This window comes from Anopheles marshallii, chromosome 3 (assembly GCF_943734725.1).
Source record: "Anopheles marshallii chromosome 3, idAnoMarsDA_429_01, whole genome shotgun sequence".
NCBI lineage: Eukaryota > Metazoa > Arthropoda > Insecta > Diptera > Culicidae > Anopheles > Anopheles marshallii.
In genome coordinates, this window is record NC_071327.1 from 53,091,160 (window position 1) to 53,163,248 (window position 72,089).

At 43.7% G+C, this 72,089-nt stretch overlaps 5 protein-coding genes across 5 annotated transcripts; 1 reads left to right on the forward strand and 4 right to left on the reverse strand.

Moving 5' to 3' along the window:
* The first annotated feature begins 10,414 nt into the window (after positions 1-10,414).
* On the forward strand, positions 10,415-15,130 carry LOC128712801 (uncharacterized). Its single transcript, XM_053807674.1, has 4 exons — positions 10,415-10,471; positions 11,108-11,519; positions 11,598-14,724; positions 14,791-15,130. Exons 1-4 carry the CDS (start codon positions 10,415-10,417, stop codon positions 15,128-15,130), a joined length of 3,936 nt encoding a protein of 1,311 aa, XP_053663649.1.
* A 3,469-nt stretch (positions 15,131-18,599) lies between these two features.
* Positions 18,600-19,496, reverse strand: LOC128712802 (salivary glue protein Sgs-3-like). Its single transcript, XM_053807675.1, has one exon. It carries the CDS (start codon positions 19,494-19,496, stop codon positions 18,600-18,602), a length of 897 nt encoding a protein of 298 aa, XP_053663650.1.
* Positions 19,497-21,875: 2,379 nt separating this feature from the next.
* LOC128712803 (uncharacterized) lies at positions 21,876-27,190 on the reverse strand. Its single transcript, XM_053807676.1, has 2 exons — positions 27,155-27,190; positions 21,876-22,748 (listed from the first exon to the last, which is right to left on the reverse strand). Exons 1-2 carry the CDS (start codon positions 27,188-27,190, stop codon positions 21,876-21,878), a joined length of 909 nt encoding a protein of 302 aa, XP_053663651.1.
* Positions 27,191-37,530: 10,340 nt separating this feature from the next.
* On the reverse strand, positions 37,531-41,325 carry LOC128714990 (uncharacterized). Its single transcript, XM_053809871.1, has 2 exons — positions 41,234-41,325; positions 37,531-39,235 (listed from the first exon to the last, which is right to left on the reverse strand). The coding sequence occupies exons 1-2, from the start codon at positions 41,323-41,325 to the stop codon at positions 37,531-37,533; spliced, it is 1,797 nt and encodes a 598-aa protein (XP_053665846.1).
* A 2,487-nt stretch (positions 41,326-43,812) lies between these two features.
* Positions 43,813-57,343, reverse strand: LOC128712804 (mucin-2-like). Its single transcript, XM_053807677.1, is given in 23 exon segments — positions 43,813-44,073; positions 44,147-44,242; positions 45,191-45,373; positions 45,443-45,532; positions 45,608-45,730; positions 45,797-46,012; positions 46,079-46,192; positions 46,271-46,459; positions 46,538-46,687; positions 46,755-46,940; positions 47,013-47,159; positions 47,218-47,424; positions 47,506-47,778; positions 47,844-47,945; positions 48,018-48,203; positions 48,281-48,325; positions 48,959-49,141; positions 49,216-49,488; positions 49,579-49,665; positions 49,746-49,829; positions 49,861-50,172; positions 56,652-56,695; positions 57,325-57,343. Coding segments are annotated over 23 exon segments (3,570 nt in total).
* Between the last annotated feature and the right edge of the window lie 14,746 nt (positions 57,344-72,089).

Genomic DNA, 72,089 nt, shown 5'->3' on the forward strand with positions numbered 1-72,089 from the left:
TGCAATGTTGGTTATCTGTCGGTCTTTTCCGTACCGGAACCGTCAAGGATCGTTGCACCAGCTGTCACCTAGCAAGTGCAATTGCAGTAACCGTTCCATCTTATCACTTTCCATCTTGATTGTGCCCTTCCCGAATCGGGGCCTGGCGAATATCAACTACGGAGAAAAAGGCAAACACATCCCGTAATCAACCGCACGATCATCACCCGGTGACGGAAGGCGCATTGTTTGTCGATTGCTTTCATCCATCAGATCAGGTGACGGCCACGATGACAGCTACGACGCACAAGGAGGGGTGTTTTTGAGGGGGCGCGTTGATGGGGTGACATTTGGAGGTCGTGACATTCGGGAGGTTCCTTTCGGTCGCTTCCGACCATGATCGTGATGTGTGAGCGCTGCAAACTCTCCCACCACCATCCTCGCCACAAGACTCACCAGCCATATATCGCATTCAAGCTAAAGGGAAGGTCGATGCTCTCGTTTTGTATCTGCTGGATGGTAACAGTTGTTGCATGGAGGCGGGGGATGTAAGAGGAGATATTTCTCTGCCGGAGCAGATTACTTCATCTGCAATACGAGCAACGAAATTAGTGTATTTAAATATCTTCTACAATTTGGCATTCGATTTGGCAAATGTTCCACTCTGCATTTCTACACTTGTTTTCATGATTACATGGAATGTTTTGTTTGAGTTGCTTACAAGGTTGCTGATGTGAAGAAATGGAAACAATTTGAAATGAAGCAAGGAAGTTTATCATTGCCACTTGAGATTATGAAATTTTTAATTCATTTATGGTATATTGATTAATTTTTTATATGAATGCACATTTAATATCTTATTTTTGTGATGTAAAGTATAATATATTTCTTATAGTATTAATAGGAAAGGTGCTTTATGATAAATAGGTCTTAATAAATATTCCATAAAATACTTAACATGTTTGATCTTCCATTCATTAAAAGCTCTTGAGATAAGTTTATAGAATGGATAAAAAACATGAAAAGATACGAGTATGGTACTTCCACTGTTCCCTTCAATGGGAAAGCTTCCGTTTCTTAAAAGAAATTTTCTGTCGACGCCACCGAAAGCGAAATCATCACAAACGTGAGCTATTTTATCAGCAAACATGAAAGCTAATGTTCAAGTACAGCGTGCAATAGTACTATCTCATATCAGATGAATCTCAGTTACCATTGTGGTGGTCAACATGTCTACACTTTGAACAGTATCTTCTAGCTCAAACAATTCATGACCCCATAAACCAGCATTAAAGGCATTAAACGATGCCAGTGCACGTAGGAGACAGCGAAGAAGAGAATGGATTCAAAACTAGATAACGTTGCGCCTCGAGGATGTGGCGTCTTCGACCGTTACCGTACCACGTTCGGGCATTAGACACACCGAGTAGATTGTCACCTGACCTCCGTCAAAGGGAGCCATCGGAACACTCACGGAAAACGATGGAAACGATAATGACTACAAAGTACGATATTAATAAATTAAACGGGCCAACTTGGGAATATACCATCTTCACGAGACAGGGAAGAAGATGTGCTTGAGATGTGTGTGTGTGTGCGAGGGGGTCTTAAAATTCAGTACTCTGCACGAGAAAAGAAAACGAAGGCAGATGGAACCCCCTGGTGGGTGTCTTTATTTGGGTAACGAATTAAAATACGGCACCACTAATGTACGGGGTTTTGTGATCTAGCAGCATACCACCCGTACGTCTGTTTTTACTTTCTTCCGAAACTAGTCTTGTGCTCTCGGACTGTACACAGACAGCACAAACCACTAAAAGCAACCCGAAGATGTGTGGTGAAAAATAAAACGATCGTTTATCTTGCTTAGACTCACCGTTCCTTACTTACCCAAGGGTTCGGTGAGTCAGTTCCTTCCATTGCCAATTTGGATGAGATCTACAGGAGGTCATCCATTTTATCTGTGCTCCTTAAGTATGGTCCAAACGGAGGGCCTCGATTACAATCTCGGGTATGTGTGGTAAAGATGGAGTCGCCGCAGGGAAAGCGAGAAGAACCCGGCGGAAAAATTTCCTTTCATTTGCATGCTAATAGGCCGCCGTTTGTGGTCAAACCTCCGAACGCATAAAAGGCGCGGACGTTCGAAACGTTTCTTTGGGACATATTTCACGTAGTCATCTCCACTGTATCGAGCCGTGCTTTCTCAAGGGCCGCGCACTATGTGATGGATGTGTTACGCAAGCGTGTAATGCAATTTCTTGCGCTGCAGCTGCAGCAACATTCCTATCGTTGCATCCTTCGAGCGAAGGAGAAAGGTTTCCTCGACCGCCCAGTACCGGTACTGTCTATTCGTGTGGATCAGGTTATTGAATGTAGTTTTTGTCGTTGCTGTCTTGCTCTTTTTTGTGTGTATCATATGGTCTCTCTCCTGTCCGCTAGAAGGAACCTCTTCCTTCTTTATTGGCTCATCGCCATCCCTGGAAGGGTTTTGCACGTTAACCTTCCTTTCTGTTGATGGTTGCGGCGCAGAAAGGACAACATTCCGGTGAAAAAGACGTTGGCGCGAGCGGTTACGAATGAAAGTGTAAGTGTCTTTCACCGCGCGTCATCGGAGACTTTCAGACTTTCAGATGCTCTCGAGACCGTTGCAGAGTATGGCGGACGCCAAACGGGTTCGACTGGTTGGCTGGTTTTATCAAGACCGGGAAAATGCGTCGCACCGTCGTCTATATTAGTGCCTTGACTATCACCTTCACGGCCTCCACGAATACGAATCGGAATGAATCTTCGATCCGGCCAAGTCTTATCTCGCGTTTTTGATCCGATTCCGATCTATCCCCGCCAGTATGTTCCTGGTTTTCTTCATTTGCACCTCTCCCACTTGTGACGCAGCGCTGGGTACGATTGCGCAGAGGCGTGTGTTGTTCGGAAGCACCAGCACTTTCTTCGGAAGGATGATAAAATGTGAAGATTGAGGCAGACAGAAAGCGAAGGGGGAGGGTGGATAGAAGGGTTGGTAAAGCAAGTTCCGGACCATGTTTCAGCATCCTTCGTTCCATGCTCATTCCATCCCCCGTCAACCTATCAAATGATTCGCCTAACCTTCATTCAATCCATCTGCCCGGATCGGAAAGAAGGAAGGTTCGTCGCTTGCAGTCTTTCGATTTCATCAAAACCGGACCCCAACGGCTCTGTATTCCGGTTCGAGTTCCTGGCGGGACTGTGATGTGTACCCAAGCGTACGGGAGTCATATGATACGCCAAAGGAAAGTACTGCCTCGGGCATGATAATGTACACATCGGTGTGTGTGTGTGTGTGTGTGTGCCTTTCTTCAGTTTTATTCACCCTTTGGTTTGCATTTTGTTTCATTTCGTCTCGTTTTTTTCGTGCCTTTGCTACTCGATGTCTGCCGCGTCAGCAGGCGTGTGTACCGGTTTGCTGATTGCGCGCTTGTTTGCTCTGCGGTTGTGCTGCAATCAAAGGTTAAAAGCATGCACGTCTGATGTTCGTCTATGCGAGCGAGCATAACAGCAGCAGTAGTGAGCGGTAAGCAGAAGCCGTCCAAAAAAAAAAATTCCCAATAACAAAGTGTGCGATACGCTGACACACAGCTGATGTGCATTTTAATTGAACACTTCCACTGTTTTTCGGCTGCGTTACCACATCCGACATCGAGTCCTTTCGATCGTTAATACGATTATTTATTCACACACTCACAAAAATTACTCTTCACAAAGCCTATTTTGCGTAACGCTTCGGCCGGCCGACAACGACGGGGTACGATTGGGGAGTATCGATCGTTTAAACGGTACGCGCGCGCGCATCAGTACAAGGCTCACGTGCACCCTTCATAGAGCTCGGCAGCCTTTCACTTCACGCGGTGTACTGTGATGCATATTTGCCCATCATAAAGACAGTGGCTGATAATAGAAATAACAACAACAAAAAACACACATACACGCCGTAACAAGTCTTCCCAGCGGGAACGTCCTCAAGATGCCGCAATGTAGAGCTACGTGTGCAGATTGAGGTGCAAAAAAAAAAGAAGGAACAGTCGGTGAATCATCAATTAGCTGGTTCGGGCTACGTAATGTTTCAGTGCTTCGGGATGATTTAATAGTGACGCATTCGAAGCCGTTTAGTGAAGGTGTATCCCTTCCATTTCCTAAACTACATCCCATACCCTTGCGTTGATTGAATGCTGAAAGTGTGGTTTTAATCAAAGGAATACATAAAAAAGACACCTTCATCGTGATGAAGTTGTCCTAAGCCAGTATCGAACGAACAGTTGGGAAAAACAAGAGTAATAAATTCCCACTTTCCTGCCTATTCCCGGTAAAACGAATAGGGAATGACTCCAGAAATGGTCATCAAGCGTCGAACCGATGCTAATTTTATTATGCACTTTTCAGCTTCCCAATTCCTTCTCCGGAATCGGGCAATGTGTTGTTTTTTTTCCTTCTTCGTGTTTTGCTCAGGAATGTCCCAAACGTATTGCCAACTGGGTGGCAAGTGGCGGCTTGATGAAATACTTAGATAAGGTATCCTATCCGATACTCTAAGCTCAGTTTAGCTCTCCCAGCTCAAAGCTGCTCGTTGCTCGTTCCGTGAAACTTTCCCTTTATTTTGCGGATAGCGCGATAATAGTTCCGATCGAAAGGCACGAATAACCACGCATAATATAGGTAGCACATACTACCACGTCTTCGAAAAAAAAAACCGCAAACAAAATCCGGAACGGCACTCGGGAATGCGACCTGCGCTGATTAGATTTTCCACCCTGCATAGGGCATAAGCACCCACTTCCCTACCATCTCTCCCTCCCTCACACACATACACGTACGTGTCCGTAAGGGGGATAGTAAAATTCAAATCAGATGAACTAACTTTATGAACCATACCTTCCCGCGTTACCGGTTCGGGTTACCATACGTCGAGGACACGGAAATACACGGGACGACATTTTTGTGTTTATCTCTGCTCTGCTTTTTTTTTTCGTGTGACCGTGATTCCGTGAGCCTTTTTGAGGGAAACCCCGGCAGCGGATAAATAAGTGAAAGTTTTTGGTACCGACTGTTTCTTTCTTCTGCTTTGTTTCTCTGTTGTTTTTTTCCTATTTCCGAGGAAGATCCGAAAAGGAACACCGGTGGGTGACACACGGTCAAATTGAAGTGTTGGAGTACGGTTCCGCGGACGGAGCGGATGGTATGGTGGTATTACTTTTTTTCCTCGTTTGCTTGCAGTACCTGATCGGTTGCTAACGATCGTTTTACGATTTGAATCGAATCGAACGATGATTGACTGGGTTCGTCGTCTGTACCGTCGTTCCTGTCGTTCGTTTAATCCATCCCAGTTCCCACGTGGTAGTTGTTTCTTTCCTTTCCAATTGACAGTTCAGACCATGTCGCTGGAAAATGAAAAACACGTGTCGATTGATTGGTGATAAAGTGACACATTACGACCGACGGACGGAAACAGAGGAGGGGGACAATGGGCACAAACGCAACCTGCTCCCTAATGTGACAGGCAACGAAGCAAAAGGGGCTAAAAACTGTGTTGGGCTGTGATTAGGTTGTGAAGAAAGGAAATCTAAAACAATAATCTTCCAACCGAAAACCATTCGCCGTTGCATGTTTCCTGGATGAACTAAACCTTCCCAATGGGGCGCTCTATCAAACCTTCCCCCGGTGTTAATTATGTTGTTACAGTGAGGCGCAAAGTGTAAGCATTTTTATCGCTGTAGAGATTTGCTGGTCAGAAAAAAACACACTAACCCCGAGGAGCTCAGTTTAGTTCGATAGCAATGGTGGTACGTAATGATTTGCGAATCGCTTAAATTGATGGATGGAAACTTCGCTTCGGCACCGTATACCCGGGCTAGTAGGGCTAGTGGGTCAGTAATGTACGGCTGTACGCTGGCACGATCGTACACTTTAGCCCCTGGAGCATTACTTAACCATCGCTTTCCATTTGGATCGGTACGCGGCGAGTACGCAGATAAATATTGATGGATGGATGAGCGGCAAACCGCAAAAACTTCAATTGCGATTAGCCGTAGCGCCGCACACCTGCTGCATTGTGTACGGTGCTTAAAAAAGAGATGCTTCCGTCAGCTTAAAAGGCACACACAATTTTTCTTTTTTTTTATAACGCTCCTAGGTGCGCCAAACGGCACTAGGTGATCCTCTACTGGCGATAATCTTGAAGATTCGGTCTTATCGGCCCGTTGTGCTTCGTTTAATTCCGAATGATGATTTGCTGTTTTGTTATCTTTTTTACAAGCGAATTCAACCGTGAGTGGCATCGCGTAATGATCATTACCTATCGTCCACATGAGGCGCTTTTAGCCGCGTTTTGCAGCTTGCGCTTTTGATTTGACAGATCGAACAACAACGCGAAAGAGCGCGTCGTGTTAACAAACGGTTACATTTGTTTGCCTAGGCCGTTTTGTGGACCAGGAGGTTCATTGACGTACAATGATTGGCGCTTGCAGTACGGTCGCGCTGTGTGACCATGATTCTGTTCGTTTTGTTAAAAAGATATCAAGAATCTAACAGGAATTATTTGAAATTGGAGTTTTAAGCAGTCCATAGATTAATTGAAGATAAAGTATAAAAAAGGATCTACCAACAATATGATCGTACATTCTTTAAATTTCTACAACTTGTATTTTAGAGGTTGAAAAGGTTCTTAAGAGTGTAAAAAATACTATATATATTTTATTGTAAATTTGGCCCAATGTTCATGAGACGCTCCGTTCCAAAGACACAGATCGAATTGTCACAGCAGTAATTACAAGAATTCAACAACTACGGACAAAATTGCTCGCAAAAGCAAACTCGTCCGATTTGAACTATACTTTTGATTTTGAGTTCTACATAATTATTTCTGTCATCGTTCGTAGACTTTTTATTTTAGAATGCTTTGTTTGAATAGACCTTGCGAGCTTATGTCTAGTTCTGGTTCCAAAACCTTGATATATTTTTCCTAAACGTTGTCCTATATTTCTTTTCGTTTTTTTTTTGTCATTATCACAAAATCATACGTACGATGTTTCGATATATCTCGAAGAATAAAGGAAAAAATCAAAATGTTTCCAAATTCAATCGAATAGCTTCTTTGATGTATACCGATCAACTTGTTACCGTCAAGGTGTCATATTGCACCTGATGTAGCGGCCGGAAGAGTTGTCCAACGTAGTCTAACATACATGTTTTATAGCTGGAAACCGACAGAATAAACATTTTTGTCATGTAAGTATAGTTCTATATGAAAAAATCCCGAAACCGTCGAGTCCTTCAATTTCATGCTGCCAAAGTGTACTTCCCTCCCATGTGAAATATCATTCGATTGCGTTAGCCGAATGGTTCTATAAAAATGTAACAAATCGAGTTACTAATATAGCATATTAATTGGCAACTCAGGGCTACGATGAGCTGGAGCCCAATTTACGACACTCTTTATTACACGTGGTGAACCTCATATACATGGTGGAACATTTTATTGACTGAACGGTTAGCGACTAATGCATGTTTTCTTGTACGATTACACGGATCGAATCGTTTCCGTCTTCGATTCTATTCCCTGGAACTGAGTGAGCTGATTAAACGGTGCCGCAGTGCATTTAACAACCTACCCACGGTGAGGGGCAAACAAATAAGACATAATGACCACACACTCTACCCACGGAACTCACATCGATCCCGCACCGTGTCTAAAAAAGTGGCATCACAATTGACACATTCTCAGCGAGTTGTGCGCATGTGAAAGTGAATGGAGTGGAAGGTTTAAGTGTGCGCAGGTACGGTGGCAGCAAGAAAATTCTCATTCATTTGATGAGGTTTAGCCGATGTTCTCGGTTCATTAAAATTCTATCAATTTTATGATTTCGTTCTCCCGTGGGATTTATAACACGCGCTCGAGGGAGAGATATTTAATGGTGAGCATAAAAAACAAACGGGATCTCCCTGCCGGGATACTCAACCTTCAAAAAGAACTGTATTGTCCTAGAGGATGGTTCTGGCTGTAAACGAGCTTACCGGTCCTGCAAGCAGTCATTAAATCAACATCACACGGTATCGATGCCGGTAATCTGCCGTTGGCGTGGATGAAAATTTTCATCTTACCGCAAGATTTTGTAACGGCGTAAATTTACAGATTACATTCCCTGTTTTGAAGAAAAGAAAAGAGCTGTCACAGACTTGCCCGGTACGGTGACGCTTCTTGTTCAATTCGATTGGACATCATCCTCAGTCACGTGGCCCTCGCTTGGGCAACCGGTGTGTCTCGGTGGCATCTGCAAGTTTCAGCCGGACAGGGAAGAGCACCAAAACAACGGGAAGAAATAATAAAGCAGCATCAACAAACACCTCAAATGAAGACGACGACTTTCTCTTTCGACACCCGGTTTCGTTCCGCTGGGTGTTTGAGATTCGAACGTTAGACGATCGAAACGCTTCTTCTGTCTGCGTTCCAATCTGCTGAACCTGCTGCTGATGGTGGAACGATTATCCGAAGTTATGGGCTACCAGAAGCCGGAGACTGCTCGACGGAGCACACCGAACCTAAGCATGCAAACCCCTTATGATTTATTGTACGTATGATGTAAACCGTTGTCCAGAATGTTGTTTAAAATTGTTTGCTTATAGCACGGTGGAGAAATAAATCGATTCCTTTGGGGAGTCGTAACGCGCTGGATTATGTGCCCATGTCCAATCGCTGACGATTGGTGGTCCATGAGCGTGTGAAGCAGTAAAGATTCTGTCCAGCATTTTACGATCACCAGCTGTGAAATCGTGCATTGCAGTAGAAGGTGATGGAAAGGCCATGTAGCGACACACACACCGATAGGGGGTTTTTGACTGACAACTCCCGTAAAAGGTATTTTTCGGTGAGCGTAGTGTCATTACTTTGTCTCATCAATGGGTGTTTGTCTTTAATCTTTCACTATTGGGGTGAAAACAGAGTCACGTGTGATTAACGATCATTCGTTCGTTGCTGATCGTTACACGATTGTGTGAGTTATGTACCCATGGAGATTGTTAAATCTGTTGATGTCTTTATTTCAACTTTGTTGTTTAACGTTCAATCCTTAATATCTTTTTATTTCGTCTAAAATCTTATCGATCTTCCTTATAATATATCTTTAACCTCACTGCAGAGGTCCATTAAAGTGCTACAAGCTTTCGTCTTCGTCGTAAAAAAACCCCATGCTAATAGTACACACTCGAGACAGCCCCGGATAGATGATTAATTAGTGTTCAACAGCACGTCACAATGTTCACTAAATAAAGCGTGACTAAAAACCAACACCACTACTCCCTACAACATGCATGCGCGGCGCTAGTGGGTGAAGCTCGTGTTAAAAATCATAACAAGTTGAAAGATCACCCATTTCGGTGGTGCAGTGATGAACCTTATTTCGTGACCGTTTTGTGTGCTTTGGTAGCAGTAACGCCACTTCCTTTTGCCGGAAAGGTGAAAGATCAGCACCATCTTCGGTTGATCGCGTGTGTATTTTGGTCACGGTTTTGCGATTCATGCTCATCTGTGGTCATGGGCATGAATGCTAAATTCCAATAGGTGCGTGTGGGAAAAATGTGCAAAGAAAATATTGGGATAAATGCACTACAGCACCGGAACGGGAAATGAAAGGGGTACAGCATGGCGTATGAGTGAACTGTAACTACACTTTTGAGTCGCAGTTAGCGCTGCTAGTAAATCTTCAAACCTCCGCACGCGTGTACGTCGGACAGATTGGTAAACATCTCGAACCGACACTCTCTTTCAAACAATTTGCCGTTGAGGGGTTATAAAAGCCCGCAAGGTTTGTGTATAATTATCCATTACGGACTGCTCTTATCCTTTAGCACAGTGTACCGCATCTCATAGTGAAGTGCGCAAGTGATCGCTTAAGTTGTTGCGCGAACCCGCTCACGTTTGGCCAACTAGATGAGCTTATCGAGATACCGAGTCCACATAACATGTTTCACTGCCAGACCCCAAAACCCAGTCAATTGTGATTTTGTTTCACGTGCGTTTTTTTTTTGTTACAAATATAAGACACCCAACAAGAGAAAGATTCCTATCGGACACAATGGTGGCAAGAGGTGCTTTTGTTAGCGCTTCCCCTCCCTATTGGTGTAAGGTGTCGCGTTGTAAAGCACCATCGACGGGTTGCTTTATATAGCGCCCATTCCAGAGCTGCTTCCAACTACGTCGGACTCATCATTGGATCGTTTAAAAAGTTTAACTCATTTTTAATTGGACATTATTGTCGTCATTTGTTGGTTGGCGCAAAAAGAAGGATAAGCGAGTGCGGCGATGCGAAAGAAAGAACGGCTGGGCTGTGTACTTTCGAGTGGCGCCCATGTTAGGGATGGGCAGGTTTTTTTTTCACCAACCGATGATTAATGGTTACGGAAGGGGCGTGAAATGGAAAGTGAACAGAACACACCTGGGCTGGGATCCGTCCATCTGGCGCATCCTCGCGTAAGTCTTGCAGGGGAGCGATCGTTCTGATATGGATAGACAGCATTATGCTTCATCTTCCAATGAAGGGTTATTGGATGCGAGATGTTGGAGTTCGCATAGGAAATATTACAAGATCCGCGTCATATTCTGTTCTGCGCTTTGCCCGCGTTGGACAAAAACCAACAGACGGAAAAGTGAAAGTCATCCGATAACAGGATCACTTCGTAAAGGTTGTTGTATTAACGTGTGAGAAAATAATTTACGCTTATCTCCTAATCACTGGCCGGTAGCATTACGAAGCGATATTGCTGACGTTTAACCGCGGCGTGTAATTCTTTAATGAAAGAGAATTTTCAATGCTAAAAAAATGGTGGAATGGTGTTACGACTTCAGCCATAGATTTTTGCCGAGTGTTTTGAGGTTCAGGCAACTTGGCCATAATGAACCTAAACGTCAATCGAATAAAAACCTTCATTGTTTTGTCTTTTCCTTTACTCTTTTAATGTTTTAATTGCTCTCTTTAATTGTGGTATACTTGTGCAAGTCCATTTCTAAATGTTTCATGCGATTGACATGAATGCGATAATCAAAATCAATTTAAACCTCAATTTTACGAAATCTTTTGCTAATCGTTTTCTTTTCGTTTCTTCGCAGGCGATCGCCGCTCTGGTGGTCCTCCATGGGTACGTGGAGTCAAAGAATGTAACAAGCCCCACCGATACATCGTCAAAAACGACTACGACAACAAAGGCGAAGGAAACGACAACGAAATCGGTTTCAACTCCGACCACGGTGTCCACGAAGAAGGCCTCACCGGCGGAGAAGAAGCAACCGGGCAGTGATCGGGAGGCGCGTGGTAAACGAACGCTCGAGTTTGGTAACTTTGGCAATTACAACTACTACCAGAGTGTACCGGCACACACCGCCCAACGCCGCGTGTCGCACGCGTACCAAGATCCGGGACAGTATAATCACTACCAGAGCAACTTCATTCAGCCGCAGTACTCCTACCAGCAGCATCATCATACTGGTCCAGCTGGTCCCGGCGCTGTAGGATCGTTCCAAGGTAAATAGACAGTTATGTGATGCTTTAGAATGGCTTGAGTCAGCTAATGCTCTTATATGAAAACTTAATTTCTCGTAGGTTTTGAAGGTGATAGCACCAACAGCATCGGTAGCTTCCAATCGCTTCCACCAGTGGTGCATCCGCACTATATCGAACCACCGGAGCCGATCATTGAGATTATCATCAAGGAAAGCAACGATTCGCTACCGCTCGATACGCAAACCATCCTTCCAAAGCAGAAGAAGAAGAAGGAAGAGGTACAAGTATTCTACGTAAAGTATCACAAGGATGAAACGAACGGACAGCTCGTACTGGATGATCCACTACCGGCAATTAAGCCTATTCCGGATGAGAGTGAAGAAGAGGAAGATTTGTCGCAGGAACCGATCGTAGTGACGCCTAGCCCACCGTTGAAGACGACCACGCTACGCGCCGTTATCAATCCTGACTCGGAAAAGTACCACAGTAACAGCGGTATTCGGATCTCATTCGGTGTGGAAGATAAGCACCAGTCTGGCCATCAGCTGTCGGAGACGGAGAGTGAATCGGTAGCACAGCCGATTGTCGCTCTACCGCAGCATGTTGTTGATCAGCGTTCCAAATCGGATGTGTTCTACCAACAGCATCAACAGTTCGTACAGCAACAACATGATCGCTCGGTGCGACAGCACTATCAGCATCAGCCTCAGCCGCAACCGCAACAGCCTCCACCACCACCGCAACAGTACCACCATCAGTTCAATGTTCCCGTGCAGCAACCTCAGTACCACCATCAACCACCGCCACAAGCTCAGCCACTGGTTCAGCAACATCAGGAACCGCAGAACTTTGGACAACGATTTGCTCCGGCCACTCCGCAACCCTACCGAGCACAACCTCCACCACCACCACCGCCACCACCACAGCCGCAACCACAGTTCCAGCAGCATCAACAACACTACCAGCAGCATTACCAACCGCAACCGCAACCCCAACCGCAACCTCAGCCACCGCCACGTGTAGTGTACCAGCAGGCACAACCGCAACCACAGCACGCCCAACAACAATACCAGTTCCGTGGACAGTACAATCCTCCGCAGCAACAACCACAGCCACAATATTTCACCCAACAGGCGCCTGTTCCTCAGCCTCGACCGCAGCAGGTTCGCTTCCCTGCACAGCAACCACCCCAGCAGCAGCAGAATTATTACCAGCCTCAACCACCTCAGCAGCAGCAGCTACCACAACAGCAACTTCAATTCCAACGGCAAGAGTACCAGCAACCGAAACCGATTCCGATTCCGATCCACAATATTAACCAACAACCACCACTAAGGCAGCAGTACTCTACTCAGCAGCTGCAACCACAGCAGCAGCCTCCTCAGCCACCGAAACCACAGCCACAGTTTAATCAACCCTTCAACAACTTCTACAAACAGCAGCCTCAGTCCGCACCGCAAGTACAGCAACAACAGTTCCGCAAACCAGCACCACCGCAACCATCGAATCTTCAGCAACCTCCCTTCCTGTCGGCTCGCCCTCAGGCACCGCCTCAACCTGCCCAGACATTCTTCGATGTGCCGCGTCCCGTGCAGGGTGGATTAGTGCAACAGGCGGCACCGAACCTAGGCCCCACCCGGGCACCGGAGCAGCACCAGCTGAAGGGACTTTCCCATTCGAGCCTTTCCGATAACGAGCACCTCTCTAACTTGAAGCACGTCCTACCGGCGGGTGGCGAATTGGTGCCATCGGTGTCGAAGTACGAAAAACACATCACGGAAACGGTTAATGGGCCAACGACGGGACAGCGCTTATCAGTAGGCGTGAACGAAGCAGTGAACCGTCCACCGTTCTATAACATTCAGCCATCACAAGAACTGATCAGCCATTCGATCGAACCAACAATTGAAACTGTGCAGAATAAAAACATTGGCCCGCTTGCTTCAAACATTGGGCCGCTTCCGACGCCTCAGAAGTACGTCAGCCAACAGGCCGCACAAGTCATTCCGAACTCGGAACCAATCAACTATCGCGTGGACCCTCGCTTTAATGCCAACTTCGAAGGTGGTGCATCAACAGTACAGGGCCCAAGCAGTACACCGTCCACTGTAGGTACTACTCGCACCACCTACTCTCCCACATTCTCCACAACGCCACGTACGACCGTAAATCGCTACACGGTTCCTCCATCCCCAACGACGACACCGTACCGCACTACTCGTCCGACAGCGCCGCCGACAACTACGCCGCAACCACGCTCGGCCGCTGAACAAGCTGAAGCCAATGAGAAGAAACAGAAGGCACTGTTCGAGCTGCCCGATGAGGTACCGGATGATCTAAGAGAACAGTTGCTGTCGTCAGGAATTCTGGAAAATGCTGATATTAGCGTGCTGGACTATGACAAGATCGGTGAGACGGCACTAGAGAACCTGCCGCCAGAGCATTTGGCGAACTTCTTCAATGCCGGAGGTGGCTCCCAGTTGGCCGGGTCAAACAATGTACTATCTGTAGTAAAACCGAACGGGGATAAGCTGGCGGAGAAGTTCATTACCAAGAACTACGACGTTAAGGATAAGCGTGATGAGCGCGATCGGTACGAGATTGCGAAACCGAGTGAAAGTGGCAGTGAAACGGTTCAGGCTGCGGAAGAAGATCAACCGACGATTGTGACGATGCCGGAGCGGCAAAATGTGGACTTGAAGGTTGTGCGTTTTGATTCGAACAATCAGCGCAACGTGACCGATCGTTACATTAAGCAAGACTCAACCATTCTGTCGTCGGTCGATGTAACTGGTGAGGATGAGTCCGGTGCGACGGATCAGGTGTTCAACCGTTACCTACCGCTAAAGATCAACGGTGCTCAGTTCCCGATTCCGGATGTGGTTGAATTGCGCGGCCGTAAGATTGCGAGTGTGGTTGTACTTGCTCCGGTAGATAACGGACCGACGACGACGCCGGGACGGAATGCAGACAGTGCCAGCGAGGAGAGTACATCGAGCGATTTTCTAATCAACGCCGAAGATGACGCGACAGACGAGCAGCAAGATCAGCAACAATCACGATTCGAGCGCGATGTACTGCTAGATTCCAAGAAGATCAAGTTCATTGCTGGTGAAGCGTTGAAACTGTTGATTAAGAAACCTTCGAGAGAAAACTTCCGCCGGTGGTTGGACCGCGAGGGCAAAACAGACGTTGATTTGCAGAGCGTGGTACTATTGGTAACGAGGTAGGAACGTTTTGAAATCGATCTGTTGTGATGCAATATTGACTATTTATGTTTTTTTGATTTCAGAAATGACGATGATGAGCAAGAAATATTTATGTACGACATTGCCACCAAAGGTGTGACACATCTGAGCGGTGAACTATCGGCAGCCTTCGTACAGGTGGCCGAAGAGAACGCCAAGACGCAAAACTTCGACGAGGTGCCCATCGTAGACAGTGGTATCGTGGAGCAGATGGAAACGAAGTCATCATCCGAAACCAACCCGGACTATGGTTCATACGCGTTGACATCGTCGGAAGAGCTGGACGATCAAGCGCAAGCCTCCGAGCGGAAAGCGATTTACGTCTACCCGGAAAACTACCGAGGGTTGGAGGTAAACTCCGGCTACAGTAACATTAAGAAGTAGATGGAAGAGTTTCCTGTTTAACTGGGAAAGAAGAAAGTTCAAACAATGTGCTAGAAAATAATGCCTTACCAGGATGTCCGAGATGGAAAAAACGGCTGCTGCCAGTACAAGAGTAAGAAGAGTCACGAAAGGACACGGACCCGGAACGCTAGGTGAGCGATGTTTGCAATGCGTGTTTCATGTCTGTTTGTCTCTCGTTCCTGTGCCAGTGTGTGTGCGTCCATTTATGTACGTTTTGTGTACGTGTTCCGTTCGACTCTAATCGATGGATTTCTTTGGCAGTAGCGTTTGACAGATGCAAATTAGTAGAGGAGAGGTATCGAGGGCGTCTAGTTCCCTCTAGAGAAGCCAACATGAGAAAACATGTGTAAAGGCGCTTTCGCTCACAAACCCTGTAAATAGTGTGCACCGTGGTGGATGGTCGGAACGTGTCTTGAGCTACCGTTTCGACAAAACCACGACCTTAGGTAGGACAATTGATGTACTTTAAAAACAAACCTAATAGAGACAAACCAGATTTTCCAAGTTGCCAGAATTCATTCGATCGCGATCGATACGATCGGATGGGGTTGTAGAAAGAAGATTCGTGTTCAAGCACCTTCTTTTCTTACGGAACATTCACCGATCGATCCGATTGCAATCGAAGAACTTTTGCGAGAATGTCGTACTAGCCTAGCTATATCTATATATATAAAGAGATAACATGAGAGGTGAGCTAATATTATGTATTTTGTTGTTGCTGTTTGTTTGACGCTCAGCAGGAGATCGACATTTTAACATTTTCCACAAAGCAATTCCATATTGGCGGTTAGAGTTTTCGAAGAAGGAATAGAAATGTTTAGCTAAACAGAAACAACAAATCCTGGACCGAACTGTCGATCGAACAAGCGAGCGTTGTGTAAATTATTAGATTTCCACTATTTGTTAGTAGTCTTTGCAGTACCACTGTATGCATCACGATACGTTTTACTAATTGCACAATGTTAAACTTTATCTGTATTTCTTAACATGTTGTCTACCCTTCTGCTCTTTCTAAAGAAAAATTATCTTTTTTCTGTTTTACTTATTGTAAATTATGGAACTAAATGCCTTTACCTGTAATACTCTCTCTCTCTTTAAACCACGACAATGGAATCTATTTTTTCAATAAATGTTGATAGTATCGAATGTTTGTGCATGTTTTGTGTTTTGTTCCGAAAATTATGTTTAGTTAATCGTGTTTGTTTGTAAATGGTTTTGTAGTTACTGTGTGTATCCGTAGTTCTTTTAGGAAATTGCTTATTAGAAAGTAATAATTCCTAGAAGATCTACGGCATAGAGAAAAAGACCAAAATTATATCAGTTAAAGTTCAAAACTTAATTCAATAATATTTGTGTGTCATTTTTAATTTGCCATCATATAACCTAACTTTTAACTTAATTGCAATGTAGAGGTTGTCTTTAACCTTTTTTTTCGCTTGCTTCTTGTTGATTAAATGCGCAGCTACGAAATAAAATCCGCTTGTTGCTATTTTCACTGAGAATGAATTACCACATGACATAGTATTGCCTACATTTAGGCGCGTTGCTTTATCAAAATTTTGAATGTGTTCCTGCTACACGTGCTTTAGAGCAGGGGTTGTCGCCCTACGTTTATTTAACTGAACTTAATCTGGAAGGCTCATTTTGAACAATTGGAATATGACAATAATAAAAGCTAAAATAAAATAACTCAAATAATTTACTCGTTCAATAAAGTTTACTCTTTTAAATCGCCACTAATAATTACTGAACTTGGATTGTTAGTACACGAGACTGAACGTAGTGATTTTCGTTTACTAAGCTAAAACTTTGTGGCATTATTAGAGTAAATGCATTCGTATTGAAATTGTTAGCATCCTCTTTTTAAATCCCTGTTTTTTGGTGAAAGTCACAAGAAATACATTTAGGTTCGGATATAAATGGCAAACCTTAAATCATCTCCTATCCTCCCTCATTCTCATTTTTGTGAAGTAGAAAATGCCTTCTTAAAGCATGTATAGGTCAAAAAGCTCCCTGGTATAAATTTAAATTACTTTAATCCACACTAAGGATACAATTTATTTCCATTATTATTTTGCGACACTTTTTACGTAGACTCCACAGCAATAAAGACCTTTCGTAAAAAAGTCGGCTCACATATATTGGACCAACATATTGGGTTGTAAAACTTTATGCACGCAGTAAACATAACAACAGTCAAGAAGAAAACTCTTTTCGCAATCTTTCATTTACTTTCGATCGATCATCGACATCATTATCAATCAATCCTAGCCGATATCATCAAATAGACCCAGGTCCAAAGATAGTTATGGCTAGGATTCAAATTCAAATCAGATCGATTTCCGAATTTTACAACCATGCGACCGTTCCGTTACTGGTCTGGTCTAAATTTAACCTTGATCTTGGCTGCAACTCGCGTGGCGCCGAATATCAGTGAACTCATTCACTCCGACTGTCTTTATTGGTGCTTTACGAATATAAAGTCCAAAAATTCAACCGATCCAGTTTATCACGAAAAGCCGCTACAAAATGATCACTAATTGGTTATGGGTGTATCGTTTTTTTTTTCGATACCCACCTCTTGTTACCGATGATCCATAAAACGGTGAAGGATTAGATCGTATGTGTAGAAAGGAGCCGATGAGATTGATTTTGCATAACAAGATACATGTTCCCAATCGGTGTGGTGTTGTTTCGTTCCACGCTTGAACTGTTTGTCACCTTGCTACCGTGTTTTTTTTTCTGGTGGAACGTATTAGAATGCCCAAACGTTGGAATGTCGTCTACATTGGCAATTGCGAAACGTTAAACAAAAGACCAAAAGACGCCATAAATGCTAATTCTACACGCTAGCCGATAAAATATGCTGTATGTACTTATAATACGGTTTCGTCTACTGTTATCAGCATCCTTCGATTAGTGCACACGCTAATCTGATGGTTGCGACGGCTCGGAACCAGCTGCAAAACACCATCATAAACACATGACGGTGGTTGTGGTGTATCGGATTTTTGAAGAAATCCTTATCGCATGCTGCATAACATTTCCACTGCTCCGTTTCCCAGATCACCCGGAGCCGCAGTGACCACTGCAAAATGACAGCTTCTTCTCATAACAAACCTTGGCAGAAGTTCATATTTCACCGGGTGTCCTTGTGGTGACGGTGGTTAAAGGTTAATGGTAAGGTTGCGTTTTTCTCTCCCCGTCTTGTGTGTGTGGACTAACCGATCAAGTTACCCATGCTCAACTTGCGATGCTTTTGCGTTTGACATCTCTACCAGCTGTCAAATGGTAGTGGTGGTGTCATCGAGCGTGCAATACTACAGTGGCTAGTAACTTAATACTTAAAAACAAAAACAAAACAAAAAAATCCAAACCATTCCATGGTCATTCTGTAAGTAGTCTTTATTGCTTTGTACGTACTGTATTTCCAAAAGGGGAGCATATTCTAGATAAGCTGGAAGAGATTCTTTCGCGACAGCAGATACGACACGTCCTTCTTCGGTGGTGGCAGATAGTCTATCGGTGGTTGCGCCGGTGGCGGTGGCAGATAATCCCTCGTCGGGGGACAGGTTGACTGTGCCGGTAGGTACGATCGGTCGGGTGTGCAGGGTTGCGTGATCGTCGTGACCACGGGCACGGTTTGCGTGCGTGTAACGGTGGTCAGCACCGGTGTAGCCGTCGTCTTGGTAACGGTGCGTGTTTGCGTCTCGGTAAAGTACTCGTAGACGGGCGTTGGTTCCACGATGGTCGAGGTAACGGTGTTGGTGCGGGTTACCGTGTTGGTACGGGTGGACGTAATCCTGTCGGTCACGGTATCTGTCAGCACGACCGGTGGCTCCGTCGTGGTCACGGTACGCACAACCGTCGTTGGAACGATCTTCGTCGAGGTGATCGATTTGGTTTGGGTTATCGTGTTGGTACGCGTTTCCGTTTCCCGCTCGGTTTCGGTAAAGAATGCCGTTTCCGTTGTGCGCGAGGTAACGGTGTTGGTACGGGTGCTGGTTCTGGTCGATGTGACCGGCGGTAACGTTTCCGTAACGACGTCCGTAACCACCTTCGTCGAGACGGCGGTAGTGCGACTAGTGACGGTAGTCGTCGTAGGGACGATCTGGGTCCGGAAGTCGGTGGACGTACGGACATCCGTCTTGGTGATGGTGGTTGGACGGACCACCGTACTCGTTTCGGGATTGCACGGTGGCGGCAAACCACAGGCCGGTGTCGTATAGTGGTACCCATCTGCGGCGGGCGTAGTGTACGTATATCCATCAAAACGTGGATTGGCTTCCGCTTCCACATGAAGCAACACCACCAAACTCACTGCCAACACTAGCAATCGCGTCATTGCACAAACTTGAAAACACTTCCAAAAGATTAAATAATGGTAAATATTCCACTAGATCTTCGATCCGTACTGTAACACGCAAGTTCTTTTCCTTCCAAAATGTTGCTCCAACACGCGCGCACACTCTACTGGGCGCAACGACTCATCGCACTTTGTCACTTCTCGCACCGTACTGTCGCCGGTTCGCATCAGAACGTTCAGCTTTATACGATGGGGCCCGCGGGTGGTTGCCGGATAACGCGAAGAACCTGTCCTACCATCTGCCCGGATGGGAGAACATCCTTTCCTTTTGCGGTTGCGTCCGCTGTTCGCTGCCGTCGGGCGTGTTTGTTATATAAAACCGAATCTCACCCGAATGTGGCGACGAATCGGATATTCGGATGCTGTTCGCGCGTGATCGTATCACCCTAGAGCGAGGTTTTGGGGTTTCACAGCTGAACTACTACAGTGCGAATGGCACGATCTGAGAAAAAAAGCCTTGAGGTTATGGATTATTAGCGCCAGCGTCCTAATGAGCGTCATTCTGTCTGTATCACGCGAAGCAAAGGTTTATCCCGGGATTAGTCCTCCCACTGTGCCAGGGTCTACATGGGGCAGGGTGGGTGTAGTGAAGCGTAACGGATCAACATGATCTTCTTCTGTCAATCAAACCTCACGTTCTTCGCTTCCTTCCACCCGTAAAGTGCATATACGATATGGATGAAAACTTGATCTCTCCGAAAGTGAATCGGACGGAATGGAGTGGAACGGCAAACATGGCAGGCCGTGAGTTAAGCGAAAACCATAGAAACAATGTTAGACGGTTACCTGATCGCTGCAGAGTAACTTCTGAGAAGATGATCGCACGATAGCGTGGGTTTTTGCCAAGCGGTGTCAACTTACATACTAATTCTGGTGCGGTGTGAATTCTAGGGGAGACAACTTTGTTTCTAGACCAAGAACGTTCTAAATTTCTTCCACAACCCTGTGGACAATATATCAAAACCCAACCTTTTAGTTTGGTGGAGATCAGATCAGGGAGCCAAGGGAAATTACTCCCTCGCAGGTTATCTAAATTTACATTCGATTGTTCCCTTTTTTTTCAATCATCACTCCTTCCAGCTTGTTGTTGCAGGATCCGGTTTTTGGAATTCCCTTTTTCGGACTGTGAAAGAACGAGAAAGAAACCTTCGACGAAAATGTCGCTTCTTTACCCACAAATCGACACCCAACACCCGTACTCACGGTGCTGTATCAGTGGACCATCTGAGATATACACCGAGGATAGTATCAGCACCTTTTCAAGCGGGATCTTGGCAAGATTTTTATTTGTTGGTGGTTACCCCCCCCCCCCCCGCGAGGCTTGCGTTGGAGTCGGATCATTTCAACCAGCTGAGGACGTGCTGGAAACCGGGAAGCGCGAAACAAATTCAAATTCTTCCGTTGGGCGTTGGTGTGCGCAAGATCGTTATCGTGCCGGCTGTCCGGTGGGAAGACGGTGCGCAATGTTCTGAATTCGGTCCGAAACCGTCGGTCATTGACGTTTCACCAAAACGGGGGGGGGGGGGGGATACGTTTTGCGTTTGATTCTTTCTTTTTTAAACAAATGGCTGTTTTGTGCAGCTTCCTGAGGGGTTCGGCTATATTTTTAGCTGCTCGAATCCAGACCAGTTTCATGACCAGATGGCATTTGGGGAGCTCGCTCCACGAAAGAAAATAAACGAGAAAACCACCAATCCACTCCTAATTGCCATCGGGACCCGGGATATTAAGAGGCTTCGCTTACGGATCATTAAGTATGGTATCGAATTATTGGACGGAATCGGGGCTTGAAAAGGATACCAGTTCCGGGAAAATGAGAACATTAAGAGGAAGCTCAAATGCAACATTAAATTGGATTGTGGATGGTAAGGCGCAAAAGAAACTCTAGTGCGAGATTCGTCATTTCGTGCGCAAAGTGTTGTTCTGCTGAAGCATCCAGAACACATCATAAGTTATTTAAGATTACACCTTGTCCTCTGTGTGCTCGTGTTCGGACACTAATCGGGGCTGTTTCCACGCTTTAATCTGAATTTAGACGAAACAAGGAACGTTTGTGGTGTTGTCCATAATTTTGGCTTACCTTTTTTGCTCTCTCCAATATTTTCGCATAACTTACACATTGAAAAGAACGCAATACATTTTGTATGATATAAATAGTTTAAGTATATTTAAGAAGGGGTATCGTTAGTTGAACCCATCCTCCACATATTGTTTTGCCGTTTTTCGCCGCAAGACAATGAAAAAAACATTACATTCTATGTAGTTTTACAACCTTACGCTCTTTCGTTTTCTTATTTTCCAGGTATCACAACAATCTTTACTTCGGTAACTTTCCCACTTTGGAGGACAAACATGCGGTCAGTTGTTTGAGCAGGATCCGCTCGAAAGATTAAACTTGCAGAGCAACCAGTTCATCAGTGCTGCCGGGGGTTTTCCCTCCGAAACGCCGTGGCGATCGATGTAGATGATGTTGATGGCCGGCTTGGATGTTTCCTCACCCGGGATCACTTCGTTCGATTCGACCCGCTCACTGGACAAAGGGTTCAGGCGCGACGGATTGTCTATGGTGGCACGCTTGATCGGACCTGACTGCTGCTGGACGAAGGTGGAAATGAACGCACCCTGATCGCCGACCGATGATTCCGACTGTCGCACTATGGTTGACGTGCCCGCAACGTTCGGCTGGGCTGTCGGGGGACGCTGTGGCAGATACTCCTTGGCAGGTGGGTCCACCGGCAGGTACGTGTTGGGTGGGGGAGTCGGCGGTGGTGGAAGGTAGGTGTTCGGTTGGCAGTATGTCGTAGTGAGCAGGGAGGTGACGGTCGTCGGCTGAATTTCGGTCGTCGTCGACACAATAATGTCCGTCGAGGTTAAGGTGATGTAAAGCGTGGAAGTGTCCGTCTGTGTCTGCACTACCGGGGGCAACGTGACGTAGGACGTCTCGAACCGAGTGCTTATAAGCGGTGGAAGTGTTTGAGTTTGCGTAACAAACGAACTGGACACGATGGTCTGATAATCGGTGACGGTACTGGTGCTGGGAAGCACCAGCGGACACTGGGGAGTTGTGTAGGTGTAGCCTTCATTAAACGGTTTCGAAGGTTTTGGATAGTCGTAGCCGGTGAACGGAGCTGGCGTAGTTGGTTTGGGATAGTTATAGCCATTGAAACCTCCCGATTGTCCTGCGGCCGAAACCGCTGTGCTAATAGCGACCAGGATGAGCAGAGTCGTTGTCTGAAAGGGGGAAAAACGATGCTTTCAATAGTGTCCTTGAAAAAGAAATCATTGGAATGTTGAACAGTTCCAGATAAACGTGTGACATTTAAACTATCTCATCATCCAGTAAAAGGTAGAACGATAACACGTTCCACCTACGGAAACAGTATCACCACGCTATGCTAATGCGGAAATAAAACGATCCCATAAAGAAAAGATGTCTTAAAGCTATCCCTACGCTCCATCCGTTTATCAACAATCTTCCCTTAGCGAGCGTTACTCCCGGACGATCTCAACCAGTTTTAGGGAGATGGAATAATTTGCAATTCAAAATTCCTGTAATAGCGGTAAGAACCGCTATCGAAGAATTTTACACACAAGTGCGAAGGAATAATTTGTGAGATTTTCCAATCGCTAAAGACGCCTGTCCATTACGAAGAATCTTTCCGAACAGCACTCGATTGATGAAAGCACTGGATGGTTTGATGAAATTTTATGGCTTTGCGGCATCTTTGAAACAATACCAACCGGAACGCAATGCGCCAATAATATACGCACCATCGCGGAAGAAGGGCTTTGCATTTCGACAAAACACTTGCCACATTTCTTTAGCACAACACACGTACGTCACTCATCAATCTTTCCACCGTTAAGGTTAGCAAACGCAGAACGATCATCATCCATCACGAGTGACCGTTAGTGTCGTCAGTTTCGGTGAAGAACGATTCGTCAATCTTTCTGCGATGGCTTCACCAGGTGTGCCAGGGATGTCGAACATGCACTAGCCCTTCGTGTGTAGAATGTTTAAACTTACTGGCTTGTATGACAAGAAAGTGAGCTTTTATATGTGTTTTTCCAGGTTGGAACGGGATAATAAAGTCAATTACACTTGACTTAATAACATGGCTATGGGGTGGGTTTCCTTTTGCTTTAGTGGCACTGGAACCTCAGGCCTAAGCCTGCCACGTTCACGTTCTCTCTTTCGTTCGTTCACGAAGTCTCTTTCATGTCCACAATGTTTTAAAGGTTTTAGAGATCAAGTTATTTTATTCTACCCTCTTATTTTAGCTCCAAAACTTTAGTTCGACTTTGCTATCCAGGTTTAGTTTATAGCTTATACGTATCAAAACTTAATTTATGAGCTCGCCGTCGCCGTTATAGATCCTCGTACCTCCTTCAATCAATGTGTGTTTATTTGTCCTTTGCACATCGTTGGTGGTAATAAGTCTAACAAAATCGGAATCAATCATAAAACCGTTTGTTACGATTGTTTCTAATTGTTTCATTTGCACATAAATGTGTTATACATAATTATAATTATGTGCATTAATGTTTTTTTCTCGATGAGATTAAACCATTCGCCAGCGATTATTAAACTATTTTGCCTCACGATAATTCTCTAAACTTGTTGTTTCTTAACAGCTCATTCAATAGGACATGTCAATCAGAGAACATTCCATAGGACAAAGTGCATAAAGTCCTTAGCAAAAGTGAAACCACCTTCGAGCGATCTGAGTTTGACATCTCTGATGTAGTACATATCACGGGAAGCAGCTTCGCTTCTATGCCCAAACATCAACCGAACATCGCTTTCCCCTTTTTGCGTTTAAAATGTTCTTCATTCACTTTCAATTTCCTATTTCTCACTGTGAACTTGAGAACTATGATGCTAATAACCAATGGTGGTAACACAAATTCTTAACATAACCCCACTAATTAAAACCACAGTCTCATTTACCATTTTACGGATTGTTTGAAGTTAAACTGCAACGTTAAATTTAGTAGTAACAAATTGTCCTCAACACTACACTGCGTGCCACTATCACAAAGCTTCGCAGACGAAATCTCGGTACGGACCAAACAATTACACTGACAATGTTCGCGATGCTTGCGCACTTTTCACGCCTTGCAAACGAATATTAAGAACCGAGAGCATCGACCGGGTTGTCCGGTTGTCTACCAACTGAGCTGGCCCGCTTGTGCCGCGGTTGGTTTTAATCATTGCGCGTTGACCACCGGCAACCACCAGCCACAGTCGGCCAGTTCGGTGGATTGATAGAGTGGTACCTTTTGGTGCAATGGTGCAAAATATGTGCGAATCAGTTCAGTCCGTCTTTCTCTGTTGTTGGTTTCGGACAAGCCCTGCCGCATTAGTGGTACGAGTCGGAGTTGCAGCTGGTGAAGGGGCGAGTTGGTCATTGGCAGTCGGGCGTAAAATCTTCTGGCCACTCTCGGTCACTCTAAGGGTGAATGGGGAGAAGGAAAGGCTTTACCCGGTTTCCCCCGGTGGGGTGGGTTCATCATCGTGTGGAGAGCAGCAAAAATTTCCACCGCCCGACACAAGACTTCTAATATTTCGATTTTATTGCCCATTGTTTTTTTTTTCATTCGTCTTCCAAGCCAAAGAGGAGTTGACTCTCCTACCATGTTTGTGTGTCTTTTGGTGGAAGGGGCTCCAACAATATGGACAAATAGATTATCAAGCTTGTTATCTTCAGCAATGGTTAAAGTTCCTTTTGGACAGAACAAAACAAAAAATCATCCATGTTTAGTTCATCCAACTTAAATCCAGAAAGTTGTTTTATCCACCCGCCGGGTGGAAGTACGTTTAGTTCAATTACCGTGTGATTTATTGGTCATAATTGCGATCGAAGTTGGCGTTGGTGTTGCCGTCTGACACTGCCAGCTCGATACGATGAATGTTGATTCACGCTTATTATTATTATTTCGATTAATAAACAAACTCTTGCAAATCACCAAACTTAGACGAGGAATTGTAGGAAAAGATCACGATAAGGTCAAAATAGCTCGTATTAGTAGATCCCGCCTTTTAAAAAACTGTTTCATCAAGATGTTGCTCCTCAAATTGTTGGGAAATGTTTCTCTTACTTTGTCAACACTTTGTTAGCATTAAAGCGCTTCACGCTCACGTTGATTTAAATTCACCGATAAGACTGCCTTTCTCACAGTCTCATCCATCATCACGATAGTGCGGTCAAGTACACTCGATCTGTCAAAAGCGCAGATCTGCACATCAGAAGGAAACAGTCACGCTTCATCATTCGGATTGGTGGGCTAATCAACGTGGGATATACTCCTGCCGTGGCCCACTGACCTTGGACGGTAATGGAATCAATTTGAACGCTCGGGTGAAGAGTAGATCCGTCCCCAACAGGTGAGCTCGGTCCGGACGCTCTTCCTTTTTATGATGATGTCGAACACTGTACGTCGTCGTACGAAAATAAACCAAACACCCAGAACGGATACGGTACATTAATCACCGGGGCGTTTTTATTTCAGTAAGAACAAAATGGATTGAATATTCCTGCCCGATTCCCAACCGCACAACGTACAAGGTGTCATCAGCGCAACGCGGGGTTGCGTTCTTCCAAGGAGGAGCACACATTTAACGTCGGCTGTGTGCTCTTTTCCGGATACTAAAGTGATTATTTTATTACACCGGGAAAGCTTACCCTTCCGTGGGTTTTGCTTGTGGGAGGAGATGCACCATTTTGGTTTTACGTTCATTAAAAATACTAATTTGACAAACCCTCTTTGCAAATCTCCGGGATGAGATGAGGGCGTTTGTTGCCAAAATGGGTTGCAATAGAGGCCTGGGGCTGTTAAAGTGGGAACTACAAACAAGGTTTATTAATATTCATGCGTCCATGCTGCAATAGTAAGCTGCGAAACGGCTTGGTCTTGTTTTTTTTGTTGTTGCTTGCCAGTGAATTGTTCACTTCCTGCTGAACAAAGCATCAATCAAATGCTTAAGATGACATGTATCGTTAATGTTAAAAGTACCCAAGTTTTGCCAGTTTGTACACGTCCAATTCACTGCAACGTTAAAATTGTGCTGTAAAAATGTTGCATTTTCCAGCGTCTATTGGAGGATCAGTATTTGCTGATATGGAAAGACTTAATGGCGACAATAAGCGACGAACCTTCTTTCTTTTTTTGAGGCTTTGACCAATTGTTGCTATATCTCATTCCTAATAAAGCTGAACCATTGCGTTATATTATTCTACATTTGAATAGTCCCTATGCTGTGCAGTGGAAATGGGTTCTTCCTCGTCTGAGCCCAACACGGTCGAGGGTCACCGGGTGCGCCAAGATGACCTGAAACGGTCTGCTCCATAAATCAACGCAAATGTTTGCCAAATGTATGCTGACGGTCTGTGTCTGTTGGGTTGAGAAGTTTCGTTAGAAGGTGAGAAAATGGCAGCTTTAGAAACCTGTGTTGACCTCCTCCCCTCTCTCCCCTACCCCACCTCCCCCAATCGGGGATTGGGCTTTAGCCCATTGGGGCTCTGCAAAAATACGGTTTGAATACTAAAGCCGCAAGTATTGTGTTTATTTAATTTTCAGGCATCTCATTGCTAGACCACCGACTAGTGTGCTTACTAATCCACACCGCATCTAACGCGCAAATCCGCCACCGGAATGATCAAACCGGCCATCGTTGCTCATAATAAAGGACAGGGAAGGCAGAAGCGGGCGCATAATGATTAGAAGCTGACGGTGGGTCACGATAACGATCGACGGAATAGCGAGAAGCAGGCGTAAGTATTATGCCGTCGATTGGGATGGTTTATAATATTATGCGAAGGTGTTATTAATTATTAATTAGATGGGAACTTTTATTAATTATCGGATTGCGGTGTCTGGTCTGAGGTGGCCAAAAGATGGATAATATGATAACACAACATGAATATTTATGTATTTGTTTAGACTCCTAGAAAGGATTTATTTTTAATCTAATTTACTGCCGTGTCCTTAGTGACGGATAACTGACGCTTCGATCGACTATAATCAAGTAAGTACTAAGTGTTTCTAATGGTTAAAATGCTACCAACTTCTTTTTGTTCTCCCACATCTAGTTCTGCTCAAAAGACTTCAACCAACTATTTGCTGGATGGATTTGAAGCGATGAACCCCTTCCTGTGTGGAGCCATCTTGACCAACCTGCCGACGTTAATCAAATATGTTAAATCAAACGGTGGTGCAATTCTTAGTAACGCCCTTGCACCTTTTCTACTGTTTGGTTTTCCCACCCAGACCCAGCTGGCCGAGTGTCCAATCCGGGTGGAAATTTAATTTGACCGTCAGCTAATTTAACTGCGGCGAGTCGGCAACAATTATCTACGTCGGGCTAAATAAAACCCCCGAAAACAGATCAACGGGGCCAAACCGTTGCCGTTCGGCTTGGGGATGAAACAATAGCGTGCGGGGTCCGAGTGGTCATAACTTAAGCGGTGAGGTTGGGAGTTTGATATCTTGCCACCCACCGTTCCCAAGTAGGCGGCATTCACAGTCGGAAAATTCGTAAGTCGATCGTAAACGATCAGTTGGAGGTTGATCTTTTTCCCGCCGGGGATTATCCACAGCAATTACCGAGAATGAAATGCTCGGTACTGTTCGGTGTGCACTATTAGAAACAAAAAAAAAAAACACCCACGATGGTGATCATAAAACAAGCGGAACTCAATCATCCATTTCGTTCACATCCTTCTCTCGTTTGTAAAGGCCTCGTAAAACCATACCAAGCGGCTATGCAAAAGCCGGACAGCACATTTAATTAACACATTATTTCGTTAAGGTGAGCCTTTGCATGCCTATTAATGCTGGAATCAGCTCTATCGGATGATCGGTGAGGTCGGTCCCTCGCTACCTTGTGTGAGACGCGCGTGTGTGTGTTTTCGGCACACAAACTTTAACCCATCCACCATGGGTTGGGATGGTTGCACCATCCATCCGTCCATCCATCCAGTGCGCAGTTACCGGGTATGTTGGTGGAAATTATATTCAAAGTCACCTTCACACTCTTTCGCACCTATCGAGTGTTGACGATTGCATTAGGCTTCCTATGGTTCGGTTTGGGGTGGCCGTGGAAGGACGAACGCTTGAAAAGCAGAACTCCACCCGACGATCGGCTGGGAAAACTCCCATCGGTAGCAGCATCTTCATTCGGCCCGCAAACCAAGCCCGGATTTGGAGTTCGTGTGACACTGCGGACACCGGCACACATCTTCATGGGTGGAGGGAGATCACCTTTCTAAAATATTCTTGCCAATTGCACCAACTTCACTTCGCTCCAGTCGCTCTGCATCTTCGTCCAACCAGACGGGTTCGAGTGGTTCATGGTCAGTGGCGTTGGTTTTGTTGCAGGTCGGGTGTGTTGGTCATCAGTGCCGTTGCTTCTTCTTTTGTAGGTGACTTTAAACTAGAGCGAAGGGAACGTTATTGCCCCAGGGTTTGCTTATCCATTTCCCGGGCTTTAAAAAAAAAGATCCCAACGTTTTATATTCGTGGCCCGAATATGTGAAACAGCGAGTTTTCAAATGTGTTAGAGTGTTTTGATACACCTTTCGTTAGCTTTGATGGAGGTTTCACTAAGTGAGTCATTAAAAATCAAACACCTTTTGATGAACTTTTTGTGTCTCGTATAATGCATGGTGTAGCAAGTGAATTTGTTGTTTAAAGCTAATTTCGACCAGTAATTGGGTCGTTTGGATGACATACTTTAACACGATGTCTTCCACGCTTGAAATTTGAATAGCTTCCCATCGATCCACGAAAGAGAGATTGATCTAGTTTTTTTACATGTGACTCAAAACTATTGACGAATTTTGTGTCAAAACAATGATAATAGAAATGTGGCGTACAGCGCTAATCGGGTTTTGTACACCTTGTAGTCTTCCCGACGAAATAGCACGATTCCCGACGGGATCAAAAACATAATACACGATATCCATTGAAAATTTACCACGATATTATTGTCATCTTTGGTCAATCAACTATAAAAGTGTAATCATTTTGAGACCTTCCATTTTTGAGGTCACCGCTTTCAGAAATAGTGAAATGTGGGATCGATTTTACAAAATTTTTCGGAACCTGTACCCCCCACCGGAATCGTGACACCTCCTGAACCTACGTAGACCCGACTGCGACCCGAACTCGCTGCCTGCACGGGTCGGAGAATTATTCAAAGATAGCTGCGGAAATCCCCATGGAAATATTCTGCAAAATTGAACGAAAATTGTTTGATAATTTTTTTTTATTCAACAAGAACGGCCAGACCGTATTGCTGTTTGTTAATTTTTGATAATGCGCTAAAAACTCCATGGAAAATTGACCACGGCACTGATGTTTATTTTAATTGGCGTATGAGAATGATCGGAACAACATGTTTGAGTCTGAACAATGTTGATTTTGGCTCGATGCCGTTCATTCATGAGCTACATGAAGTACATCTTAAAATATTATAAACTAGAGAACAGTAACCATTTGTATCAAGATATAAGTTTGTTAAACATATTGTTTAACTCTAAATGACCAATACACAGTTACTCAGAAGTTGTAGTATACCACCAGGAGTTGAAGAGTTCTTGAATCTTATGCTATTAATTTGAGGACATTGGTCAAGCGTGACACACATTTGAATATCGTAATGAGTTGGGTATTGTAATGAAGCAAGTTTGACAAGTTAAAGTCAATTTTCTTTCATTTGCGTTTTCCAAATCCATTTGTCCAGTTACTTACATGTAGCTGGATAGTCAGTCCCTGCTAAGGGCTATTGGTCCAGATGGGATTTTGGACTGTTCTTGTAGTGTGGAATCGGCGTTGCTACCAAATACCCCATCGGGCTTCGTTTGTAGCATAAACATCAACATGAACATGAATGGTTATCTTATAGTTAGTAATATCTAATTTCAAGATTTCGTTCTGCTAAACTCTCTAATCTAACTTACTTTGCAGACGAATGAAAGTCAACGAATTGAAGACATACTTATGAACCAGTGACGAATCAAGCCCCGTAGCCTACACATCGAGACCCTAGGAGATCCACCACTGGGTTGATTAGTTTCTGCGCAATTATCGTAACATTAGGCGATCTCACTTAATTTAGCAGTTCGATTTTAATTCCCATTCGGTCTTTTAATCCTTTTCTTTCAGGTTGCTTTGGATCAGCAATAATCCTCCCACAGCAGATAACAAGACTCCAGTTTTCCATTCCAACTCTCGCCTGCTTCAATCCCAAATGATACAACATGTCACTAAAGATGCAAATGAACGAGCATCGAGTTTAAATCTCCGGAAGGCAACACCACCGCCGATGGTCGCGGGATGACTCACGTATGCAAAACTTGGCATCCCGTTTTAACGGGTTCACTTCTCAACGGCAATTCTGTGTTGATATGATTCTTATTCTTGCGCCTTCTATTCGATTCATTCGATTCGCCCATAATCCGTGGCTCCATGTTTGGCCTTTAGTGCACCTCGTTGTGCACGAAGCTCGATTGGATTGTTCGGTACGATCACAACGCTCGGTGACGCACAATCTACTGACGATTAATTTTGTTTTGTTTGTTTCTTTTGGGGTTATTTTGTTGTGTCCCCTCGAAACCGGACGGTGCTGGGTGGATGACCATTTTTATGAATGCAGGAAATATCAATCGGCGTGGACGGTGCGGCACACGAAACCGAATCATGTCCCGAACGCCACCTTAGCTGGTTGACTGCTGCAGAAAAACGAAAATTGAGAAGTGAAGATGCAACGAGCTGAAGACATCGAATGGAGCGTGATTTAAACGCGTCGACCAGCTCACGGCCATCAGGTGGGGTCGATAAGACAATTTTAATGCGTTCTTGTGAAAGGCATTACAATTAATGACACAATACAATTACGGGGGGGTTGATGGAAGGGAAGAACACTGAAGCAGACACAGATAGCTTACATAAAGGGACGGCCCCAGGGATCATCAATCTTCATGCGGATTAGCTGTTTGTACGGCAGTAAGTACATTAGCAAAGGTTTGTATACAACCAATTCTAAATTACTTAAAAGTATTTCAATTAGATATTTACACGTGTTGAATATGTTACATATGTGAGAGAGAACGAGTACGTGTGATGATCTACACAATCTTCACGTCTGAGCACTGATCTTTGAATCGATGATTAATTTTGATAACTGCAGCGCAATGTGGCTCTATCGATTAAATGTAGACATTGAGCCATTTGTCTTTGTAGATTATACTTATTTTACCTGTACACCGGCAGTTTTTTTATTTATGAATGATAATTATTTAAGAAAAAGGTAATAATTTACGTTATTTAAAGAATTTTCCAGTTTTTGTTTTATTTTTATTATTGAAAATGACGACCCTTCGCCTTAATGCCAAAATATATTTGTTTCCAGACACATAAGTTTAAACGTACAGACGTAATAAGGTCTAACGATCTATCCAGTAAGCTATACTAATTACGATGAATAATTAATACTGCCAAAAGCTTGAATATAACTGAAACCATTTTGAGAAAAATAGGAAATACAGTGTGTAATTCTTCGTGAGACACATTCCCAACAGAATTGTCTGAAAGTTGTAGGCGAACTAAATATACCCACAGGCAGCTCTTTTAAAACCGAATGATTCAAACACGACCATCAGTTGCGCATCCCTGCAATAATCGGATCCGGATATTCGATAAAATCCTATGACGAATCGACACCGGCCGCGAGCAACAAAACGACACATTGGAACAATAAGCACAATCCACATTGCGGCGTCCCCAAATGGCGATCAGAAGCGATTATAATGTAATGTAGTATGATACTTTTTTATGTTGATTATGAATCCGGTCCCGCTCGTTGTCCGTGACGGAGAAGTACCACACGATGATCTGCGTGTTGAAAGTGATCATAAATCAATGTCCGATCGGGGTAAGATGCACCGAACTGAAAGGTAACGACATCGTCCTACGCCATCAAGGGTGAAGGTTCAGCTTTCTGGAATGCAACCGGGGTGGATCGTTTTTCCGAAGGTCGTGCACTTCAACGACCATAGCATGGGATGTGTTAAGTGTCATCGACAATTCCGACACGTTTCGATGATCCGGGCTGCAAAAGGTCAAAAGGGCTGGAAAATAGAAAGACTTCCTCACCTGTTGCTACTGTTTGAAAGGGTCATAAAATGCACAACTCTCCCTTAGAAAAATCATGGCCTACCAGAGCGGCTTGAATTGCAATAGAAATCACTTTAATCGTTCTAAGGAAGTGGGTTCGCATCTCCATCGACCTTGAACCACACTTCGTGCTACAGATGCGGATGAAGGAAATATTTCAACAAAGGGTGTGCCCACGATGCTCTTAACTGTTGCCTACAAACGGTTGACATTTTAGCGTTAAGATTGATATCTATCCGGCCAAATAAATGGTTACTTTTATTTCGTCTATTATGGCAGCCATCATTTAGTAAAGCACCTTAACGCCCAGCCATCACTAGCGTTGTGCCATTAAGCTATACAAAGTACGGAAATAAATTAATAAAATTGTAGAAAATAATAAATCGTTAGTCAGGTGACGGAATGCGATTAATGGTTTAACTCGCATTACTAATTTTAAGAGCATTTAAATCATTTGATAGGGATAGGGCAGCCGGAACGAGATAAATGGTGGGATAAGAGGAGCGGAATGCATTTATTGTTGTTCCTTAAATTATGCAAAAAGATGAATATTTTTTCGCTAAATCTATAAGACAGCGTGTTTAAAAAATTTAAATCAAACAGCTTGGAACTTCATATAATTGCTAGTTTAAAATCATATCATCATGCAAGTAAACTGTGCGTAGTAATTAATAACTCACTATCAATTAAATTATCGTGAAAACCCCTGCAATGGACTCTAGTATTCCGTAACAACGATGATCCTTCTCACATGTTTCCTTCTCACACTGCACAGCAAGCGTCGAAAATTTCAAAAAGACGCATATAGCTCTCTCTCACTCTCTCCTTAGAGCAAACACATTCACTCTTGCTTCACTATACACGTAATTTAATTTCATGTTTAATGTTATCGGCCTTTTTAGTGCAATTTGTCTAGTTATTGTGGATTACAATTTCCCTTCCCAAACTAAATAAAAGTTTTACAATAGTTTATTTACTTATCAGTTTATTTTAAATTAAAAAATGAAGTAAAACAACTTTGACTCTTTCTATCCTATTCTTTTCTACCGAACTTCTGTTCTCTTCATTACCGTTGAGTTAGCGATATACAAGGTGTATTAAATTAAATTTCTGTTAAAAAAAAAAACACTGACACTGAAAACAACAATCTTTATGACAGCGCATAAGCTATCTAGCAAGTTTGTTTATAACCAGTTTTTGTTTAATAATAAGGCATTAATTGAAAGAAATTGTAAAACAAGTGAATAAAGTGAAGCATTACCTTGATCTTGATCTTGATCTTGATTTTCCTTAAAAAAGGTGGAATAAAGAACAGCAAAGCAATTAAGTGCATTCTCTTCTGTGTTAGTACTGCATTCCGTTGTTCTTTTCAAATTTAAACAAACAATCTTAATTTAAAGTTCTTAAATATGATTGCTTCATTTAGAAAAGTCATTTAAATTAATTTTCATTATATTATTTTAAAAATTCACTTCATGTTGCCTCTTCTAGGCATGGTTAAGAACCCTGGCGAATATGTGAGCCTTTCGTACAATGATCCTACTTTAGCCAGCTATTAACCTACCTCACTGATGCAGAATTATATCGGTTTATTTTAAATGCTAAAGACACTAGCTAGAGTCGGGGTGGAATTGTAGCGCAATATTATATCAGAAATATTAATTGATAGAAAACACAATTTTAGCAATAAGAAAACTAAATACAGCAAGATCTATCGACGTTTCACCAGACAAAGTTCTTTACTACACATGCATTCTTAAAGAGAATGTTCTTATATTACTCTTACGTTGGGGAGAAAAAGGTATCCTCGACTAAAGGTATCATAACGCTGTAAATTTATATAACAAACCTCTCAAGAACTCTCTCGTATTCCAGAACATTACTCCTGACCACAGTGGCGGATCTAATGCTAGGCGGCCGCTTGGGGCCCCAAAGAACGTAAATGTGTAGGAAGGTTGGTATAGGATGGAAAAGTAGCCCACTTTCATAGCAGAAACTGAAGCATCAAATCCGTTAGAACGATCGCTAGTGCACGTGAGACAGATGAAATGGCAAGCCTCCTTCATCTCTCTCTCTCTCTCGCTCTCTCTCGAACTCCCCCGCTGACGGATACGAAATTCCCATGCAAACGAACCGTTTTTCGATTTCTGATACCAGGAGAGCATCCAAAACTAGAGGACACATTGATACTCCGGCAGCGTGCATATCGCTCATACGCTCTCGCATGTTATCATCGGACGGGATAGCAGATCTTCTCATACATTCACTACCAATATCGCATACTATCAAACTCGCGAGAACGATCGCTAGTGTAAGTGACACGGATGAAGTGGAAGGATCCTTCATCTCTCTCTCTCTCTCTCGAACTCCCCCGCTGACGGATTCGAAATTCCATACAAACGAACCGTTTTTCGATATCTGATACCAGGAGATCATCCAGAACAAGAGGACACATTGATACTCCGGCAGCGTGCATATCGCTCATCCGCTCTCGCATGTTATCATCGGACGGGATAGCAGATCTTCTCATACATTCACTACCAATATCGCATACTATCAAACTCGTGAGCACGATCGTTAGTGTAAGTGAGGCAGATGAAGAGGACGGATCCTTCATCTCTCTCTCTTTCTCTCTGGATCTCCCCCGCTGACGGATTCGAAATTCCATACAAACGAACCGTTTTTCGATATCTGATACCAGGAGATCATCCAGAACAAGAGGACACATTGATACTCCGGCAGCGTGCATATCGCTCATACGCTCTCGCATGTTATCATCGGACGGGATAGCAGATCTTCTCATACATTCACTACCAATATCGCATACTATCAAACTCGTGAGAACGATCGCTAGTTCAAGTGAGACAGATGAAATGGAAAGTATTCTTCATCTCTCTCTCTCTCAAACTCTCCCGCTGGAGGATTCGAAATTCCATACAAACGAACCGTTTTTCGATTTTTAATACCAAGAGATCATCCAGAACAAGAGGACACATTGATACTCCGGCAGCGTGCATATCGCTCATCCGCTCTCGCATGTTATCATCGGACGTGATAGCAGATCTTCTCATACATTCACTACCAATATCGCATACTATCAAACTCATGAGCACGATCGTAAGTGTAAGTGAGGCAGATGAAGAGGACGGATCCTTCATCTCTCTCTCTTTCTCTCTGGATCTCCCCCGCTGACGGATTCGAAATTCCATACAAACGAACCGTTTTTCGATATCTGATACCAGGAGATCATCCAGAACAAAAGGACACATTGATACTCCGGCAGCGTGCATATCGCTCATCCGCTCTCGCATGTTATCATCGGACGGGATAGCAGATCTTCTCATACATTCACTACCAATATCGCATACTATCAAACTCATGAGCACGATCGTAAGTGTAAGTGAGGCAGATGAAGAGGACGGATCCTTCATCTCTCTCTCTTTCTCTCTGGATATCCCCCGCTGACGGATTCGAAATTCCATACAAACGAACCGTTTTTCGATATCTGATACCAGGAGATCATCCAGAACAAGAGGACACATTGATACTCCGGCAGCGTGCATATCGCTCATCCGCTCTCGCATGTTATCATCGGACGGGATAGCAGAGCTTCTCATACATTCACTACCAATATCGCATACTATCAAACTCATGAGCACGATCGTAAGTGTAAGTGAGGCAGATGAAGAGGACGGATCCTTCATCTCTCTCTCTTTCTCTCTGGATATCCCCCGCTGACGGATTCGAAATTCCATACAAACGAACCGTTTTTCGATATCTGATACCAGGAGATCATCCAGAACAAGAGGACACATTGATACTCCTGCAGCGTGCATATCGCTCATCCGCTCTCGCATGTTATCATCGGACGGGATAGCAGATCTTCTCATACATTCACTACCAATATCGCATACTATCAAACTCATGAGCACGATCGTAAGTGTAAGTGAGGCAGATGAAGAGGACGGATCCTTCATCTCTCTCTCTTTCTCTCTGGATCTCCCCCGCTGACGGATTCGAAATTCCATACAAACGAACCGTTTTTCGATATCTGATACCAGGAGATCATCCAGAACAAGAGGACACATTGATACTCCGGCAGCGTGCATATCGCTCATCCGCTCTCGCATGTTATCATCGGACGTGATAGCAGATCTTCTCATACATTCACTACCAATATCGCATACTATCAAACTCGTGAGCACGATCGTTAGTTCAAGTGAGACAGATGAAATGGAAAGTATTCTTCATCTCTCTCTCTCTCAAACTCTCCCGCTGACGGATACGAAATTCCCATACAAACGAACCGTTTTTCGATTTCTGATACCAGGAGAGCATCCAGAACAAGAGGTCAAATTGTTTCTCGTGTCGATCTTGTGCATCATGTTTCTGTTCTAGTTTCGCATTAATCAATTCGGAAGCCGTTGTATGAAACTTTTGCGGATGGAAGAATTTCTCTGCTTCTTCTGATCGACCAAAACCTCACCCGTTTTGAAATAAGGGTCCCAACTACAATTCCTCCTAGGGCCCCCAAGGACTTTGATCCCCCACTACATGAGAGAAATGACGAATGTACAGCATGCACACTTCTTCATGGAGTGCATGGAGTTCCCAAACTAGCAAGGGAGTCATATAAGGAGTTTATAACAATGTATTAACATACTAACAGCAATCAGTAAACAAATTGATCACCAATAGATAACTATTTCGAGCTACTGTTCCATCTTCAATTACTCCTTTTAATGCACATACTCCCAGCCTACAGTTACGCTTACCCTAGAGTTACTACGTCCATTAGTACACCATATAACCTACGAAATGCCCCAATGTTCCTTCACACTCGCACCCCTCCGTTCCACGCGTTCCTGCTGGTACGTTCATCACTGGTCCACCGACTAAAGGATGGTAACGGTGGTGGTGGATTGCGCCCCAACGGTACATGATCGAAGTTGATCTGCGTTGGAATTTCTATCGATTTGATCACCTCCACCGTTGATGCGACCGGTGCCATCGTTACAGGTGGTGCCTCGCTAGTAATTTTTACCCGCAGTTGCTGCTGCTCTTCACCCTCGTTGAGCACGATCGATTCCAGCGATGAAGGCGTTGGGTGGTCGTGTTCCGATTCCCGACGTTCCGCCACCTGAGAGATCGGTTGGTGCCGGGGATAGATGTTAAAGTGAACCATCAAACGGCCCGGTGCGATAAACGGTGCGGAAAAGGGTGGAATGCGTGGCGGTATACGACCCTCCTTCCGGAAGTAGTTCTCACCCTCGTACTCCTCACTTCCAGCCTGTCCGAATACCGCCCGGAAGGGTTGCGTTGGTGAAGGTCGAACACGCTGCTGATACGGTGCTAGCTGTGCGAAGGTTTGTTCCGGCCATGCCGGTGGTGGTTGTCGGTACGAATTCCGGTAAGGATTTCGAAGCCGCTTCCTATATCGCTGTTGCTGATGGTGCTGTGCAAATCCTTTACTGCCCGGCCCTACAATCGGCATCGGTTCGAGATTGAGCATCACCGAGAAGGGCATACCACGTGTGGACCACTCATCACTTTCCGGTAGTTGGGTGCTAGCGGGCGCAAAGCGAAACTGTTCCGTCGCGAGCAGATTCACCTCGCTCGGGTTGGAAGGTTTAAAGTTGTACAGCCGGTCGGGTTGTAGCTGTTGGTTTATCAACTGCGGCGCCTGCAGATGTACTTCGCGCGGACGTTGCGAAGCCGCCCCGAACAGCGTCGTTATGTCGCCCTCCTTGCGCGGATGTCGATAGATACCGCTGAACTTAACGCGATGATTGGGATGCACCGGGTGATTAAATTCCGCCGGTTGAAGTGAGGGATTGTGCGGATAGTTGTAGTAGAGCATATGATGCTGTTGGAGTTGTTGCTGCTGTTTGCGCTTGGCCAGCGTTAACTGCCGGACAATGTCCTGCACGCTGGACGGTGTCCAATCGTTTGCCAACGCCTTCGTCGTACGGTTTACACGCGGCTGTTGAAACCCGATCGGTACCAGTCCGTTTATTGCCACCTGGAAGGGTTTCGGCTCTACAGTCAGTGTGTCTCGACGCCGTTCAGCTTCTTCACCCGCGGGAGGATTCGCTTTCGTTTCCTCCCATGACGTTGATGGCCATTCGACTGCACGTGAAGGTGGTTTAAGAAAACGAGCCGGCAGCACTACCAACCGATCACGTCCATTAGGTGATGCAGAAGATCTGGTGGGCTTTTCATCTGCACCGTAATATCTTAGACGGCGTGTTCGCTTCATAGAAGACTCGTCCTCCTGCGAAGTGTTGCTCCCCGTCGATGGTAAACCCGAGGAAAGCGGTGTCGTTAGGATGGTGTTGTACCCGCCAGCACTCGGTTCAATAGCCGTCTCATTGGTGAAGCTGGTTTCGATCAACATCTGACGGGATCTGCGGTCGGCCTCGTGCACAATCATGAACAGCGTAAAGAAGGCCACAAATGCCATCGCTAGAATACTGTACAGAGCGATCTTTCGATGCTGGTGGTTCGGTTTACGCAGCACATCCTTGGGTGATTCATATCTACAGGGAAAGCACAACGAGAGATAAACATTCCGTCATCAGTTATTAACCATTAAACTACAAAACTGCAATTCCTCTCCTCATTAGCAGTGTGGAGGAACTTTCTTAAAAACTCGTTTACACATGAAGTCAAAGACAAAGACATAGTGCCTAACATGGCAATGCTGCAAGTACGGCTTAGCTAAACGCGTAACTTTCAAAAAGCACCCAACCGTAGTTGCATACTCTATGAGTTGGCAACAAGTGATAAATGGAAGTTAAATGACTGTGCTTTCGAATAGGCAAATAAAGACAGAACAATAGACAGAATAAACAATAATTATTCGAAAATTTAAATGGCTTCTCAAAACGAAAGAGACATAAATCTAAACATTTAGCAATACAGCTGATAATGTAGTACGCGTACGCAACTTGAAATACTGTAAACTCTAAAAGAATAAAGATTCAAATGTAACTAATAAATAAAAATATCAGATAAGTGCAAACAGCAGTTAAGTTGATGATGATGACATGTAAGTACAAATAAAAAAAAATTAAGGTGAGATATACATCCACAAAAGCTCAACATTAGGTCACATTTTTAAACGAAACACTACGTTATATAGTGTTGGATAGTGTTCCAATTTAGAGCGGTCCCGGTGGTGTATTGGTGGCGGCGCCGGTCTTCGCACGGCAGGACCGATAAAAAAATTATCTGGACCAATCTTCCGTAGCAAGGGTAACATGGTAAAAATAAATCTGGTAAGATAGATTATGGCGTGCATGACCCGTAGTAGATAGACCAATAAAAAGTTATGCAGTAATACACGTAAAACATTTTTAAAACACAATAATTGACGGAATCAAAAAAGCATATTTTGTGGTACCGTCTGACAATTCACTACAAACCATCGGTATTCAAAAATTGTAAAAATTGTGTTGAAAGAAGACTTTTCAATATAGTACAGGTATTCCCCAGGATACGCTATTAAAATGGACCGCTATAGCCGGGGAAATCCGCGTATCTCGAATTTCCGCGTAATACGAATCCGGGACTAAAATCGTTTATACTTCAAAGTTAGAAAGTTGACTTCCTTCTCTGCACTTAATTTTATCAGCAAACCAGGCTACTTTTTGATAGAGTACATTAAAATAAACTAAAAACAAATGTTTTGTATAATAAAGAAAGTTATTTTAGACCAATTTAACACCTTTTAGTTGAGATTTTGTATTATAAACTAAATAAGCTGTCAATTTTGCAAAAACCGCGTATCTCCGAATCCGCGTATAAGAGGAACCGCTGCCTTGGAGACCATAAAATTTCTATGACGAACATTTAGAGAAGAATTTAAGTTATCATAATTTTGCTCCATCAAACTTAATTAAGATGTTATTTAAAAAAAAAACATAAAAAATATTAAAAATTATCATTTTCAAGGATTCGTTACTGTTTTAATTCCCAATAAAATGATAAAACTTAACCGTTGAGATATGGTTGGGCATAACATTATTAGAAAATAACGAAATAATATTGTTTTGCAATGGAAAAATAGAGTTTTTATTCTTAAAATATTGATTTCTGAACATCTCTAAATGAAATTATGTTCATTAATATCCTATTTTTGGACTTTTCTAGTCATCATTTAAGTTCAGACCTATAAATGACATGACCATTGAAATACAGATTTCATACACCTAGGATATTATGGGTTAAACACGAAAGTCGTAGGACAAGTATTTGTAATCCTGATTATCTGATAAAAACTGTGAACTCTATTGTTTCAAGGAATTGCAAATCCTTGGTTATCTTTTGAGGAAAATATTCGTTTGATCATAATGGATCTGGTGGATCTGCATGGCGATTTCTTAACCTCTTGCTTTAACTGATTATATTTAATGCATGCTCTTTTAAAAATTTACCCAGATAACCCTGACATCTCAAGCCACGGGAAAATGAAATGAAATTGTTTTTAGATTTTATCTCATTCAATTAGAATTCTCAATAATGATAAAACTCACTTATAGACCGCTCCCAGCTGCGACAACCAATTATTGCTGTATGCCTTCACGAACCCATGTCCACTGCCGGCAAGTTTTCTTTCGTTAAACATTCTGCCTCCAGCTGTACCGTTCAATTTTTAACCAGCTAAGGATCTTGTACGATCTTCACAGAACTGATCATTCACATCACTCTTAACTATGCTCTAAGAACAAACATTTCACTGTTTCACAGAACAAAAGCTTTGATATCGCGCATTCTCCACAGTCACAAACCACGGGCACAATAACCATCACCGTGGACACCGTGCCGTGTTCAACGTCGCAGCGAAACTGTCACCAGCGGTGCTACAATTCGGGCCACAAAGCAACCTTCCTGTTGCAGGCCAACAGCACCACAGACCGGGCGCGCACGCATGCATGCAAAACGGGCCTTACTGCTGGCAGGCGTTCGTATTCGACCACGTATGTGAAGATTTAATTCATGGCTGTCGATATGGCCGCGTGACTTACTTGTCTCGCGCAATCTTCAAACGCACCCTAGCATGCATACATGTAGTATCTACCTGCCGGTATCAGGGGACCGAGATCCACCATGGTTTCGATTTTGTTTCGAGCTTAAGCAAACACTTTTCCTTCCCATTCCGCGTAGTAGTACCGGCACCGGAACACCTGTTGCGTTGTGTTTATTATACGGCCGTCATTAACTTCCCCCACTCTGGGGAGCGATTCATTCCCAGCACGATTTTCTCACTAGCGTGCGCCTAGTACGAGGTGTTGTGGCGTTGCGTGGCTACGCTTTCCAACTTCTACAACCGCACAAAATCATAAAACGGAAGCTAAACACCATCTTCCGGCCCCCGGCGGACTGTCCCTCGCACTGTCACCGTCTGTTTCTTATCGTGCTTTTGTAATCGTCTGCTACCTTTGTGGGTTTGCTGCAGGAATCTTTAAGTGACACTTCAATTTACCTACGAGAATATCGCACGCCCGTTGTCTATGGCACTGGGTCTGAGCAATACCCATTGGAGGGCTCGTTGTAAGAGACCGTGAAGCGAATAATTACCTTCCAACACACACACACACACAAACAACAGGCAGCGACTATGCTTCTGCGAACTTTGAAGACAAGTGTCGGAAGTGTGGTGTGCTAAGTATTCGACTAGGATGCCATGGTTTCGTGTTTGTTTAGCTGCCAGAAACCAGCCACCACAAAGATTTACTTTTATTCCAATGCTTATACGATACTTTTCTTGTGGGCGAAGCAGTCTGAGGGTTTTTGTTTTTTGTTGCAATCTTCGGGATCTTCAAAACCTTCTCCTTCTATGCGCCAACTATCGTTAGCTTTTGTTTTCATTTGTTCGAAAAATGTGAAGACACCATGTTCATTTAACACCAACTTCCATCAACACCAGCAGGGTCATCTTTTCTTTGGTGTGTTTTGTTGAAACATCAGCATACGAACGAAGTGACATCATTTTATGCGGTTGCTTTTCTTTCCACCCCACATAACTGATTCCAACTGTCCGTCCACAGCCATACGCTGGCCAAATTGTGTCGGTTGGCTCCTTATGCTTTCTACGTACGTTCGGTGGTAATCGCTGATTCTCGACCGATTCGCGACGAGCTCCACATTACTTGCGCTTTCGTTGGAGATCTGGGTGGAGAACCCACCCAGGAGTGGTTGGAGGCAAGGCGAATTGGGTTGAATTTCGTTGATAGAATATTAATGTACCCAGCCCCCTTTCTGTTGGCAGTCGTCGGTGGCTATCGTCCCTATTCGCTTGCATCATCAATGATCGCGACCGCGATTTTCTGCTTAAAAAAAAACACTCAGATAGATAACAGTATGGCCGTTTTTCGTACGGTGGGAACATAAACATAAAAAATAACATCACATAAATTTAAGTGGATAGGTCATACAAAAAACTGGCAACAAAACAGGCATGTAAGACGAAATGGGGCAACTACTACGCTAACACAACAAAACAAACGTACGAAAATGTTATAAAATTATTTACCTTTTCTCTTGTTGTTTCTTTATTCCACTGCTTCATTATTAACTTTTCTCTACGGGTACTATTTTTCTGCACGATTTTCGAACACATCTTCAATTATTATAGAGAGAAAAAAGAACGGAAGAGCGAAAGATCTACATACTACTGGCCTCTCAACACGGGAATGTTGTTCGTTTTGACTAACTTATTCAATGTTTGATGAGTATTTTCCATACACACTTGCTTTCTCCATTACAGACTTCATTCATCTCGTTACCGTAATCTAAATAAATCATTTTGTTACCAATTAAGAAAGGGGAAACACATGAAACTTGGACATTTAAAAACAAAAATACGGAGAAAAGATTAGATTGCTTTCTGGGTAGTCTAGAACACGACGATATTCTACTAGCTATGCCTTAAACTATGCGAAAACAGACGAATCGACGTTACCGATGTACACAGCACATACGCACAAAAACACAGACATATTAAACAAAGGGGTAGGAATGTTCAGGCGAAAGGACAATGAAATACAAGGTTCTGGTGGGATGGGGAGAACCAAAAGGGATCAATAAAACAGGAGAGATTGATGAAGCGTTCCTAGAAGTTAAACGGTATGGCTGGCTTAGGGTAAGCATAGCCGGTCGTTTCCTCCGGTGGCAGATATTCGGGCGCGAGCGTTGTCCGGACGGTGGTGGTCGGAATCTTTGGTGGCAGTGTGAGTGGGTTGGACGGTTTCGGATAATCATAACCGCAGGTACCGTCCGGATTGAGCTCCGATTCGCTGCAACCCTTCACCGTTGTCGTAGTTGGCCGAGGTGTCGTCGTCGTAGTGGTGGGTCGTGTGGTGGTTGTTGTGCGCTACAAGTAAAATTTCATGATAACATTAGCAAGAGGGTCGACATAAAATACTTTAAACAATTCTGATCATTACTCTCGTTGTGGTCGATGGTGGAAGGTATTCCTGGGGCGGTGTTGTACGGCGTGTTGTTGTAGTTGTTCTTGTTGTGGTCGTTGTGCGTCGTGTAGTCTGCAATAAACATTGATATTGACATTTAGATTAATGTGATTGAAGTATGCATTTCAAAGTAAAAATTTCGAAAGGCTAGGAAAAAAAAACTTATAAATGTAACTAAATGCAATAAAGTTTTCTGGAATCCTATGCTCAGTCTCAACACCCTACCCTACTACCTTGCGCCAACTAGTTGTAGCTAAAGTTAAACCCAGCGGGACCAAATATGCTGGCTCAGGTTAGGTCAGCTTCACAAGGGCCTTAGCAATCGACTAATGTTCTGTTTTGGCACTAGAACTATTAGAACAGTTCCTGCGTTTGAGGTTTAGCGACGGAAGATTTAATATCCGCATCTGTGAAGAGTTTGGGATCTTTGGTAAAACGGATACAGCCCGTCAAATGAAATGAATTCTTGCTAAAAATTCTTGGAATAAAAAATGAAAGTTGGATACTCCAGAACACAGGCTTTTCACATATTTTCCTTTTCGCTGATTGTTAATCACAAAAGGAACATCTTTAGGAACATGATGTTGGAGTCATCAATGCTCAGCTTCATGATAGAGGATGACTCGCACCAGAAGTTGTAACCATATTGTATCAAACGACTTTTAACACCTTTTTGACTTTTTGAGGAATCCAGGGTTTGTTTCACACTATGACCTTTCTCCAGAAGGAAGATGATATTTTACATTACGTATTGCATCTTTCTAACGGATACGAAGCGTCTCTCCATGTACAACTTCTTTGCGTCACTGTGAAGCCTACAGTTCGAACAAACGAGCAATTGCTTGACTATTTTGGTAGCTGTTACTAATTAACAAATAACATTAACAAATATTGTCTGTGCACAATAGGATAGTTACAAAAGGCGACAGGCGACCTGCAGGTGACTGGAAACTTGTACAAAAAATCTAAAATTTTTCGTGTTTTTTCTGAATGCACACGTAAGTAACCATCCTGTCTTACCGTCGTAGGTCTCGGTGTGGTGGTTGTTGAGACACGATTCGGTAGCGTAAAGGATTCATCAGGTTTGGGATAATCGTATCCACAGCTTCCATCAGGATTCTGTGCGGACAGTGGACATTTAGTCGTTGTCACTACGCGCGTAGTCGTAGTTGGCCTGGTGGTTGTTGTTGTGCGGCGTGTGGTCTAAAATAGGATGGGAAACTCATATTAATGTCTATTGGATAATACTATTTTACAGCTACTATGACATACTGTTGTCGTTGGACGCTTGGTGGTTGTTGTACGCCGCGTTGTAGTCGTTGGTGGTAGGTACTCCACAGCTGGTGTCGTTCTCCGTGTGGTCTGGAAAGTTATTTAAAAAAATGGTTATACCAATTCATGTTATACAACAAATTTTCCTGTTTCTCTTGACATTACCGTTGTCGTAGGACGAGTAGTGGTTGTTGTACGACGTGTCGTTGTGGTCGTTGTTGGTCTACGGGTAGTAGTTGTAGTCGTTGGTGGTAGATATTCCTGAGCTGGAGTCGTCCGGCGTGTAGTCTAAAACCACAAAACCCATTATAAAATATATTCTCAACAGGAAACATTCTGATACCATCTTCGTACCGTTGTTGTTCGTGGCGTGGTTGTAGATACACGGTTTGGCAAGGTAAATGACTGATCCGGCCTCGGATAGTCGTATCCACAGCTTCCGTCAGGATTTTGGGCCGACACAGGACACTTTGTGGTTACTACTGGAGGTCTGGTTGTCGTTCTACGGGTAGTAGTCGTCAATCTGGTGGTGGTTGTGGGCCTTGTGGTGGTGGTTGTCCGGCGTGTGGTCTAAAAGAAACAAGCCAAAATTAGTTCATATGTAATGAAAAAAAGTTTACTCAATATTTTCATTACCGTAGTTGTTGGGCGGGTTGTCGTTGTCGTTGGACGACGTGTAGTGGTCGTCGGAGGTAGATACTCCTGTGCCGGTGTTGTTCGGCGAGTAGTTGTCGTGGTAAGTCGTGTTGTCTGTGGAAATAAGAAATAATGAAATATAAAACATTGATCACAAACGAGATCTTTTTCATAAAATGATCATTTAATTACCGTAGTTGGCCGTCTTGTGGTAGTGGTAGACACTCGATTGGGCAAGGTAAACGACTGATCCGGTTTCGGATAATCATATCCACAGCTTCCATCGGGATTCTGTTGCGACAGTGGACACTTCGTTGTGGTTACGATTCTTTGCGTCGTCCTTGTTGTGGGCCTTGTTGTAGTTGTCGTTCTTCTGGTGGTCTGTATTATAGAATAAAAAATATCGTGTCAAACCGATTATCAATACGATAAGGAGCGGTTTAGCAGTCCGTTGCTCACCGTTGTCGTTGGACGAGTAGTAGTAGTTGTACGTCGCGTGGTAGTTGTTGGCCTGGTTGTAGTTGTCGTACGACGAGTTGTTGTACTCGGAGGAAGATATTCCTGAGCAGGTGTAGTTCTTCGTGTTGTCGTTGTAGTACGACGGGTTGTCTGCAAATAAACCAATTGTATTAACACCCATTTCTTAAAATGATTGCTATTACACATTCCAACGTACAGTGGTTGGTCTGGGTGTTGTTGTCGATACACGATTAGGCAGCGTGAAAGATTGATCCGGTTTCGGGTAATCGTATCCACAGCTACCATCGGGATTCTGAGCAGATGGAGCACACTTCGTGGTCGTTACGATGCGCTGTGTCGTTCTAGTCGTTGGCCGCGTAGTAGTTGTCGTTCTTCTTGTTGTCTACAAGTTAAACAAAACAATGAAATAATCATAGCAACTTAACTTCTTTTATTTGAACACATTCGCCCATACCGTAGTGGTTGGGCGTGTTGTGGTCGTTGTACGCCGTGTAGTAGTTGTTGTTGGCCGTGTCGTTGTTCGGCGTGTGGTTGTTGTCGGGGGAAGATATTCTTGTGCCGGTGTGGTTCTCCGTGTGGTAGTCGTCGTGCGACGGGTGGTCTACGATTGTAATAAAACTGTTAATCTAATTCTATGTAATCATTTGGCAATTTCTTACCGTCGTTGTGGGCCGTCGGGTAGTAGTTGTAGAAACTCTATTGGGCAGCGTAAATGATTGATCCGGTTTGGGATAATCATAGCCACAGCTTCCATCGGGATTCTGTGCCGAAGGAGCACACTTCGTCGTCGTTGCAACGGGACGCGTTGTTGTTCTTCGTGTTGTTGTAGTTGTTGGGCGTGTTGTTGTGGTAGTGCGACGAGTTGTCTGATAAAAAAGGAAGAAAGATAAATGTGAATATTCGAAAGACATTAATAATTAACTCCCTAACTCTATCTGATATCGTACCGTTGTTGTCGGACGAGTGGTAGTCGTTGTACGTCTCGTTGTGGTTGTAGGAGGAAGATATTCTTGTGGTGGCGTTGTCCTACGAGTGGTGGTCGTTGTGGACACACGGTTCGGCAGTGTGAATGATTGATCCGGTTTAGGATAGTCATAGCCACAGCTGCCATCAGGATTCTGATCGGAAGGAGCACATTTTGTGGTCGTTACAATCCGCGGTGTAGTTGTTCGACGGGTTGTTGTCGTGGGCCGTGTGGTGGTGGTTGTGCGACGAGTTGTCTGTAAAAAAATAAAGCATTAGGAAAAACGATTTCGAGTTCTTCAAATCAATTAATAAAACATACGGTTGTTGTGGGCCGTGTCGTTGTTCGCCGGGTAGTTGTCGTAGGAGGTAGATATTCCTGAGGTGGCGTTGTTCTACGAGTTGTAGTTGTACGACGAGTAGTCTATTAAAAATCAATTTTTACAATTAATCAATCTAAAAACCAATCATTTTAATTATCATGCAGATCACACACCGTTGTCGGTCGGGGCGTTGTAGTGGATACCCGATTCGGCAGCGTGAAAGATTGATCAGGTTTGGGATAATCATAACCGCAGCTTCCGTCCGGATTCTGGGCGGAAGGAGCACACTTGGTCGTCGTCACTATCCGTTGCGTTGTTCTCGTTGTTGGCCGGGTGGTGGTTGTCGTACGACGCGTGGTCTGGCGAATAAAAAGAAGCACAACATTAAGCATAATTATACATTCATCGTGATTTATTCGAAAAAATAAAAACTCACCGTCGTTGTTGGCCTTGTGGTGGTTGTCGTCCTACGGGTTGTTGTCTAAAATATAATGTAAAACCAAAGACATCATTAGATTATCATAAAGTTTCCTGACGGTTGTAAAACGACCGCACCAAAAAGCTGTCAATGCTACGGCAGCATAAGTGTTTCTTTGTGAAGATCACAAGAGCTCGACATTTCCTAATTTCTAGACTTTGCTCAGTTCATATTATGTCGAAATATAAAACGCCAAATTTTGAAGAACATTTTCCTACCTTCAACAGGAACCAGCTCCCTGTATCATAACCAAAACAAGCGTTAATTTATTCACAATTCAATCTCTAGATGGTTCGTCGAAACTTGTTTGGGTCGATTAATGCCAAAACTAGTGAACATCCCTACTCGAAGGGCACCCAAAACTGTTCCATTTGCAAAGGGGTTCGCATTGTTCGCATACCAATGACGGGTGTATGGAATTCGTTAAAGAATGAAAAGCAAATACAAACTTGTTTGTTGATCTTTCGATCAGATGTTACGCAAGTAAAACGGAAGTAACGATTGTCAATACGTTCCAGTAGAAGTGTAAAATTGTGTACCGACCAATGCTGGAAGTAAATATACCTGTTTGCTCATCACAAACACCTCTGCACCTGAACTGAATATTATCGAAAGAAGGGCTATTGAAATTCCTACCGTTGGTCTTGGCGTAGTGGTGGAAACACGATTCGGAAGGGTGAAGGACTGATCTGGCTTCGGATAGTCGTAGCCACAGCTTCCATCAGGGTTCTGGGCCGATGGTGGACACTTGGTGGTCGTTGTGGTGCGTCTCGTTGTTGTGGTCGTGGGACGCGTCGTTGTGGTGGTTCTTCGTGTTGTCTGAAAACGAAATCATGTCGTCACTTTCGGTAAATATTTAGCAAACGCATTGTTCAAGTGCGCAAAGATCGTACCGTTGTTGTCGGACGAGTGGTAGTCGTTGTACGTCTCGTTGTGGTCGTAGGAGGAAGATATTCTTGTGGTGGCGTTGTCCTACGAGTGGTGGTCGTTGTGGACACACGGTTCGGCAGTGTGAATGATTGATCCGGTTTAGGATAATCATAGCCACAGCTGCCATCAGGATTCTGTGCGGACGGTGGACATTTGGTCGTAGTTACGACACGCGGCGTAGTTGTTCTCCGCGTTGTTGTCGTGGGCCGTGTGGTGGTGGTTGTGCGGCGGGTGGTCTAGAAAAGGAAAGGTCAAACCAAACCACTGTAAAACTGCTGCAAGAGGTCCATAACAAACAAGAATGATTTCCAACTGTGCGAAATTACCGTTGTTGTGGGACGGGTAGTTGTTGTCGTCCGACGGGTAGTGCTCGGCGGGAGATACTCCTGCACAGGAGTAGTACGACGAGTAGTCTGTAAAAAAGGGCAAGATGCACAATTGAAGTTAGCGATGAATGATCCCATACGGTTGACATGTTTACATCCCCACTTACCGTTGTAGTCGGACGCGTCGTAGTGGTCGTTCTTCTCGTTGTGGTCGTCGTTGGACGTGTAGTGGTTGTTGTCCTACGTGTCGTCTGCAACAAGGACAGAATCAAATCAATGAACAATCAGTGCCAAAGCTGCTATCTAAACTTCTCGCCTTACCGTTGTCGTTGGTGGAAGATACTCATTGGGCAGTGTAAAGGATTGATCTGGCTTTGGATAATCATAACCACAGCTTCCATCCGGATTTTGATCCGTTACCGCACACTTGCGAGGTGTGGTTGGCTCCTCAAACGGTACTTTTGGTTTGTCGTAATGGTATCCATCGTCCTGCAGGATATTGTTGCTGGAGTAACCCCCACGCAGTAGCGTAGAAATATCGGCCCGAGCAGTTCCAACGGCTAACAGCACACCAAGCAGTATGGTAGTGCTCTTCTAAGGATTTCGGAAAAAAGAGATAACGTACAGTTGAGGTTAGTAAACTAATGACCGAGAAAATAACTTCCCCCACAACCGATCAGCCGGTAGCCAACTATCAGAAGCTCGTCTATCAATAAACACACGCCCTCTTCTCGGTGCTTTACAGACACACTTCGAAGTCAAGGGTTAACTCGAGACCCATCCGGTTAAAGGCCCCATGATTAATCGCCTCCAGGCAACGATCTGCAAAGTCATTCAGAAACGGGGCAAACCCCTGTTGAAGCGCCGTGCTGGAAGGTGTTAAATCATAAGCGCGCGGGAAGGTCATGTGGCGGGATGTCAACCGGGCCGAACCATTTGTAACGCACCGTTGACAGGTTCACGTCACATCGATAAGGAAGATATGGACATACTCGGTGTGATGGGACACGCGATGCGTTTAACGTGCCCGTTAACGAGCGTAGTGTATATGGAGTTTACAGCTCCGTTCTCACCGTTTCCTCCGGTGGTCCTTCTGTGCGCGCTGTGAGGTTTTGCAGAGAGAGAGAGAGAAAGGAAGAGCCCTGGTAAAGGCTAAACGTCAAGGTCTGTCAAGGTCCAACGGCAAGGTTCTACCGTGCGCAAGGAGCGTCACTATTTGTCTAATTTACGATCGCCTATAGCATCTGCCGGTTTGGTAAGATCCAACCCACCACGCGTGTATGCGTATTTGGAGGCGTATTTTGGAGGCTCCACGCGTATTTGTGGAGTTATCTACGAAAAGGCATTCCCTGAAACTGACGTACCGACCACTTACGTTACAACTGCGGGGTCTCGGTAGCTTCCTTGCATTGCTTCCACTTCCCCACACGGAATGAAATTAATTTGCTCAAGGTCCATCACATACCTTTAGGTGACGGTTCCGTTGCGCGATCGATCCTTACTTTCGATTTCCACTCTATCGCGTTTGCCGATCGTATGAGCTCGTTTCAAGAAATGATCGATTGTGTAATGTGTACGTACGCGAATTTATTTGCAATCCTGAACGAATCCCACGCGATGGTCGACGGAGACGCGAGCGAAGATGATCTTTATCTTTACTTTGTATATCGCTAATGAGTGTTTGCTTTTTCTTCTAGGGCCCCCGTTCTGGAGAACTAGTTTGCTGTACATGCTTGGGCGAAGATATATCGATCGGTGGGAAATTAAATGCTAATTAGTATTCTTTGTCAAACAAACGATTATATTTCTAGCTTGATATACACTATTGAGGAATCTACAAAAGATCCAAACAGTTGTAACGTCCTTTGCAGCATCTCGTCATTTTGCATCATATTTCTTGGATTATTTTTAAACGTTTTTGCGTGTATAAATATTGAAGATGGTTTATAAGCAGTTTATGAGTTGTACATGTCTAATAGAGGTTATGTTCTACTCATTAAAGATACCCTCTAAAATTGCCAATTGAAATATAATTCCTCCCTTGCGCAGGTGTTTGATTAACATTTAATTGCTATTAATTTTGATTAATACAACCATCATCTAAGCGGTGAGTCCAATCGCCTTGAACACTCCACACTTTACTCCACGCTGACCTACATACCGACGATAACGGCATACATACGACGATACAAAGTAAAGCGAGAATACTGATGGGTAAACGTTGCCCATCCACCATTGATAATGGTGATGGTAATATTAGTCAAATCAACAGCGTACGTGATCGCGACAGATCGTCGGAACAGTTGAAGTTAAAGAATCTTTATGCTTGGCTTTTTTTATCGCAATACCGGACGATGTGTTGGCGTGTAACGACCAGACTTTGGTATCTTCCTTCACAACCCCAACCTTGAAGTGTGCAGAAAAGCATTAGATTTGTGTCTTGCCTTTCCGACTGGTTCTTCTCAGAGCGAGTAGATCGTTCATTTATTTTTTCAATTATTATCAGTTCCACAGTGAAGAACAGCTGGAAGGTTACTGATATTAAGAAGAGGTTTTTTTTTATTCCAGTAGCAACAGTATAACGCTGTACGTCACACCACCCGAGACAATCTACAAAAGCTGTTCCTTCCCTACCATAAGGTCGCTCGGAATCTTACCTCCAATGTATGTAGTGAAGATTTGTCCGATGACGATCATCAGACAACCGTTCGCTATTCACCGCTTCTCGACACAACATACAGCCGAGAACATTAACAACGCTCGGCAACAACAATTACTAATTACTTTCGATTATCGACCACTTATGAATAGCAAACAGATGCCCCGGAGGCAACCTCGCATGCGGTTTCAGGTGAACGAAATCGCGGAAAATAAGGCGCAACATGGGAAGCGACGGTACACCGACGGGTCACAAGTATTAATGTACACACACGCAAATGTCGCACGGTCGAGTCGGGTCGGGCGGCTGCCGGCAATACGAGACGTCCGCTTGATGCTCGTAGGTGTCATCAAGTGCGGGTAGTACATGAGCGACCAAAAGTCATAATCGCACGACCATGGTTCACATAGGTGTTGTTCTTGCCGAAAGGTATGCAAATAATGACCCACTTCTGGAGCGGTTCTACGGGCGTCTGTTGTTTTTTTGCGTGAAGGAGGCAATGTTTACCTTTCATTTCGTTTCCTTCTCCCTCCCTTGGCGAATAGTGTTGAGGCATTTTAGCATATCGCAACCACACACAAGAGTTTTCAAAGATTGAAATTCTAATTTTATCTTAGTTTGTGAGAATGGTTAGCATCCTAGAGAAGTCTTGGAGATTAATATTCTAAGAATAAATATTAAAACATTTAAAAATTGTGCTTTCTCTAGATACGCTCAGGCGAAGAAATTTTTTGAATACGAAAAATCAAGGCTAAGAAAACAAATTTTATCGTGCTGTCGACCCCTTTTGCTCTACAATTAACCTCATGAAGTCATACGGTGCAGAATTAGTGCAAAAACATGAAAGACTTCAACGCTGCCTAAAGCGACGAACCCGACATTCACGTGATTGTAGTACCAGACAGCTACAATTAGTTGTTATTTTTTTTTTTTGGTAAGCTCTTCAAAAAACTAAAAAAAAAATAGATAAAATTGTCTAAATTAACCTCATCATCAAGAGTTGTTGAAAGAAGATGTGATTAACACATCTAACAGCAGGTCATAAATAGGACACTATCTGCATCACTTCACGTTTACATCAGTGGCCACCGTTTCAACGACGTCTTATGACAGGGAGTTAATGATGATCATTCGAGATTGACCATACCGGCCATTTTGCGAACTTGAACATACCCGGTATGGACACTAAAGGATGCAACGAATTAGATGCTACGAGTTGAAGAATTGTTTTTTTCTTTACGAGTCTGTCTTACCGATCTAACCTCGAACTGTAATTTCTTGTCGCACAGCACCCCACCATATGGAACGCAATCCGTTCACCCGGTGGCGAGGCAATCGCGTACAGAAAACCGTACAGGACATATCCACCTACTAGTGGTAACCTTCCCATCTTCCCATCTACCTCGGCATGTTTCGAAGGTCACATCCTGCAGTGGATGATCGGTTAACCCCTACCGTAGCAAAACAAACCACCACAAACACTGAACCAAAACCAGTTAATGTAACGACCAGCATCTCGCGATGTCGCAGCCTTAATAAAGATGATGCTCGTTACGCAACCGCACCAGTCAAACGGCATGAACGCATTATAACTGGTTCGGCAGGGCTGTGCGACGCGTTCGAAAGATCGTCCCTCGAAGGGCACAATGGTTTCGATTCGGCGTCTGTCAATAGTTCACCCACTAGACACTGGGCGCTTGTATGGGAAGGAGACGAAGACGAGCAGTTTGCCTTCTAAAAGATGGGATAATAAATCGATTTCTGATAAAAGTCATCGGTAAATTGATTCTTCATTAGTAAAGAAGAAGGTGTACGGCATACGTACTTATTATGCTGCTAAATATGATGTTCATTCGATTGATTAAAGATCCATTCATTTTCGTTCTTAGCCCCAAGATATGGTGCCTATTAGTTTTGTGTTCCTTTCAACCACAACAGCATATCTTAATTAAATTAAATAAACCATTTCCATAATGATCCTCGGATGTGCATTTCTCACCATAACCCTTCTCACTTCTCGTGATGTTTGCGATCGTCCACGATAAAAAGACATTAACCTAATGATCCTCCAATTCGCCCAAAGCGCTCCAAAAAATAGACAAAACAAACTGGTATAATGCTCAACCTTTTGTCTCCACGCTTGATTGAAGTGCTATTTTACTGATGACAAAAGCTCGTCTCAAGTGGACAACTTCGCACCGTTACGGTTCGATTCGATAAAACCGTCCTTCGGCCAATTGAGTTCCTCTGTCCGGGGGCTCAGGACGGATGACAGAATCCCACCAATCTTGGGCGTCATAAAGCAGCGCAGAAGACGCATGTTGTGCATTATTTGTTTGCCCGATCTTAACTCGACCGTGATCAAGCCCGTGATCGGCCCACGGGTTGGAAATTAACACGACGTGAGTATGCAGCCGCAGGTGAAGAAGAAATAGATCCGGTGGTTTGAGTGCGATGATACCGATTCAAGGTCACCATCGGTAGATGCTAATGGAATTGTCAAGTATGCGTGTGACGGGTGGTGATATCGGCCACATGGGCATCCCTTTCCCTTTCTAACGACATTTGAAAGAGAATTTCAAGTAACGTTGGAAACACGAAAAAAAACTGTTAAAACAGTGGTTAAGAAAATGCATAGACGATGCACATGTATGTTATACAAGAATTTTTGTATGCGTGACATCTGTGATATAAAATAATTAAATAATGATCTTCAGTTTTTTTTTTTTAATATTAAGACCAACTCATAAACATTGAAATAAAAAATGTCATAAAACAACTCATAAATTATTTGAATTTCCAAATTATAAAAAAAAACTTCTCAACCAAAAGGGAAAATAAGAAGAATATCCTAAACCTGTATCATAATTAACCTAATGGGATATGCACAAATTAACCACTGAAACTGCATCTAATTGCATAGCTTCACGATACCATCTCAACACATTGTTTTCCATTTAATCATGCTATGTCTATTTCTGGTGCTGGTTGCAACGAAACCGTTCCTTTACAAAACCAAGAAATTTCCCTTTCCGCCTATCTTTCACCGCTCCGTACCTAATCTTCCGGCAAACAAATCGCACCTTACTCAGTTACGGTCATTGGTCAAATTACGACACGCAACATCAACCACTGCCAGTGCCCATATCCTACACATGCGGACGACAAATTGCTGAGCCGATTTGCTATCTTAATTGAATTATCTACCAGAACTCACACGACATCCAACGCATGAAGTGAAGCTGGAACGGGAGGTGAAGGGTTCCCTTTCGGGGGGCGCTTCACAATGTCTGTCACCCTGGCTGTGCGGCAAGAGTCACACGACACGAAACCAACCACCATTAGCCGAAACTGCCAACCACACCACACGCACGCACCCTTCGGAAACATATGGAGTTTTTCCGGTCGTTTTGGTCCAAGCGTCGGATTGCGCCGCAAGAGAGCCACCTATCTACACCCCAATGTGTGCGCTTAATCTTTGTCACCTTTTGACATGAATCGCTGGGTTGCGATTGAGCCGCAGGAACAGAGAGCTAGAGAGAGAGAGGGGAAAAAATGGGACCACCAAAACGGGAACTTTGCACAATCGCATCTGCAACCTAACCGAAATGCACAAAACCACCATCATCTATTGGGCTAGTGGGTTAGCGGGGAAACACATCCACATGCCCAGTTTTCGCTGAAGAAGATGGAGAGACAAAAAAAATGCACCCGGCACAGGCACAGGTGAGTTTGAATGTAATCGCGTGGGAAACATTGTCACCATCGTCGTTGACGGGCCGCCAAGATGCGAGCGGAACAGTGTCATGGTCCAGCCCTGCAGGTTGTACTTTTACCCGAATTGTGTGCATATAATGTTTTTTTTTGTAAAAATATCTTTAAACATAACTTCTTAAAGATCTCTCAATCAAGAATTTTTTTTTCGAGAAGCATTGATATCCGACACCTTGCCAAAAAAAAGGCAGAGTAAGAGTGACAAATACATTTTAACGATCATTTGGGCAGGGCCTGCAAAGCGTACAAGATACGATCATTACTGCAACGACACCATCAATATCCCGACGCACGATGAAAGTAATAGATAGCGAAAGATTTGCAGTCGATAAAAGGACCACCAAACGATGAAAGCTATCTAATCTACGAGATTTTTTTCTCAACTGCGAAACGACGATTAAATTAATCGACAGCCACAAAATTTTGATGCTTCTAACAACGCACACACCAAACAGTGGAGTGGAACATCGCCCCAAAGTTCGACGACCCGCGCACACATCTGACGTCAACAAGAACTTAAAATTTGTGCGCGATTTTGCATGCACAGATTCGACCACATGGTTGGTGTAGATAGGCCCCAAAGCAACAGCAAAAAATTACACACACTCATAACATTTGCACAATTATTTGACAAACATACCTCCAGCGAGTTTTTGCTGTTTGTTTCAAGTTTTCCCGCCTTATCTGCGCAGAAACCGGGCGAAAGAGCTAGATTAAGTTAACGATCTTTCTTTGTGGGGTGTGTTGATGTGCTTAGAACGAGTTTACCGGGGCTAGATCAGCTTTTTGCCGGAGATTGGTTGCTAGGATAATAGGATTAGTATGCCGCCACACACTTTTATGAGCGATCGTGCCAACAGAATGAAATGAATAATGTAGAAAAAATGAAGCCAGAAGCTTTGGCTTACACGAAATTAACCTTAGAATGAGGATAGGAATCGTAGCACAAGGAAATAATCCTCCAATGTAGGTTCAAAATATATGGGATGCGTTCAAAGTCTTTGGAATCGGCGGCATCTTGGAGATCCTATTAACAGAACACAGTCATCAAATGACTTATATTCCATTCTGCTTGTTACTCATAGATTAATGATGACTACATTCAGGTTTTTTCTGTCGTACTCCATAACTGAAGTCTCTTCATAGAATGATCATTTATCTCTTCTAATTGTTGTATTGTTGGTTGCAAATGATTTGATATTGTTTATTGCTGGAACTGTACTGGGATTTCTGATGCATCAGTTGTATGATTCACACTCTCCCCTGCGCATATCTGCACCTATCTTCTGGAAAGCTCCTTCTCGATAGCTCACTCATCTCGGTCAGATTCATCTTACTGCTCAAGACGGAATTTTTGTCGACTAATTCCTAATTAGAACATTCGAACTATGTCAAATTGAAATGCTTATTGGATGAATGCTGGCAAATACTTATAGATTTCATTTCTTCGTAAGAACGGCCTGGCCGTATCGACTTTTATTACCACGTAGCCGCATAGTCAGTGAAGACCGTCACCGCTACCATCATGCCAGCGGACCGCCCTACTTATAAATTTAAAATATAATAATATATTTGTAATATATTATTATTTATTATTTACAATATAATATTATAGGTAATATAGGCCGAGTACATCCGGGATAAGGTCACCTTTCACTGTTTGGAGAAGAAAATGAAGACATTTGTTGACAACGATTGTTAATTGTATCTTAAATTAAGCTACCTTTAGTTATAAGCAATACGGCCTGGTCGTTTTTTGTGAATAAAAAATTATAGGTTATGTAGAAAGTAGATAAGGATGAAGGAGTAAAATAATATTAAATACCCAAAACAGAACTGCGCTGTTGAGGTTCGCGTCTCAGGATATTATTGGATGAAACTAACTTCAAAGGAATTTAAAGACGATCCCAATACAACACTTATAATCTGTTTCATCTAGCCGTTTCTAACCTTGATCAGTAAAACGCATTACAAAATATGTCACGATATGATCATTGCAACACGCGGCCCTACCGCATCGCACGAAACATTGTTTAGCGTATGCTCACCATCGCGCTGAAGTTGATTGACAAAATCCGACTCCACATAAACATCACACACACACACACACATACACTTCAGACGTCAAAATGTCGATAATTGTTATCAGACACTCCTAAACAACACCCCAACAACCGATGCGACCTTAACTCCTTGAGCGAGACAGCATCCTGCGGCCATTTCGAACGATCCAGTTTCGAAAATCAATCTCAAACGAAAACAAAAGTCTCCCAACCGGTTGTGATGGCGCTGGCCGAGAGCACGTACGTTACAACCTGTCTGTATCGCATCGTGCGACGGCGATGTCACAGTGACCTATCCGATCTCCGTAACCCTCGGTGTTCATGGTCTCCCTTTCGGCTTATTAGCATCTCGATACGGGAGATACCGAAAGCGATCTTCCCGCGATCTTCGCGCATGCCTGTGTCAGTGTCATGTATCGCTTCTAGTCGTTCATCCTAACAGTTATATAACGAATCCGCACTCATTCGAGCTCGGTTTTTTGAGGTCGGCCCACAGCACATTCAGGCCGGTGATCTGGGCCGGTGCACAACTGACCAACTTGTTGCAATCTGGGCGCTAGGGTTATGGATCCCGCCGTTGCCACTGGGACTTTGGGGAAATGCAACGACACGCGACTGGGTGTTCTCCCACATCAAATCAAGCCACGACAACACTGGCGATACAGTCGGTTACTGGGGCACATAAACGACCCTGGTGCGCTGATAACACGCTGGAACACAACCTGCGCCCTGATGCAAGACGATAGGGTGATAGGTGGAGTCACCCCCGGCGCTCTCGAACCGCGCTGCAAGTGGGGAAGAAGCATTAGCATAACCAAATATCAATCATCCATATTTATGAGACCAAACATACGCCGCCAACATTATGAGCCTCGTTGTCTAAAATCTTCACCAAGACGCTTTGCCTCCTCCTATCAAATTTTGCGCGCGGTGCCCTGTCGACGGTAAGCGTAGAATAGTGCGTTGGGTGACAAATCGTATTGCTCGGCTATTTTTTGTTTGTTTTGCTTTATATCTTGACCCCAAGAAGTACGCAAGAAAAACGGTCCACCCACAGGAGTTGTTCGCAAATCCCCAAGTTGTCAGCTGGTGCAAACCCAAAATGATAATGAAGTTTCCATGTTGCGGTCCCTTTCGTTGCTCTAGCGGCCGCGTTGGAGCCACACGATCATATTTCGCATTCCAACCCCTCGGTGGTGGTGGGGCGCGTAGGAAACCTGGGTGATTGTGTGCAGCGTGCAATCATTGCACCCACTCCACCATCCCACCATTGCCAGCAGTTGCTTTTGTTTTTGTCACCACACTTTTGACGTTTGCGGATCTGCTTCGGCCGGCTCGGTCGGTTGATCAAACAATGAGCTCGTTATGCATTTTACCGCTGACACGGTACAAACGGTCCGTTTAAAAGAAGAAAATTAAACAAATCTTCTCAAGCCATTGAAACGAACTGCTCGATATTGTGTGTTTGGCAAAGAGAACTCAGCCGCTTACCTCGGTGGAAGGAATGCAATCTCTATGAGCGTGTATGGCATTTTCGACCATGGGTTTTAGGTAACTGCGAGCTGCAGGTTACATAATCAGGAAGCGTTTGGTAGGACAAAAACAAACAAAAATGACACCATTTTTTTTAGGAAGGTGGTCTAAATGTTTCATTTCTCTTAACCCTTAACACATCTCTTATCGGACTTTGATCGTAAAGAGATGTAATTTTAAATACATTCTAATGCATTGCAATTAATCTACTTTGAGGCAACTGACGAAACTTGATGAACAATTTTAGCTAATTTCATACTAAAGTTTGACAGGAGGAATAAATTAAAAGTATTATTTCGTCAAATAATATACAAATAATTACCGCTTGTACATGTGAACTAATTTTCGAAAGCACTTTGATATATCTTTCTTTAAGTTCAATTTACCATTGCTCACAAATTTTAATGAAAATAAAAACATTTGCACGTTTAATTAATCTACAAAACACAACTTGTATATCCATTAAAAAATTAACAAGTAATTCGAATCTCATCCTACGCACGTTAATCAGAACAATCAACTCTAATGAACATTGTTTCGCCCCAAATGAAGACGAGTTGTTACATCCAGATCTCATCTAGGCATTATTAACTGTGACGAACCTCAAGCTTGAATAATTAACACACTGGATCGCGAAGGTCCTCGCAAGAATCACCCCGGCGTGGGTCACCGCCGTCCCATCATCTACACATTCCCACTCGGGAGACTGTGAATCATTCCAAGGATTCTTTATCAATAACAACCTCCGTCAAGGTGATGTATAAAATTAGAAATTAGAAAATTCCCCCAGCAGGTGACTCATCTGCGACTGATATCCTGATGCGTTTAATCCCGTGTTCGCTCAACGTGCAATAAAACAAATGGTACGTAAAGTCGCTGTTTTGTCTCAATCAGAACAATATTTTTCGCGTCTTCTTTGTGGAAGACTTCTAAGCAACTGAAGAGTACAATCCGTTTTCTCTTGCGCACAATCTGTAGTAATCGAAGCGCAACATTTGCATAAACAACACATTCACCGTAAATCATGACAATTTATCCATCATTTCTATCTATATACGTGCTGAAGGAGACGCTCTAGCTGACACCCTCCAGCAGTACAAGTAGCAGCAGCACAACTGGCCAATAATGACGGGTTGGTTCTATAGCATCGACCAAGTGTCTCCGGTACGCCAACACGAGCCAGATGATCAGAACGGACGTATAATGAGTGGAAGTCGTCACGAAATATCAACATTCTTCCCTTCGCAAACGGGTGACAGATCGCCAACCATCTGCGATATATTCTACTAGACACAGACCAATCTCACACACCCACACATACATACAAATGCACGCACGCACGCATTCCACAGAGGCCTCCTACTCGGACATCGTGTCTAGCATCCGGATGCGAAGTGTGAGAACGACTCGATTTGAAGGCGCCAATCCTGGAGATGACGCGCCCGGGACGTGTCCTGCGTTTTTTTGTCACAGGATTGACTCACTGAAGATCCCACCACCCAAAATCCAGAAACAAAGTCCTCTTGAAGATGACATCCTCTTCCATCAAGGCACTTTAGTAACATGAACACGTCGGTGGACGTGCTCGACATACACACGTGCCGTCTTCGCGCCTTTTGACCACATCACTTTTCATTCTATGTGACCAAAGACCACCGTCCACCGCAGCACAACTCACCATTTTCAAGCACCACGGCGGCAAATGCACAAGCCACTAGTTTGGCAGGATGTTCACAACAGGAGAATGTTTGAAACCGCGCGAAAACAATTAATCCATAAAGTTGACGTCTCTCGTACGGCTACAATCACACTACGGATGGCACCTGTTTCTAATAATAAGTACTGTTCTATCACGGTTACACCTGGCAGTGATATGTTAAACGTTCACAAATTCACTTTTTATAGCAACATTCGCATCACTAGCTTGGCACACACCGTACAGCGCACACCTCGAGCACACGAGATGTCCCCACGCGCGGAGTGGACACACGAAGAACGATCCAAAACGCGCCAAAATCCACAGCGGACTGAAATGCGCTGCGAATTTCAAAGGCTTATTTATACAACTTCCCATCATCTGCGGCCCGCGACGGGAGATGATGACGATCTCTCACTATGGTGAGCAGATGAGTCTCAGCGGAAAGCTGTCGTTAAGCGTGCGGGCTGTGTCGCGCGACATAAAGGTGACCCGTTGTAACACATGATGGTAGTAAGGGAGGTTTTAGGGTCAAATAAATCAATTTAATTTTAATCAAAGTATAGGAGAAGAGTAAAATTTTAATTTAGTCAAAATGTTTTAATAATTTTTCAATTTTTGTGATTAACGACATGCAAACAAGAGAACAAGCGCACAATTAAATTATCTAATCAAAAGTAATATCTAGTAAAGATTAAATTATTTACAAAATTACGTTACACACATCTTTTTCTCTTTTGCCTTCTCAACGAAAGCATCAGTTTGGAATTTTATAGTTCTTACCACGGAATGCGATGACGATCACTACTGAATGATTCATCGCTGTTTAACAATATTAATCCGATTACACCATAACAATGAAGTATTGATCGACTTTTCTAGAAAATTATAGGTCTTCTAAAATTATAAGCTTTTTCTTTTGATTTCCGAACAAATGGAACACCAGTTAACTCACTTTATGTATTTATTGGTTCCTCTACTCTCAATGTGTTCTATGATGTAAATTTCCTTCTTGGCCTAACGCCCTACTAGAACATGCGTGCCATTTCTGGCTTACTAGACTTATTTCACCACGTAGCCGGATAGGCAATCCTTGCTATAGGAGATTGGTCTCGATGGGATTTTGGACCAATCCTGTCGTGTGAAAAACGGCGCCGCTACCAATACACCACCGAGCCACCCTTTCCATTATCCTTAATAAAATTTCCCTTTTCATATATTTTTTAAATTATGTAAGCATTTTTTGTATTGGGACTCTCACATCTACAACTTATACACATATTTTAAGAAGTCTACCATCCAATGCGAAACGCCATGAAATGAAGTCTTTTCAGATGATTTTTTATGTATTATGTTATAAACAAAACAAATTTTCAAATTATAAGTATAAATTAAATATGACACGAACATGAACATGAATAACTGAAACAAATAAATATGAAATGTACAAAAAACTATAATTCTAAGTAAAAATCGAAAAGGAGCCACACATAAAGACACAGGAAAAATAGTAGGAAAGATAAACAGGAAAAACAAAACTCTCGTAAACCATTATGTCGTTATCGAAGATCGATTAAAATTTTATATCATCTATTTTATACACTAACAGTGACCGTACCACAAGCCTAACCCATGAAATTATCATTCCCATCCATCTAAGCACTAAGCATTTGCCCTACTGCGACTAAACATCCGCGCGACATCTAACCTCCGCGACATCTGTTGCGCGGCATTTCTTCTGTGCAAAAAAAACACCAACCCACCACGCGAGATGTCACCCTGCTCGCTTTGCCACCCAGCATCCCGGACGGACGGATACGAATAGCGTCGTTTGTCAGCGCTTCGTAACATTCTTGCAAGATGACCGAGACACTCGGCTGCAAAGCAGCACAATTTTCAAGTTCAAACGGTAGCCTTCGGTTTGTGGTTTGAACCTCAACACCTTTTACCATCGACAGAAAAGTCACATTTATGGGCATTCTTTCTACGCTGCACGCCGACGACGGTGGCCCGTGTCTCTTTCACCCAGCTACGGTTGTATACCGATGGGGCTTACTGGTTTACGCTAAACGCCATAAAGTCGTTATTCCTTACCGATTTTCTGCTGGTTGTTACTTTTGTACTCCCCGCACCTGTATGTGTGTGGGGGTCAAACAGGGGTGTCGCGTTTCGGGAGACGGATGCTAAAATCGGTAAGCACCAACTACTCCCCACTTTTAGCGGCAAACACTGGATGACATTTTCAATATGCAACATTAGATGGTTAGTTGACATTAGGCGAGTGTTTAGAAGATGATCGATTCGTTTACCATCGATCATAGCCAATTTGTGCAACTGTTAATAAGTGATTGACAGCAACGATATGCAATTATGCAACTGTTATCTTCGAACTTCGAGTTGTGTTTGTTCATTTCAATTTTCGTTAGTTTCTATTATTTATCAAAAACAAAAGAAATATTAAATACTTTAATTGGTAATATTTCATCACTCACCGACTATCGCTGCCAACACATGAAAAACACGTCTGCACTGCATTTTTCATTAGCATGCATGTCCTGGCTGCCGGTGTAATTGAATTGTAAATGCAATCAAAGATCAGTACGTGAGTAGAAACACTCCCGGAAGACACGTTCCGCGAGATGGGCGTCATACTATTCTGTCAGGCTGCTGCATCTTCGCATCAAGAGACGCTTCACTGAAGAGGTGTAAAATTACATCACACAAAAAACCAATAACCTATGAAAACACACTCGCCCGTTGTCAGTTGAATTGACCAATAAAACATTTATTGTGTTTTATGTTTCATCGTTATTGCGTGCCATAATAATACATAGCGATGGGGATTGTTGATCAATCATTTGTAGGGCATAAAGCGTCCCTTTACGGCACACAATCGTTGCATTTCGAACGATGTGTGTAAAAAGATACCGCTTTTCGCACCTTAACATACCTTGTGGTCATTGTCGTTCGCTGCAGGTTAACGGTAACGGGTGTGATGAAAGTTGATACATTTGGTAGCGTATGCAAGGCTCATTAATCAGAGGAAAGCTGAAAAGCTTAACCTTGGCTGCAAACAAAACCGAGCACATTAACGATACCCTATTTCCACTTCCTTTTTGACGATTTCGGGCCATTATATGACGTCATGTATCCTGGTCACGGCACCAGTTATCGTTCACAGAGTAGAATAGGTTTTTTGCTTGGTTTTTTACACCTCACGAAGGTTGATTGTACTTTTATTTCTATTTAAACATTAATTTCATTATTGTCATCCTGGTCACGGCACCAAGGCCAATTCAGATGTTTTCGATGGTGTTCTTGTATCTAATAATCTTTTATTCTTTCAAACCACAAAAAAAAAATCAGGTACATTTCCATCGATTGTAAGGACGGAAACCCGGAGATCGCAAAAAAGTTCCTGAATGTCAGGGCCACACACCATCATACATGTCCGTTAACATGAGCTCACAAACAAGAAAAAACCCCCAACGTTGGGTTATACATGTTTCACATGGTGACTAATTATAGCAAGGACGGGTAGCATCCTCCGCTTCTAAGCATGTGACCGATCATTAAGCGAGCTCTTATGCACAAAATTAGTCTCACAAGGTAGCTTTCGGATGCACTTTGCAAGCCGGGCGGGACAAACATTGTACGAAAATAAACCAAACCATCCCCCATTCACCATCCCAGATACATCGAAACCCGACCAACCCGGACCGTGTTCGATTTCGCGAAATGTTGAAAGTGAATTATCGCGCGCGCTTATAAATTGCCACTTCGCATATGCAACTGGCTGCCATCGACCTCGAACCATCTGGGACGTGTAGCATAATGTGCCAGGCTAAGGAGAAGCGAAACCACACACAAAAACCCGTTCCAAGCGACTGACCTGCGACCACAACTAGCGACCCACTGTCAATCGGTCAATGGAACGAATCAAGGTGCGTATGCGAGTATATGTGTGTGTGTGTGCATCACTTTTATGATAACGGAATGCCGGGATCGAGACGTCTTCTAACCGTACCGGTTGTATCGCTGAACTGGTGTTCAAAAAATGTCCTTTTTTGTCATGCATTCGTTCAAAATGTGACCCGGTCATCTAAAGAAGTAGGTGATAGTATCTGCATTTTCGGCCCCCCTTTTACATCCTCGCTTTATCACACCATTCTTCGCTTATAGTAACAAACCAACCGTGAAAAGCATTATGCGAAACGTAGTTCTCAGTCACAAAATAAAACAAAAAAAAAATGAAAATGCAAATAATGGAACCGGGCGGAATCGATAAAATCACGCTGAAACAAAACACCCGGCACGATAAAACCACCAGAACGAGCTGGGTGAGGATGATAATGTTTGCTCTTTTGCTTTTGCGAACTATGCGTGCGGAGCGGAGACGAACTTTAAAATGCTAAATCAACAAAACGAGTTCGATGCGCGATCAAGCCGCGAACCCGAACGGAATGAATGTACCGGTTGGAGGTGGGAAAATCGCTACCGCAGGATGAGGTAAGGAAAAAAGGGAAGGGGGTAAATAAATTCGTCCTTGTGCCAAACATCGCGGGCCAAGTATGAAGGAATGTCGTTTGGTTTTATGGTACAATTCGGTACAATTTGTTCACCACAAACGCAACTGATGTACTAAAAATGTACTAAAAACACTACTCAATCGTTAATTAACCCATCCACCACAAATGGAATTGTAGCATTAAAATGAAAATTAAATTTAGCTTCTAAATGGCTCCCAAAAGCAGCATTCGGTGTAACGACTGATTTGTGCGCATCCCCCACAGGTTGTCCCCAAGGTGTCCTTGGTAGGCAGGCGCATCAGATACACACGCATCGATACAAGAAGTAACAAAAATCGTACACTACGTTTGAGCACAGCGATCACTTGTCGCAAAATGACCTGCTGTAATTTATGACAACCGTATGCCCTCCACGCGAAAAATAAACAGCATCCCGACCCGTCCCGTGATACCGGCTGGTCGTTATAGCAAAGTAAAATTGATTGCAAATGTAACCCTTGTTTACCTTCATTGGAACGTAAAGAAATAAAAAAAACACACATTCACGCAACTGCCTTTCGATTAAGATGTTGAAGATGAGGAAAATAGAAAATAATGAATGTTAATGAAAAACCATCGCGGATAATTTTTGTTTGGGGTGCTTTTTTTTAGACAATTGCCTTCCACTATCAACAACGTGCGTCACGCAAGGACGCTGAGGGACACTGTTTCGACACCATTTTCCCACTATTTAACCTCAGCTAGCCTTTTCCATACCGCTTCGATAGGCGTATTTTTGGGTGATAAGATCAGCTTCTCCACAGTCTTGCTCTTTACATCGCCCTGCACACGGATCATCCGGATCCGAAGGGGTTCGGTTGAGTGGATCCGTGTTGAAGGTTGCCGGAAAGATGATCAAAACCATACCATGAGCATCGCAACCACAAAGCGGCATAATCGTAAAAGCTCCACTACAGTCTCGTCGCTGAGGGCACGTTCGAAGAAGCTCGTCGCGTATATTATTGTTGTCCAGCTGCGCAGAGGCAGCTCGAAACCGGCTTGCGATCGCGAGCGGCCCGCACCGAAACTGGAAAAACATTTTTACGCATTTTTACAACCCATTCTGAGCGCGAGATACGAAATCGCACGGATTTAAATAACAAGATCCTTCTTCTGACACACGCACACAACAAAAACAAAAAATCGTCTCGTTCAGCAGCTCCGGTGATAAGGAGTGGCCCGATGCGATAAATTCCACCGACCGTTGACCGTCTACTATTCTTGGCACCGTATTTTGAGCGTGAGGCTTAAATTTGGACGATCGCACACGCTTGGAAGAATCTAAAATTGGATGCTAAATTTGAAATTCCAGTCAGCTAGACACGTTATACTGGGTTTGCCGGGTGAAGAAGTTCCGGCAACCGGTTCTGCCGTGTTCGAAAAGCTCGTCGCAACGGTAGATGTATCGTAACGAAACAGAACATTTGGCAGTTGTTTTACACTAGAAAACACAGCCATTAACTCCTATTTTGGAACCTTTTCGTTTTCCATTTTTGTTTCAGTGGATAAAATTAATTTAATCTAACCTTGACAAAGAAAAGGTAACGATGAACGATTACAATTCAAAGCCGATCAATTGCGTTCGCAGAGGGGCAAACCCAGCTGATGACAGGGACAAATGAAGCACGGTAACATTGAACTAGTTCCTATTGATGCTCATTGTCAGCCGGCACGGAGGAAACTGGAACACGTTTCTCCTGCGCTCAAAGAACTTCATTGAAAGCGAGTTTGATTTCCTTGAGAGACGGAAGCATTCCAGCTTTGTATAGCTTTTGCAGTAATAAAAAAAATCTAAATTGCTAAGGTATGCCATCTTCTTCGCGTTAATAAAATGTATAATATTTTGATGATTTACATTAATTTAAACCATTGAATAGTAGTTGTAGATACTGCAACAGCATCGCTAATCTAACAAAGCAGATGACGTCTGGCACTTCCGTAAATATGGATATAGCATATTATGTACATGGTACTTATATTTTGAAGATCATGAATTTGATAGTTTGCTGCTCATGAAAAATAGAATAACAATAGTAATATGGTAAACCATGCGTCGTAGTATTCAATAATGAATAATTAAAAGTAAATAGTTTTCACACAGGACCGGTCCAAAATATCCCATCCGAACCAATCTCCCGTACGCAGGACTGACTATTCGGCTACAGGTAAATAGAGCCACAAAGAGCTAGAGAAATGGCAGGGCTGAACTTCTTGAGGTTGTTGTGCTTTTAAAGAAGAAGATAGTCCCAGCTTCGTTCGTCAGGATAGTCAGTCCTGCGTACGGGAGATTGGTCCAGATGGGATTTTGGTTCGATCCGTTCGTGTGAAGACTGGCGCCGCTATCATCATGCTACCGAGCCGCTCCAAGCTGGGACTATATACAACTTATATAGTTCCAGTACTCACATACGCCTCTGGGACTCTGTCCAAAACTCGTCCACATGTACAGAGGAGGCGTGGTAAGTCCAAATTGAGATGGAGTGATGGCGTTGATGCGTCCTCATGAAATGGTTGATACAGGATAAACAATTGGTTGACGACGGCGCTCGATCGTGAGAGGTTTAGAGGACTCCTGTAGCAGACCAAGATCGTGAAGCGTTTGTAGCGCCTGATAAGTAAATAAGTATAATAAGACCTACCAGAACTCCTGCGTAGCAATGTAAAAATCGTTGTTTAAAACTCGATTATTCATATTTTGTCTAGGGGATGAGTTTACTTTTGAAACAGAATAATCGTGACTTGCCAGTGTATTGATTTTATATCATATTAACAAATGTTTAAGAAACTTAAGACAACGGGGAAATATTTTTTTTAAACGAAAAAAAACAAATAACACACCTAATATCGATACAAAAGAAATCGATTTTAAATGTATTCCAAAACGATTAATTTTTTGCAAGGAAGAATAATATTATTCATAACTTCCGCTTCCCCACGCAACTCAATCAGTGCAGTTTGGCAAACATCAGGTGTGAAGAGCGACTTGAGAAACGACCACTAATCTCTAAATTAACATTCGCATCGAACGATTCAAGTTTATGTGTGCGACAGCGTGCTGAAACGATATGTTCTAAAAATATGAACATGAATATTCATAAGCAGATTTGCAAAAAAAAAGTAGAATCACAAAAAACAAGGATTCTTTTCCGTTGTTAAATATAACATACTCAAAGTAAAGGTTTAACAACTAGAATGATGAACATCTCCATATTTTTTTACATTTTCCTCTCCAAGATGGATTTGGTGAAATGCTATTATACTGAGTATTGAAAAAATGTTCCCTCGACCTTCACCTTTAGCGGTATTGCCATGGCCATTTCCAGTGCAGATAAGATAAATCACACACAAACCCGGTTGATTTATGGAAGCACCCAATCATAACGATTGACAGGTGATCGTGCAAAAATTATCGAAAATCATACAACCAACTGTTTTTCCACGCATAATCATGCGCATCCCTTACGAGTCCATTTTGTACGTATGAAAACAAACAATAATGATTTAATATACCTACCAAAACAACTTACACACACACACACTCCACAAACGGTTGCGGTCAACAGAAGCGATCCACATGGAATGGGACACATTTTCGTCTTCACCAAGCGAGGACAAGCCGATTCGGACGCTCATCAATCTCACACGAGGGCCCAAAACCAGTCCCTCGGGTGGAAGATAAATTGCGTTCGCGGCTTATGCTAATCATTGCCCGGGTAATGCCTTGCCCTGCCGAAGCTTCCAACACAGCACGCCTGGCGGCACCATTTGTCATACAACGATCGCTCCGCTAGCAACGAAAACATCCGTCAACGAAATCGAGATAAATTGGGCACCCGCAACTTCTACACGACACGCAGCGAGCAATAGCAGTGAAAGAAAGGACAGATCGTCTAATCCAATATAAGAAAATTAAGTTAATGAACACCTTTACGATTAGTTTTATCAGTAACTTTAAAGGAGCTTTGTACGATTGGCAATAGATTATCATCAATCTTGCTACAAGTCAATAAAGACAACGTTGTGGAGTTGTCTTACACACGAACTGCACAACAAATTTAACACCCTAAAACCACACACAAAACAGCACCTTTCGACAACGACAAATTTGTTGTGTGCAGTTCGCACATTTTCGACAATTATCGAGCGCCACCAGCTGGACAACCTTCGCTTAATTGGGATGCGCTCGGTCGGAAGATGCGACACGAGGTGCGATAATCAACCGTGCTCCGTGTCTCGTGCGGACATTGTCCGACGTTGTCAGCCAAACTATCCGCTAGTGTCGGCATTAGCCCCGAGGGTGAAACGGACGAAACCTTTCGTGTTTTGTGAGTAGCTGTGTAGTACAAGTGCCACAGCAAGGGGGAGAGAAAAAAGACCCAAAAAAAGACGGCCAAAAGACCTCGACCTATTGATTAACGATAATTGTTCTTTTCCGATTTGAGATGCATTTTTTGCGTTGCGATTTATATTCTTAAGCACAGTATTAAGGATATTTAAACGCGTTTTTGTCGTACCCAATACCGTCGAATTTATAATATTTTATAGATCGAAGACGGAAGAAAAACAACGTGCAAATTATTACTAAAGGATTTCCTCGCGAGAAAAGGTCTACAGCTGTGAAATGTCGCGTATGTCATCCGGGAGACCCTCTTCCTACGAATGACCGCTAAGGTTCCGCCTTTTAAACAGAATCAAACCTATCCTAAAATCGCATTTCGATTGGCCTTGATTTTTGGATGCCCCCAAACCCGCCATTTTGCGCTTCCTCGCCGCTTACAATAAGACTGTCGCACCACATTTTCACACAGCCATAAAATCACGGCGCATTAGCTTCGTTTCCCAGTTGCTTTTGCGGAAGACGGTTGTGACAAACACGACTCTTGACCCCACAGGAGATGCTGCGGAACATTCGAGTAGCTGCACACTAATCGGAGTTCAATTGTCACCCGATACATCGTTTCGGTGACGCGTTTGGAACCGGTGGCGGCAACGAACTGCGTACCACCGAAAAAAAAAAGGTTCACAACCACACTTTCGCAACGCACGCCGACACGACGTTTAAAAGAAATGGAATTTACAAACCGGGCGACCTTTTTCGGGACCACCGCACGGGATACACCCGAGGATACTGCCACGGTAACCGGTCTCCTCGGTGAGATGAGTCCGCCGAGTCTTCTTCATGCACGGATTGCGATGCGTATGTTTCGCCCGACAAGAGGACAGGGCGTCGTACGCACTTGCACCGTGCGTCTCTATTCGAAGGAGATCGAGATCATTTCGGGCAATGCGCGGCCCATCGTTGTGAGGGACCATGAACGGACCGTTGAGCCATCGGCTAAAATAAACCAAACTGGTTCCAGCCGAATTTTACTCACAAATGCTGAATATCATCTATGGCGCGGTGTAATCATTGCTTCTTCCGAGAATCACACTTCAAAAGCTATCAATAACCCGCTCATGAGCTGCCCGCTACAAAGATCCATACCGTCCCGTGGATGCACTTTCCCAAAAAGTCACCGACATTGAAACCAACATCTTCAAGTGCACCGAAAAGAACCTCCAAATCCACCAACCGCAAGGTCGCCAAGCGATCAACAATTCCGCTTTCAAAGCGTACTCCGGTGAAAGCCACCAGCATCAAGCGTGCCTCAAGCTTCTGAAAGGACATCAACACGGTCAACGGTGACCGGTGAAGTCTCCATAAGCGAGCTGTGCCGAGTGGTTCAAGTGCCGATAAATATGTCACTTCTCGATTATGTACTTCACGCTTAACCTCACTATCAACGCAAAAGCAATGCGCATCTATTTCGGGAAGAACCTCTACCTTTTCACTCAACGTGGTCAAGGGTGATAAGTGACTACTCGCGTCTACTCAAAAGTTCATATAATAATATTTCTCGATCGCAATGTAATTTCCGATCCTCCGGATGTCTAATCCCCTCTTTCGCTTTGTCTCTCTCTCTCTCTCTGGTCGGCTACTGCAAACAGCCCTGGACCATCGCGTTGAAGTTTTTCGGTAGTGGTGTCCCGTACGATAAATTATATCTTTTATCGCACCGAACATACCGCAAAACCTTCAAGGACAGCGGCTCACGCTTGTGGCCATCGTTACCCATCGGTGAGGCAACAGAGCAACCTTCGACCAAAAGATAGGTCATCAATAATGGAGCCTGGTAGCTGCTAGGTTTCTACTTACAGTTGGATGAAGATCTTCTCTT

Coding starts and splice junctions, on each gene's coding strand:
- LOC128712801 (XM_053807674.1), top strand. CDS start 10,415: ATGGAAAGTGAACAGAACACACCTGGGCTGGGATCCGTCCATCTGGCG. Junction 10,472..11,107: donor TCCATCTGGCGCATCCTCGC/GTAAGTCTTGCA, acceptor GTTTCTTCGCAG/GCGATCGCCGCTCTGGTGGT. Junction 14,725..14,790: donor GTGGTACTATTGGTAACGAG/GTAGGAACGTTT, acceptor TTTTGATTTCAG/AAATGACGATGATGAGCAAG.
- LOC128712802 (XM_053807675.1), bottom strand. CDS start 19,496: ATGACGCGATTGCTAGTGTTGGCAGTGAGTTTGGTGGTGTTGCTTCAT.
- LOC128712803 (XM_053807676.1), bottom strand. CDS start 27,190: ATGGCCGGTTTGATCATTCCGGTGGCGGATTTGCGC. Junction 22,749..27,154: donor TTCCGGTGGCGGATTTGCGC/GTTAGATGCGGT, acceptor TCCCCCTTTCAG/ACAACGACTCTGCTCATCCT.
- LOC128714990 (XM_053809871.1), bottom strand. CDS start 41,325: ATGTTTAACGAAAGAAAACTTGCCGGCAGTGGACATGGGTTCGTGAAG. Junction 39,236..41,233: donor CAGCTGGGAGCGGTCTATAA/GTGAGTTTTATC, acceptor CTTTCCCTGTAG/ATATGAATCACCCAAGGATG.